The sequence below is a fragment of the Pleurodeles waltl genome, chromosome 3_1 (assembly GCF_031143425.1).
Source record: "Pleurodeles waltl isolate 20211129_DDA chromosome 3_1, aPleWal1.hap1.20221129, whole genome shotgun sequence".
NCBI classification, from domain to species: Eukaryota; Metazoa; Chordata; class Amphibia; order Caudata; family Salamandridae; genus Pleurodeles; species Pleurodeles waltl.
In genome coordinates, this window is record NC_090440.1 from 1,507,934,951 (window position 1) to 1,508,007,039 (window position 72,089).

Consider the following 72,089-nt stretch of genomic DNA (forward strand, 5'->3'; position numbering starts at 1 on the left):
TAAAACACATTAGTACATGTCCCACCTTTAACATACACTGCACCCTGCCCAGGGGGCTACCTAGGGCCTACCTTCGGGCTGCCTTACATGAATAAAAAGCAAAGGTTTCGGTCTGGCAAGTGGGTACACTTGCCAAGTCAAATTGGCAGTTTAAAACTGCAAACACAGATACTGCAGTGGCAGGTCTGAGCTATGTTTCTAGGGCTACTAATGTGGGTTGCACAACCAGTGCTGCAGGCCCACTGGTAGCATTTGATTTACAGGCCCTAGGCACCTCTAGTGCTCTTTACTCAGGACTTACAAGTAAATTAACTATGCCAATCAGGGATAAGCCAATGTACACATACAATTTAGGCAGGGAACACCTGAACGTTAGCACTGGTCAGCAGTAGTAAAGTGTCCAGAGCAAACAAAAACAACAAAAACAGAGTCCAGCACACAGAAGCAACCTGGGAAGTAGAGGCACAAAGTTAGGGGAGACCATCCCAATGATGCCAAGTCTAACAGGCACAATGAAAGGAAGCACTTCTCATGATAAAATGGCCACTGTGTTTGTGAAAGAAAATGAGGTGATGAATCATCATGCGGCCAGCTGGGAAGATAAGGAGCATCAAAAATACAATTGTGGTCACTGCTGCACCATCAGGAGCACTTCCCCCTTTTCTGGTGAGAGGGAAATCAGGATGAGGAGAACACCTGATGGAAAGCCCTCTGACACTGTGTGGAGCTCCATCAACCCTCTGCCATCCCATTAGTGAGTAACCCCCCCAAACATTAACTGTTATGTTAGTGCAACTCCAGAGGTGTAAGTCCATTGCATCAATTTCAGGGCACTGCTATCTAATGATAGATCGTGTAAATCTTTACTGGAAACCAGGCCAAGGAGATAAAGCTTCCTGAGTTGCAAATTACATTGACCATTTGAATAATTGTGAAATTACATATTGATTCTAACTAGGACAATTTCTTTTAATGAAAAAGCCAGCAAAAGAAATACTCATCCCCATTTAGTGATGATAACTACATAGAATTGTGAACTACATGGAGTTCTGAACTTGTTTTTATTCATATTGCATACAATTGTATAGCTGCTAGTAGTATTCTTGAGAAGTGTTAGTAATTGGGTTGCTGGTTGACTGGGATGTGACCACTAGTCACACAACAGCCGCAATCCCTTGCAGGGTGAACCTTACAAAGTCACTAAATTAAGCTGTGCTTAACCCTGAGTAGCTTGGCACAAAACAAAAGCAGTCAGGCCTAACTTAGAGGCAGTGTGTAAAGTAGTTATGAAGCACACACACTGTAATAAAGTGAAAACACAAGAAAAATCCCTAACCAACTTAGAAAAATAGACTACATTTTAATACATTATTTGACATCAAAGTAACAGAGATACAATCAGTAGAATCAGAGTTATACATTTTTAAAGTTTTCAATGAAAACTAGCTCGTAAATGATCAAAGTGGCAATGTTGAAACCTAGTTATGCGACGAAGTCAAAAGTTAAGGGTGACCGGGATGGAGCACTGGTTCAGATACAAGAAGTTGATTGGACCCAGTTAGCCTTAGTGTTGGACTTAGAAAAATTCTTGAAGTGAAAGCTCTGAGAAGGTAAAGCTCAGAGAGGCAAGACAGCAGGGGGTGTCCGAGAAGGGAGTGTCAATGTCTGATGCCTTGGGTCAAAGGCTCAGTTAAGATTTCTCTGTTCTGAATTAAGCATCAAAATAGAAGTTGAAAATCTCCAGCAAGAGGAGGCAGATGTCTGTAGCAGAAGGCAGTTACTCAAGGTTTGCTACCCTTTTGGCAAAGGACTGCTGAAAATAATTTGCTGCAGCAGGGAAGAACATAGCAGGCAAATTCACAAAGTCAATCCAACTGGTGATGCGTCTTTGGCAGACAAGCAAGCAGGTTGGACCTGGTCTCCTCTTGGTGCTCAAAGCAGGTAGTAGCAAAAATGTTCTAAGTCCCCTCTTTTGGATTTTGTCTTCCGGCTAATTTTAGTAGCACTTCCAAAGGTCTCAAACTGGAGGGACACTACTTGGAGGGCCAGAACTCACTCAGGCTGGGTCTAGGTGCAAGTTCAATATGGTAGATGCCTTTTTGTCCCTGTGGCTCAGAGCAAGAAGCCAGCAAACTAGCCCTTGTGAGCCACTCTGGAGGTCCTGGAACATATAACAGTCCAGTCCTTGCCCTCAGGCAGGAGGTAGCAGAGCAGCAAGACAAAAAAGGCAGCAATTCAGCTGGTTAGCAAAGTTTTAGAGCAGCAGTCCAACAGAATAGCAGTCCCTCTAGCATCATAGCAGTCCTTCTTCCTGGCAGAGTATCCACAGGCCCAGAATTGTACTGAACAGTTGGTGTCTGAGGTCCTAATTTTATACCCTGGTGTCCTGGTTCTGGAAGGTGAGAGACCCTTCTAGACAGAGGCTTTGAATTGTTTGGAATTTCCTGCCTCTCCTGTCCTGGCTCCAAGCTGACTGCGGTAATAATGTGGGGTTGTTAGGCCCTTTGAGCAAAGGCAGAGCACTGGAGTTTCAGTTGTAAGTGGGGCTTTATGCAGCTCTGCCCCCAGCCTCTCAAGCAGATGGCACACTCAGACACACCTAATTCCTTTATTATGTGAATTTCTGGAAAGAATTCACAAAGTCAAACTGTCAGTTACTTCCAGTCATGTGAACCAGGCCAGGTCTTTACCAAAAATCAGCACATCAATGCTGTCACTGTCAGGGTGCACCAGCACCCTCGCAGTGTTCACTGTCTGCATTTGCAATTGTGCTGGCCACAGGGACCCCTGCACCAGTTCTCTGCCAGACATTTCATGGCTAGTTTGAACTGGTGCGATGCAATCTGCAGCGACCTTTCATAACCCTGCGTGGGCCCGGAACCAATGGTACCCCACATTTTACTTGATTAATGAGCTTGAATGTCTGGTCTGCCAACGGACACTCCACCATATCGCCCACTGGATCGACGCAACCGATGTGACTTCGTCCCACATGCCAAGGATTTCCACACATCGTCTCTGGGTGTCAAAAGACCCAGTATCGCAAAGAGGATTGAAGCGTGTGTGCCGGAATTGACATAAAGTCCTTGCCGCATGGAAAAGAATGGACCCATCGTCTGAGTGCGCCCGGAAATCTGACGCACTCCTACCTTTTTCCACGCATCTGCTCCTATGCAGTTTTCGTGCGTGTAATTGTGACGTAAACCAGGTCCGTTGTGCTTGCCAGAGACAATTGTTGCTTTTAAGTACTAAAGACTTTTCTTATCATTACAAAAGTGATATTTCAACTTGTGATTTTCAAATCTTGATCGTTTGACCTTAATTTATCAGATAAATATCTCATATTTTTTTTAAACTGTCTGGTGTATTTTTAGGGTGTTTTCATTGTGTTATTGCATGATTTATTACGAAAACACTTTACACATTACCTTCTAAGTTAAGCCTGACTGCTCAGTGCCAAGCTACCCGAGGATGGGCACAGGATAATTTGGATTGTGTGTGACTTATCCTGTTTAGGATTGTGGTCCCTACTTGGACAAGGGTGTATACCTCTGGCAACTAGAGGCCCTATTTCTAACCTTGTTGATCAGCTGAGAGGATAGGACTTGTATTTGTGCAGTAACATACAATAGCTACGTGTTCACTACCTACCCACAGTTGAAGGTCAACTTAATTTCTTCTCTTTTTCTGAAAATTTCATTTTTCTACTTGCCAGTTTAATCAAATCCTCATACAACATGTCTCTGGCTAGGTCTCAGGCAGGAACTGGAGAGTTTGACCTAGCCAAGCCGGAAACATACACTGCTAGCCAGCTGAAGGGGTTCTGCTAGGGGATGGGAGTACCTTCCCAGTGTGCCTCCAGGAAGGAGGAGTACCAAAAGGTGCAGAGGGCCTGGGCAGAAGCCCATTCTCAAGAGAATGTTAAGGTGGAGGAGGCTGAGAATTGCTCCTCAGAGGATTTGCCACCAGCAGTGGGGGATGTTACCACTGGAATTATGCCCCCTGTTAAACCAGGGTGCAGTGTCTGTAGCCATTGCCTGACCTTAGAGGAAAGGAGGGAGGATAGAGAATTTCAGTTGCAAATGGCAAGGTTAAACATGGAGGCAGAGGAAAGGAAATCTCAGAGAGAGGCAGAAGAGAGGAGAGCTGAGGCTGCAGCTGAGAAATCCTTGGCTGAAAAAAAACGTCTTCTGGCTCATGAACTGAGTCTCGAAGAGCTGGAACTCAAGTCTAGGCAGTCTGAGTCCAGCAATGATGGTGGCAGCATACATGCAGGTCCTGCTGGAGACAAAATCGTTTATATACCCAAGAATGTGGTGCCAAGTTAAATGGTGGAAGATGACATGATAAATGTTTTGCTGCTTATGATGGTGCACTAAGGGCTCATTGGGTTCCTGAAGCGCAATGGAGGGCAAGTTTGTGGGGATATGTGCCAGTTGTTGGGAGGGACACACTCCTCAAATTAGACCCAAAGGATCAGAACTCATACTCGCCCATGAAGACCATTTTGATTGCCAAGTTTGGGCTGACCCTTGAGAAGTATCATCAGAGGTTCAGGGACAGCACCAGACTTTCCACACAAACTTGGGTAGGGTTTTGTGTTTTTTTTCAGTAAGGCACTGAATGGATGGGTGTGGGGCAGTAAAGTAGATGACTCACTGTTTGACTTATAGAGTTGCTCCAGCACCTAGTTGACAGTAAGCTGACTGATTCTAGGAAGCTTGCTGAGGAGGCGGACCTCTGGGTTAGCACCAGAGTGTCCAAAAAGGTATCTGGGGGGAACACCCACAAAGGTGGTCAGGGTTCCCATCAGAGGAAAGAGGGGGAGAAAAATGTAAAAATAATGAGTTCTGAAAAGGCCCCCAAAACAATTACCAGGGGGTGGTGCTAATCAGTCCCAAGCTGATCCTGAAAATAGGCCAGGTTCTTTGATACAAAGAAAGGGAAGTTTGTACCCAAATGCTTAGAGTTCACCAAGTTTAGTCACTACAAGGGCACTGTCAACCAGCCCAGCCCAAATGTGGATTGGAGACAGGCAGTAGGATACATAAGGAATTTAAGTGCAGAGAAATGCTCACTTTCTAAAAGTGGCATTTCTAAAATAGTAACATAAAATCCAACCTCACCAGTCAGCAGGATTTTGTATTATGATTCTGGTCATACTAAATATGACCTGTCTACCCCTTTCTGATCAGAACCTACCACTCAAACAGTATGCAAGGATAGCCTTAATGTTAGCCTATGAAAGGACTAGGCCTCACAGTAGTGGAAAATGAATTTAGGAGTTTTCCACTACCAGGACATGTAAAACACACAGGTATATGTCCTGTCTTTCACATACACAGCACCCTGCCGTATGGATTACCTAGGGCCTTACTTCGGGGTGTCTTATTTGTAGAAAAAGGGGAGTTTAAGGCTTGGCAAGTACTTTTAAATACCAAGTTAAAGTCGCAGTGATCTGCACATAAAGGCCTTGCAATGGCAGGCCTGAGACATGGTTAAGGGCTCCTTAGGTAGGTGGCACAACCAGTGCTGCAGGCTAACTAGTGGCATTAAATTTACAGGTCCTGAGCACATGTAATGTATTTTACTAGGGACTTACAAGTAAATTAAATATGCCAATTGGGTATGAGGCAATGTCACTATGTTTTAAGGGAGAGAGCATATGCACTTTAGTACTGGTTAGCAGTGGTAAAGTGCGAAGAGTCCTAAAACCAGCAAAAACAGTGTCAAAAAAAGTGGAGGAAGGCAGACAAAAAGTTGGCGGTTACCACCCTAAGGCTGTCAGGTCTAACAATATTTATATTTTTAAATATTAATAATCGAAAATTGTATTTCACCTTTATTATGTGTAGTAGAATTTAGTTTTAAAATAGGTTACACATAATGTTTTTTTTATTGGATTAATTATATTTTTATTTATTTATATTGTATTGTAATTGCCATTGATTTTTTTGTTCTTTTTTCTTTTTTTAATGTTTTACCAGAGTTGGCATATTAAGTACATATTATACAACATCAAACTAATTTGTCAATGTTGTATAAACTAGAGAGGGATTAATTCATTTACACCAATCAAAGTACCACATTTTCCTCAATGTGATATACATTTGTTTGGAAATAGTAAATCTACACCCCTCAATTTCAAACACTTTCCCAATATGGTTTAAATTGGAGTGGAAATACCAAACCTACTCTTTTAAATGTCCAAAAAGTTTCCATTTCTGGCTTAAAAATGGGAGTGCGAATGGTACACCCCTCAAAGTGCTATGGCCCTCATTACAACCCTGGTGGTAAATGCCGCCTACCGCCGTGCTGACGGCCGCCAACATATCGCGACCACAGCAGTAATCTGCTACAGGTATTATGACCCACACGGAGAAATCTGCCATTATACAGACACCCACACAATTCCACCACACAAAAGGTCAGCGATAAACTGGTGGTACCAAACCCACACTGTTATGCCAACAGGAATACACCCACAGTATCACGACCCACGAATCACTGCGGCAGTCTTTCAATTGCGGTAAACCATTGGCGGTACACACTGCCACGCTCAAAATACACACACACTTACAAGACACCACCACACGGGACAATTCAAACTACACATACCTAACACACATACACACACCACAACCACACACCCACACCACTATAAAACACACACCCACATTACCCACAACTCCTTCCACGAAAAAAAAAGATTGCAAACAGAGAGAGACACAAGGCTGGAGCACCCACTCAATCTTAGGCACAAAACACCATCACCCATCCACCATCCACACACATCACAGCATACACCCCAACACATCCCCCAACACATCACCCCACACACCCTCACACATACCACTCACACCACACCCATGGCACCCCAAAGACACCCCAGGTTTTCAGAGGAGGAGCTCAGGGTCATGGTGGTAGAAATCATCTGGGTAGAGCCACAGCTATTCGGATCACAGGTGCAGCAGACGTTCATTGCTAGGAAGATGGAGCTATGGTGGAGAGTCGTGGACAGGGTCAACGCCGTGGGACAGCACCCAAGAACAAGGGATGACATCAGGAAGAGATGGAATGACCTACGGGGGAAGGTGCGTTCCGTGGTTGCTAGACACCAGATAGCTGTACAGAGGGCTGGCAGTGGACCCCCACCTCCTCCCCCACAACTAACAACTTGGGAGGAGCAAGTCTTGGCGATCATGCCTCCTTAGGGCCTCGCAGGAGTAGCAGGAGGACTGGACTCTGGTAAGTAAAATCTTTACTACTATATTCCCCACCCTACCTGCATGCCATCACAAACTCCTACCCTAACCCTCACCCCATCACTCCACCAACTCACACATACCCCACTATCACAACCCACCCACCCCAATACCAAGCCCTGCAAGTAACACCAATGCATGGACCCCCATCACAGACCTGCATGGACAGTAGAGAGACTCACCCATCCCACAAAATCACCACACACACAAGTCAAAGCTGACTGGGATATTACAACCAGACCGGGAAACACACCCATGCACAAGATGGCACACGCAGATACACTACCAATGCATTTGCACCCCCACAGGACCCTTACTCAATGTCACTGGAGAAGAGGTGCCAGCTACATCCAGCCCCCCCCCCCAGAAGAGGCCCACAGTGACGACAGCAGTTCTGCATGCCTGGATCAGGATGACCAACCTGGCCCATCAGGGAACTCTGGACAGTCTGTTCCCTTGCCACAGTCACATACCACCACAGAGCCTCCCTCCTCAGGAAACACCAGCACAGCACCCACCCAGCGGGCCCATGCCACTGTCCCTAGGACACATCAATCAGCAGTGTGTCCACCACTACAGGGACCCCAGGCAACCCCACAAACCCAGGATGATCAGGGACCTGGGGTCAGTGGCAGTGGGCACACAGTTAAGGGGTCAGAGGCACAGGACAACAGGAAAGCTGGGAGGACTTCTGTGTGACAGGGGGAGGACAGGCCCAGGGAACCCACTCTCCACAAGGCACTCTCCAACATCCTGGGAGCTTACCACCATTCCCAGGAGACCATGAGCCAGATACTTGCCAAGCTGCAGGAGACCCAGCGGCTGCAGAAGGACAGTACCTAGGGATCAGGGATAACCTAACAAACATCTACACCATCCTGGCCACCATTGCAGGAGTGCTGGCTGACATGGCCAAGACCATGAGGGAGGTAGTGGCACAACAACAGGCCCCTGACACTAGCCACACAGATGAACTACCTTCCACCTCCGCAGGTGCTAGTGGACAGGAGGCAACGCCACAGGACGAACAGGCCACCAGCACCCTACCCCCTGCAGAAGGAGAACCACCCCTCAAACAGTCCCTGAAATCCAGGCAGAAGACAGAGAACATTGCCAAGACCCCTGCCAGGAAATAAGACGCTCCTGATTGTCACCCTTCTGTCCCACTATGTCACCCTGTCTACTTTGAACTGCCATTACTCCCCTTCCTATGCCCCCTTGGACAATGCAACTGTGATACCACAGCCAAGAGGCTGGACTCAAACTGGACCTTCCTCCACCATCACCCCTGCCCATTGCACATCCCCCTCTCCTTATGAGCATTGAAATAAACACCCTTGGATCAAATACAAGTACTTAGTCTGTCAATTGATTGCAATATATATCAGGTTAACAAGCTGTAAACATTTTAAACCATATGTCCAGTTATATATCCATTGGTATGACCTGTAGTGGGCAGCAGTACACATAGCAGGAGCCAGAGTGGGGCACAGTGATCTGAAAATAGAGATGGCAAAAGGTAAAGTCAGTGGCCAGAGACATTGGGTAAGATGCTGTTGTGTACATTGTCCAACAGTTAACTGAAATGTAAATTGAATATATAGGCGGTCATTCTGACCGCAGCGGTCGGCGGTCACCGCCCGCCAAGCGGTTCCCGCCAAAAGACCATTCCGCGGCCATTCTGGCTTTCCCCTAGGGCCGGCGGGCGACCGCCAGAAGACCGCCGGCCGGCCCAGCGGGAAAGCCCCTTCAACAATGAAGCCGGCTCCGAATGGAGCCGGCGGAGTTGCAGGGGTGCGACGGGTGCAGTGGCACCCGTCGCAATTTTCACTGTCTGCAAAGCAGACAGTGAAAATCTTTGTGGGGCCCTGTTAGGGGGCACCTGCACTGCCCATGCCAGTGGCATGGGCAGTGCAGGGGCCCCCAGGGGCCCCACGGCACCCGTTCCCGCCATCCTGGTTCTGGCGGTGGACACAGCCAGAAACAGGATGGCGGGAAGGGGGTCGGAATCCCCATGGCGGTGCTGCAAGCAGCGCCGCCATGGTGGATTCCCTGGGCCAGCGGGAAACCGCCGGGAAACCGCCGGCTCCCCTTTTCTGACCGCGGCTTTACCGCCGCGGTCAGAATCGCCCAGGAAGTACCGCCAGCCTGTTGGCGGTGCTTCCGCTGCCCTCCGCCATGGCGGTCATGGACCGCCAGGGTCAGAATGACCCCCATAATGTCTTACCTGTGTGTCACTGGAAGTATTGCTGAATAATGTTGCTCCAGTTGTCAAAATCTTCTTCCTCTGCCTCCTCTTCCCCACTGTCCACAGACTCCTCCGCTGCCACAAGACCATCTCCAGGTATATCCTCCTGCAGCAAAGGCACCTGGCGTCTCAAGGCCAGGTTGTGCAACATGCAACGATGGTCTGGCACACCTTCTTGGGTGAGTAGTACAGGGATCCACCTGTCAGATGGAGGCACCGGAATCTGGCCTTCAGGAGGCCGAAGGTCTGTTCTATAATCCTTCTTGTATGCCCATGTGCCTCATTGTAACGTTCCTCTGCCCTTGTCCTGGCATTCCTTACTGGGGTCAGTAGCCATGAAAGGTTAGGGTAACCAGAGTCACTTGGAAATATCGAGGAATACCTGTTAGACACACACTCACCCTTAGGGACAACCCCATACCCATACACCAATATATACTGGGTGGGGACCTTGGGCTCACCTATTAGCCACAGCCGATGCCTCTGGAGTTGGGCCATCACATATGGTATGCTGCTATTCCTCAAGATAAAGGCGTCATGCCAGGGTATTTGGCATTCACATGGGAGATGTACTGGTCCGCCAAACACACCATCTGCACATTCATAGAGTGATAGATTTTTCTATTCCTGAAAATGTGCTCATTTGGCTGGGGGGGACAAATGCCACATGTGTACCATCAATGACACCTATGATGTTGGGGATATGGGCATAAAAGTCAGCTTTCACTGTGGCCAAATCCTCCACCTGGGTGAACACGATGTAACTGCGCATGTGCTTCAGCAGGGCTGACAACACTCTGGTCAACACGTTAGAGAACATTGGCTGAGACATCCCTGATGCCATGGCCACTGTTGTTTGGAAAGAACCACTTGCCAGGAAATGGAGCACTGACTTGCATTAGGGGGGGGGGGATACCAGTGGGCTGTCGGATAGCTGAGATCAGGTCTGGCTCCAATTGGGCACACAGTTCCTGGACTGTGGCACGATCAAGTCTGTAGGTAATGATAATGTGTCTGTCCTCCATTGTTGCAAGGTCCACCAGGGGTCCGTACACCGGAGGATGCCGCCATCTCATATTCAGCCTCAGCGGGTGGAGACTATGGAAGAGAACGGTGAGTAGATTTTCACATTTCCACATCTATTGCACTAATGCTGTTTTTTTTTTACTTTACAGAAACAAAATGTGAATCGGAATATCAGTTGCCGTGCCAATGTCTGATTGATGCAGTTAGGTGCCATGCCCTGTGGCCCCCTGAAATGGTGGATGCTTGACCTGTGAGGAGTGACAAGTGGAAATTAGATAATTGCACTTTCGTAGTGTGCCGTCGCGGTAGGAGGTCGCTGACCGCTGCACAATTTCGCATTGGATATCATTGGGCCCTATGGGTTCCAGGAGCCAATGGTGATGTACGCCGGCGGTGACGGTATGCACCGCCATGGCCGTGACCGCCATTTTCTATCTATCCACTCACTTGCTACATGGCCATCAACAGGAGGGGACCTACACTGCAAGTGCTGCTGTGACCTGTGTCTGGAAGTGATAATGGCTCGAGTGTCTGGGGAAAGGGTCCCTGCCTTCAATGCGAAGGAGTTGGAGAAACTGGTGGATGCGGTCCTACCCCAGTACACGTTACTCTACGTGTCCTCCAGACAAACAGGTGAGTACACTGTGAGCATGATGCGTGGGCCATGAATGTCTGGAGTGCTGTGTGTGTAAGCCACATGTAGGGGGGGTGAGGGGTCCTGGGCAGAGTGCAGCATGTAAGGTGGTCAATGTATGTGGGTCAGGGGATGGTTGGGATCTGGTGGGCAATGAGTGTGACGGTCCAGACGGGTGACTACTTCCCTTTTCTGCTGTATTTTCCCTGCAGGTCAGCGCCCACCAGAAAAAGGGAATTTGGCTTGCCATTGCCAAGGAGGTGTGGACCCTGGGGGTCTTTGACAGGCAGAGCACCCACTGCCGCAAGAGGTGGGAGGACCTGCGCCGCTGGACAAAGAAGACGGCAGAGGCCCAGCTGGGGCTGGCCTCCCAGCAAGGAAGGGCTGCCCATCGCACCATGGCCCCTATGATGTTCCGCATCCTGGTGGTGGCCTATCCAGAGATGGATGGGCGCTTGAATGCATCATAACAGCCACAAAGGGGTTAGTACTGAATCTGACTCCTGCTGTGCGCATGTTAAGAGTTACCTGGGTGGGGGGTGGGGGCTATGGGTGCTGCTAGGCCAGGGCAAAGATGGCAGGGTAGGTTCCTTTTTGGGCAGGCTCTGAGGCACACCTACACCAAGAGTGTCAGTGGGCATCTACTACTGGGCAGGGTCATTTGGGTTTTTGGGGTGCAGTTGATGGCATTAGGCATTGTACCCCATGGACTGGTGACTATCTTAGTAACTGGTTGGGCATGGTCTAGTGCACAGGGTTGCTCCCTGTGAGTTGTGTACGCCAACAGTAGTGGTGTTGCTGGCATTGACCAAGTGTATCCTCTGTCTCTTCCCAACCGTTTTTGTTTTGTCACCCTGTCCTTATGTGCATTAGCATCATCTGGCGGAGGAGCAGAGGCACCAGCGACAGAGGGAGCTGCATCCTACATGGACCTGGAGGCAGAATCCATCAAGGGTGAGGGCACCAGTGGGACGGAGGGCAAGTGGAGCACCACGACAGGGACAGGAGGGGAGACCACAGACAGCGATGACTTCTCTGATGGAAACTCCCTGGCGGTGGTGGATACCTCTGTGCCCACCCCAACAACAGGTACAGCAGCCAACCCCCCCCACCAGCACCACCCTACCAGCAGCCCCTCAGCGAGTTTCCCGTGCCCACTCACCCAGGAGTGTGGGCATCTCCTTTACCCCAGGCACCTCAGGCCCTGCCCCGCTCAGCCCTGCTGCCCTCAGTGAGGAGGCTATTGATCTCCTGAGATCCCTCACTGTTGGGCAGTCAACCATTCTGAATGCCATCCAGGGTGTCGAGAAGCATTTGCAACAAACAAATACATACCTGGAGGGCATTCACCAAGGTGTGACAGCCTAACAGAAAGAATTTCAGGTTCTGGCCTCGGCACTGATGACAGCCATTGTCCCTGTGTCTAGCCTCCCCCTCCAAATTCCTCTACCCAGTCCCAATCCCCTCAACCCCAGACTATCCCAAGCACTTCTTCAGACCAGCATGCACACAAGACAACACACAGGAGTGGTTCAGGCAAACACAAGCACCACACATCATCCCACAGGCACTCACACAAGCACCATCCCCATGCAGACACACCAACATCCACTGCCTCCACTGTGTCCCCCTCCTCCTCGTCCACCTCCCTCCCAGTATCGTCTACACTCACACCTGCATGCACTACATCCTCATCCACTCACTCCATCACCAGCACGCCCATCACAACACACCTCTCATGAGCAGTCACCACCCCCACAACCATACACACATCCCCTGTGTCCTCTCCCAGTGTGTCTGTGACCCCTCCTCCCAAAGTACACAAACGCAAGCACCCACCTACCCAACAGGCATCCACCTCACAACAGCATCCAGCACATGCACCTTCACCCAAACTCAGCAGACAGACACCTCCTACAACCACTCCCTCTTCCTCCACTCCCAAACCCTCTCTCTCTTCCCACCCCAGTGTGTCTAAAAAACGTTTCCTAGCTAACATTGACCCTGTTCCCTACCCTTCCCCGCCATCATTCCCCTCAGGCCAGGGTGTCCAGAACCCAGCCCAGCACCTCAGCCAACAAGTCATTGTCTAATGTGGAACCTACAGCTCCCAGAGGCTCAAAGGGGGCACCCATCAGGAAAGCCAGTGTACCACCAACCCCTGCAAAGGACCAAACCATACCGCCACCTGCCAAGGTGAAGAAGGGGCCAACATGCAGCAGGGACAAGGATCATGACCCACCCTTCAACGCCTCCTCCAAACCTCTAGCTGACAGAGCCACGGGCAAAACAGCGTCAGCCAAGGTGAGGAAGGGGCAGATAACCAAAGGCCAGGCACTTCAGCTGACGGAGGATGCAGTTGAAGCCCTGGTGCACAGCAGCAGAACCGCCAGCCCCACCACCTGCACCGCATGCAGAACCGCCAGCAGCCCCGCTGCAAGCACCGCCGCCTGCATCGCTGCTGCCACCACTACTGTCGGCAGCAGCATCCCCAGTGGGCAGCCGTCTGAGGCTGAACGAGAAGGGCTGGAGCCTCCCTCCACCACTGGCAGCACTGGCACCTGCACCACGGCCAGTACCGCCAGCAGCCCCACTGCAAACACCACCACCACCAGCACTGCTGATAGTAGCACCACCACCAGCCCCAGCAGCCCCAGTGGTGGCAGTCCGAGGCTGCAGGAGATGGGCTGGAGCCCCCCTCCACCACTGGCAGCACCCCCACTTGCACCGGAGCTACCACCACTTAGCAGCCTTAGCCGCCGCAGGATGGAGTCTAGCCCTGCCTCCATGAGCTATCATGCTACCTGCAAATCTCGTGCCTCAGACACCCAGGTGGGTGAATGTGTACTAGCACACCCCAAGTACTGCATCACTGAGCACCATGCCCCCTCCAGAACCAGTGGAGAGATGCATCCACTCACTCTATCATTGGCAGGATGAAGCACTTTGGGCACCAAGCCCACCCCAGAACCAGTGGAATAAGGCATCCACTCACTCTCTCCTTGGCAGGATGAAGCACCCTGGGCACCATGCCCCCACCAGGACCAGTGGAGTGATGCATCCACTCACTCTATCCTTGGCAGGATGAAGCACTCTGGGCACCAAGCCCCCTCCAGAACCGGTGGAAGAAGGCAACCACTCACTCTATCCTTGGCAGGAAGAAGCACTCTGGGCACCATGCTCCCTCCAGAACCAGTGGAGAGATGCATCCACTCACTCTATCCTTGGCAGGATGAAGCACTCTGGGTACCATGCCCCCTCTCGAACCAGTGGAGAGATGCATCCACTCACTCTATGGTTGGCAGGATGAAGCACTTTAGGCACCAAGCCCCCTCCAGAACCAGTGGAAGAAGACATCCACTCACTCTCAGAGACTGTGGCTTTGTACTCCCCAGGACCAAACAGTGGGCAAACCACCCACTTGAGAGACTTGAGAGACTTTAGAGACTGTGGCTTTGCACTCCCAGGACCAAGCAGTGGGCAAACCACCCACTTGAGAGACTGTGGCCTTGCACTCCCCAGGACATCGCTGTGGGCATGGATCCCCCACGAGGAGCAGTGGCGTTGTCCCATCTTCCGTCTGAGATGCCCCCCTTCCCCACCCCCTGAGGTGCCTGTGTGTTTATGACCTGATGCCCCTGCAATGTGCTTGCCGTATTGAGGCAGGAGTCACGTGTGGGCTTGGCTAATGAATTTTGCTCCAGTGGCCCACAGACATTTGTGAATGGACAATGTACAAACTTCTGTACATATTGTATATTTGTGTAAATACTGTTTTTCAAAATATATAGTATATCTGCCTATTTCTAAAATATCACTAATTTGACTCAATTCCTTTGGTCCTTACGTTCTTCCAGGGGGTAAAGGAGTGTATCTGTAATGTGGTTGGGTCTGTTTGTGCGTATGGCGGTGTTGCGTGTGTGTGTCACTCTCTTTTTCCTCCCCACTCCCCTGTGTACTAGGTGCAGTACTCATCGTTGTTGTCGCCGCCGTCTTTGATGTTCCTGGTAGATGAGGAGGTATACCAGCATCGGCAGGACCTGTAGTTTGGGCTCCATGACGTCCTGGTTCTTCGTTGAGTGTCGAGAGGTGGGTGGTTTCCCTTCCAAAGACTGTTTCCGCCGTGCTTTTGATGGCGTTGATACCGCCCTGGAAAAGCTGGCGGATAGGCGGGTTGTGATGTGGTGGGAGGTGCATTGTCTTCCACCTGTCTGTTGGCGGTTACCACCACGGTGTTTGTTGCTACAGCCGTGGCGGTCGGTGTGTTAAAGTGGCTGTCTGTGTTGGCAGTTTCCGCCGTGGTCCTGATCGTATTTTTGTTACCGCTGCTTTAACACCGACCACCAGGGTTGTAATGAGGGCCTCTATGTTCCCAGTATTCCTTAAATTTGAGTTGGAACAATCAATCTACACCCCTTCAAAGTTTGACATTTTCATTAGTGTGGGTTATATTGTAGTGTGAATAGGTAATGTGTGCAAAAATGTGTTTCATTTTGTGGTTTGTAGTTATGTAGTTATGTAGGTATTATATATGTAAATTTTATATGCATACAGTAGTTTAGCAATTCATTTAATGTATTTATCAAATTGAATTCAAGCCTAAATCGGGATTCATTAATTTGGTATCTTTTTTTTTATTTTGTACACATTTTCACGTAATGGTTAACATTGTTTGTACATTTTTTTAATCTTTTAGTTTGTATGTTTTAACACAATTTTTGTAAATAAATTTTCATAAACAAACAATTTCACATGTATTATTATTTATTAATTATTTTTGTTTTTATTGTTCATATGGTTTTATTTTTTATGCATAAACTAAACATTATACATTTTTAACAAACCATTTTTGTAATCTTTAAGCAGGAACATATATACATATATATATATGTATATATCACCTGAAACATCAAACATCACTCGTTACGATCCTGTTTCCAAGAGGAGTGGAGTGCGAGACCAGATGAGATCAGCTCACAATATAAAAAATGAAGGGTGATTAAACATTTTGTGATAAAATTTCTGCATGAATGAGTGCCTTGAATTTGCTGTTTGTGTATATATAAATATACCTATGTTAACCACACTACTGTCTTATATTAGAGACATAACAGATTTTCTGTGCCGCATTTTTGATGTGAAATGGGAAAGTGATATGTTGTTAATGACTTCTGATGTATCTACATTTTACACAAGCACAAGGCATAAGGATGGTCTAAGGGCCACACAGCACTATTGAAGAATGAGACCTCTAAAATATGTGGCACATAATGAGATGTTATTGGAGATGATGAAGTGGTGTGTAAGGAAGCACATCCTTTTGTTTAACAATGAGCTATTTCAACTATTGATGAGTACAGAAATAAGTACCTGCTTTGCCCCCAGCTTTGCAAATGTACACCTAGGCTGGTGGGTGGAGCAGGTGCTCAGGAGCCCAAGTATGGAGCATTGATCAAAGAGCATCATAGAGTTGTAAGATACATAGACAACCTCCTTGTACTATGGAGAGGCACAAAAGGGGAGGCAAAACAAGGAATGAAAATGAGTTGAATTGAAAGTTTACAGGCAAAACAAGTAAGGAAGCTATTGAGTTTTTAGATATGCTGGTAAAAGTGGACAAAGGAGCAAAACTAGAAACCACAATATATAGAAAACCTACAGCAGGCAATACTATCCTTCATGTTAACAGTTTCCATCCAATGCCATTGAATAAGAGCATCCCATTTGGGAAAATGATAGAGTCAGATGGTTGTGTAGCACTGACAATGAGTATGAGGAGGTTGAAAAAAAAATGAAAGATTGCTATATCTATAGGGTGTGTTCAAAAGGGGTCTTGAAGGTGGCCTCCGGTAGAGCCATAAGTCAGAAAAGGGAGCAGATTCTCTATGGGGACACAGGAATTAAAAAGAAGACCAGAGGGGAGCGGCCCCATAGGTATATCCCCACATATAATGTATAACATCAGAAGGTTTATGACATTTTACGGAACACTGGTACTTAATAAAGAAAAACCCCATAATAGGCCTAGAAGTTACCAATTGCCCACACATCACCTATAGATAATCTAAATCCTTAAGGGATCACCTTGTGAGGAGTGAAATGGGGGCACAAAAAAATACAACAGACATGTCTCAGCCCCAAATATGCTTTTAAGAGAAGAGAAGAGAAGAAGAAGAGAAGAGAAGAAAGCATCTTTTTTTAGCTCTTGCTGTTTTAAGGTTTTTGTGGTGACATCTGCTTTTTATAACTACTGTGGCTTTGATGTATTAAATTTCAGTATTTTAATAGAAAGAGGAAAATAGAATAGAAAAATAAGGAAAATAGTTTTTTAATCAATGTGTGTGTTTTTTAAAAATTTAGCATTTTTAAATTGTGCAAAAGTCATTTCTGAGTATTTTGAATGTTCTGGGGGTTTGGGGAAGAGGAGTTTAGTTAAAATAGCCTGTGGAGGGAGTGGAAATCGTTTTTACTCGTATTAAACAGGAAGTGAGGGTCAGTAAGAGCCCTCCTTCCTGTTGGGACCGCAAGTTAGCGGTCTAGTGTTAGGGAGCCGATTCTGGGCTGGTCCTCATTCCCGCAGGCATAACTGTGCCGGAACGAGCGACCGCGCGCAGCGGGCGTGCCGCTGGTGCGCCAAAGGCAAGCCCGTCTGTGCCCGTCCGCGCCCGACCGGGCCCCGGGGCCAGAAATGCTGCCCTTTTTCATAGCTGTGCAGTATCTGGGGGAGAGGAAGATTACAGTAAACTATCGCCTAATCCCACTAATAATGTAGTATCCAAGCCTTTAAGGAAGGGTGGAACTATTTGGACCTGTGAAACCTGTAATTGGGCTATTCAAGTCCCTATAGAGGCAACAAAGGTAAGAAACCAAGACATTAGGCCTGCAGGGTTGGGAGAGAAAAAAATGAAACAGAAGGTATTTCATAATTACAGCTTTCAGTATGCCTTAATAAATGCTAGGTCCCTTCCCAAACAAAAACAGGAAATCTGCGAAATGATTGATAATTGGAAGATTGTCTATTTATTACTGAAACCTGGGGTAAAGTAGAATCGGACCCAGACTTTATTGTCGCCTCTCTACCAGGTTTTACCTTCCACAGACTTGATAGACCTCAGAACAGGGGGGGGGGTCTGGCCATTATCTATAGGTGTACGTTGGCATGCACATGCATTAGTTCTTCGACAGATTCATGTGAGGCAATGACATTTACAATTTCTCAAAACAGTAGGGTACTACTAGAGGGGCTGTTGATATATCGTCCACCGGGACCGAGTAAAAATGTTTTACAGTCTTGGCCTAAGTTGATAGAACCTATGGTTCTGTCTGCAAAAGCTGTGATATTGGGCGATTTTAACATGCACTTTGATGAGACGTCAACTCCTAAGATCCGTGAATTCATTGACTTTATGGAGGCCCTGGATTGGACCTCCAGAGTCTCGTCGGCCACCCATATTGCAGGGCACATTCTGGATGCGGTGTTTGCACAAGCTACTCAACAGGTGGAGGTAACCATGATACAGTTGAGTTGGACGGATCATCATCTGCTGAAATTTAAACTCGCCTCTAAGAATGTTGGGGCTGCTAACGTGGAAACGAACAAGGTAGCCAGGTCATGGAAATAGGTTAAAGTAGAGGAATTAGGCCCAGCTTTAGAAGCTGGTTGGGATAAGGCTAAAGCTATGGCCTTGCCCCTGATTGACAGCTTTCTGAAAGGAGTGGAAATGACCATTGAAGAAATGGTACCCCCGTAATTAGAAAGCCCAATAGTCAGAAGAAACCAGGTCACCCTTGGTTTATAAAAGACCTCAAAACTCCTTCAAAGAAAGTATCGACAGCAGGAAAGACGGTGGAAACCTAATCCAGTACCTGAGGAAAGGGTGGCCCTTAAGTCCACTCTAAAGGCTTATAAAGCAGCACAATTTATGGCCAAATCTAAATTTTATACTACCAAAGTAAAGGAGGCTATTAATGCCCCCAGGGAACTTTTTAAGACTATTAAGGCCCTAACTGTGCCCATGAAGCCGGCTGGTCTAGAAAACTCTCAGGGTTTCTGTGACAAAGTTGCTTTTCATTTTGAAAATAAGATATTGCAAATACATAGCAACTTTGATACCCAGATTATTCCCGAAGTATTACCCCCCATGATAACAGAGAGTGCTACAGCAGATGACCAGTCACTAATGTCATATTTCCAACCCCCTTCCATGGATACTATTAAAAAGAAGATTCTTGAAATTAAATCGGGCTCCCCTCTGGATCCGTGTCCTCCTTCCATTTTTCACTTGATTACGGATTTAATGGCAAGGATGTTGGTCCCCATTTACCAAGAGGTAGCTATGTCTGGGGAGTACCCATCTATCTGGAAAGAAACAATAGTAGTACCCCTCAAGAAAAAAACAGAGGGGGATAATCAGGACATGAGTAATTTGCGGCCAATAGCACGTCTCCCGTTTTTGGCAAAGATTCTAGAAAAAAATTTGAACTCTGAATTGATCGAGTTTTTAACAAAAGCGGATGCTCTTCATATCTCCCAATACGGGTTCAGAAAAGGGCATAGTACTGAAACTGCCCTAATCTCATCCTCTGATACTATTCGAAGGATGGTTGATGAAGGCAAGGGGGCCGTTTTGGTTCTTTTAGATTTATCCGCTGCCTTTGGCACTATGGGGGTCATTCTGACCTCCGCGGGTGGCGGAAGCCGCCCGCCTGGCGGGAACCGCCAGAAGACCGTACCGCGGTCAAAAGACCGCGGCGGTCATTCTGACTTTCCCGCTGGGCTGGCGGGCGACCGCCAAAAGGCCGCCCGCCCGCCCAGCGGGAAAGCACCAGCAACGAGGAAGCCGGCTCCGAATGGAGCCGGCGGAGTTGCTGGTGTGCGACGGGTGCAGTTGCACCCGTCGCGATTTTCAGTGTCTGCCAAGCAGACACTGAAAACCTTAATGGGGCCCTGTTAGGGGGCCCCACGACACCCATTCCCGCCATTCTGTTTCTGGCGGTGAAAACCGCCAGAAACAGGATGGCGGGAAGGGGGTCGGAATCCCCATGGCGGTGCTGCTTGCAGCGCCGCCGTGGAGGATTCCCTGGGGCTGTGGGAAACCGGCGGGAAACCGGCGGGAAACCGCCGGTTTCCCTTTTCTGACCGCGGCTGTACCGCCGTGGTCAGAATGGCCCCAGAAGCACCGCCAGCCTGTTGGCGGTGCTTCCGCGGTCGTTGGCCCTGGCGGTCCATGACCGCCAGGGTCAGAATGACCCCCTATATCTCCCACACTATTAATCCATCATGTGGGTTTGAGGGACAAGGCGCTTAAACTTTTGAAGTCTTTTCTTACAAATAGATGGACCACAGTTAGCTGTGGTGATTTCAAATCTAGACCTTATCTTCTGCCATGTGGGATTCCGCAGGGATCTTCCCTCAGACCCACATTGTTTAATGTGTATGTAGCGCCTTTGGATAGTCTAATTCGTACTTTTGGTTTCATTCCATCTTCCTATGCTGATGACTCCCAGCTTATTATTCCTATTAATCAGCCATGGGAGGAGGTTGCAGATCGGTTTAGTAATTGTATGGTGGAAGTGAGTAAATGGATGAAGACCAATTGGCTAAAAATGAATGCCACCAAAACTGAAGTTTTATGTTTTGGACCTGGAAAGAATTTATGGAACTCATGGTGGTGGCCCTCTGAATGTGGTAACTGCCCTGTGCCCACTACTGTTACTCGAAACCTAGGCATCTTGTGCCACGAACATCTGTCTTTTAAAAAACAGATTAATCATGTGGTAAACATCAGTTTATGGTCAATTAAAATGCTCAGAAAAATCTTCCCCTATCTGTTACATGAATGGAGAGTATCTGCTATCCTGGCATTGGTAATGTCCAAGATACACTACTGTAATGCACTGTTCCTTAATCTGGATAAGGGGCTGATAAAAAGACTCCAATTAGTTCAGAATTCCGCTGTCAGAGCGGTTCTTAATCTCCCACGATGTATATCAGTTAGAGAGAGTCTTAGGAAATTACATTGGTTACCAGTGGCGCAGCGTATCCAGTTTAAGTCGCTCTGTCTTACTTTTAAGGCAGTTCATGGAATAGGACCACGGTACCTGACTTCCAGACTCCTCCTGCATGTACCTAAAAGAAGCTTGAGGTCTTCCCAAGCTCACTTGATTCAGGTCCCTCGCACACATAAAGCCAAATGGGGAGACAAATCTTTTACAGTAGCTGCAGCCTGAGGATGGAACTCTCTCCCACAGAATATTAGGCAAGAATCAGGTTATATGAAATTTAGGGAAATGGTGAAACTTTGCTCTTTCCTCGTTAATTTTTTGTTACATCAAGATCAGGGTCTTTGATTTAGTTTGTTTCAGTTTCTTCTATTGGATGTTTTTCTATCTTCATTATTTCTGTTATTTTTCTTATCCTCTGTCTATTTTTTACTACGTGCTTTCTTCCCAGCGCTTCGATGCTCTTTGAGTAGGAACGTGCTTTATAAATCTCGAATTACATTACATTACATTTTACCAAATGCGTGAGGTGCAAAGAGTGCAACCAGAGAGAGAACATACATGACATTGAAACCACTTCTCGAAAAAAGGTTATAAGTAAAGGAAACCTCACAAGTAAGAAAAGCTTCATTGTTTATGCTCAAAAATGCCCTTGTGAGAAGAAATATCTGGGGAGCACAACTTCATCAGCACACAAACGTATACTGCAACATATACAAGCTATCACAAAAAATTACTGACTTCATGCTTTTAAGGTAGAGTTGCCTGGCACAGGTCCCTAAAAAAGAAGAGGGGTCAATAAGGAAAAAGAACACTGGAAACAAGATTTAAACTGGAGCTTGACAGCAAGAAACCTCATGGTCTAAATATAGATGAAGAGTTGCATATATATCTGGGGTGGCCCCCAAACATTTCTGCGTACAATCTAGGGGTGTCAGGAATGGGATTTTATTTTTCAAATTTTACACTACCATGTGTAAAATGATACTAAGTTTCAGAGAAAAGTAGAGTAATGTATTACAGTGCATGGGTTTCTTTTTGTTTTTTAGGTTATGATTAATCACAAAATGGGAAGATAGGATAGTTTAGACTAGGATTTTGACCCTATTGATAACACAGAATTTTCAAATTTAGGGTAGGTATTATTATTAGTTTAATTAGTTTTATGGGTTAAGTGATGAATATGCAGATACAGAACGGGGTGACAAGAAATGTATGAGTATGAATTATTACTATAAAATGTTTGGAAATGATTTGAAGTACTGATTTCTTTCCACTAGGCAGTATAAAAGAGCATTTAAAATTTTGGTTGTGGATACTAATAGTAGTATGATAAATTTTCAAACCCAGTGGCATTAGGTGTGGGTATTGACCCAAGATACCATGTGGAGCATGTGCCTGAGGAATGGATTGTTGTAGGAAAAGATAAATTTTTTGGGTGAGGAACTGACAAAATTGTAATGTAAATAAGATAACATCAAATTAAATAATGGCAAAAAGTTGATAATAGCATAAACGTTATTATGAACGCTAGAGAAGTATCACATGGATGCTTGAATTTTGTTTAATTAATAATGTTGAAAAGAAACCCATTTTAAAATGGCATACAAAATGTACAATGTGAGATGAAGCATCAGAGTCATCTCTGTTGATGGAATGTTTAAGAGGTATAAACAGTAATAGATATTGCACCCATTAGTCATAAACAAGGTTGTGAAGAGGCAACGGAAACGGAAACGAATCTACGAGGACTGATGCTCTTGTTTTTGAGAGATTGTAAAAATAAAATATATATATAAAAATATATATATATATATATATATGGGAAAACTAATTTGTATGATTTAGAGTGGGTATGGTTTTTGTGTGGTAAGTGTTTTTTTAGGGTTTAGGGTGGGTATGGATTTTTAGGTGGCAATAAAATTTTAAGGGGTTAGAGTGGGTATGGTTTTTTTTGGTGGCAAGGGTAATTTTGGAGTGTTGGATGGGTATGGGTTTTTGGGTGGCAAGGGTAATTTTAGGGTTTAGGAAAGGTATGGGTTCTTGAGTGACAAGGGTAATTTTAAGGTTTAGGTGGGTATAGGTGTTTTAGTGGCAAAAGTCATTATAGGGTATATGGTGGGTATGGGTTATTGGGTAGCAAGGGTAATTTTAGGGTTTAGGGTGGGTACGGGTGTTTTAGTGTCAAAAGTAATTTTAGGGTTTAGGGTGGGTATGGGTTATTGGGTGGCAAGGGTTTTTTAGGGTTTAAGGTGGGTATGGGGTTTTGGGTGGCAACAGTAATTTGAGGGTTTAGGGTGTGTATGGGTTTTGGTCCTCCTGTTTCAACACCCTTCGAATGCTCCGCAGAATCTTCAAGTGGATTCCAACAGAAACCAGAAAGACGGTGACCCAGGCCCTCGTCAGCAGCAGACTTGACTACGGCAACGCACTCTACACAGGCATCCCAACCAAAGACATCAAACGACTCCAACGTATCCAAAATGCCTCCGCCCGACTGATCCTCGACATACCCCGCCGAAGTCACATCTCCCCTCACCTAAAGGAACTCCACTGGCTCCCGGTAGACAAGAGGATCACCTTTAAACTCCTGACCCACGTTCACAAGGCACTTCACAACACCGGACCCTCCTACCTCAACACCAGACTTAACTTCTACACTCCAACACGTCAACTCCGATCCGCCAACCTCGCCCTCGTCATCGTACCCCGAATCCAGCGCAAGACATCCTTCTCCTTCCTCGCCGCCAAGACCTGGAACTCTCTCCCCACATCTCTTCGCCAGACCCAGGACCTCCTCGCATTCAGAAGGCTCCTCAAGACCTGGCTCTTCGACCGCTAAATCAGCAGCGCTCCCCCCCCCCCTCAGCGCCTCGAAACCCTGACGGGTACATAGCGCGCTTTATAAATACTATGATTGATTGATTGATTGATTGGATGGCAGGGGAATTTTTAGGGTTTGGGGTGGGTTTTGTTTTTTTGGGTGGTGAAGGTAATTGTAGGGTTGAGGGAGGGCATGGGTTCTTGAGTGGCAAGGGTAATTTAAGAGTTTAGGGTGGGTATGGATTTTTTAGTGGCAAAAGTAATTTTAGAGTTTAGGGTGGACATGGGTTACTGGGTGGCAAGGGTTTTTTATGGTTTAGGGTGGGTATGTGGTTTTGGGTGGCAATGGTAATTTTGGGGTTGGGGTGGGTATGGGTTTTGGGTGACAAGGGAATTTGTAGGGTTTAGGGTGGGCGTGGGTTTTTGGGTGGCAAGGGTGATATGTGGGTTTAGGGTGGGTATGGATTTGTGGGTGGTAAGGGTAATTTTAGGGTTTTAGGTAGGGTATGAGTTCGTGAGTGGCAAGGGTAATTTTAGGATTTAGGGCGGGTATGGGTGTTTTAGTGGCAAAAGTAATTTGAGGGTTTAGGGTGGGTATGGGTTATTGGGTGGCAAGGGTGTTTTAGGGTTTAAGGTGGGTATGGGGTTTTGGGTGGCAACAGTAATTATAGGGTTTATGGTGGGTATGGGTTTTGGATAGCAAGGGAAATTTTAGGGTTTGGGGTGGGTTTCGGTTTTTTTAGAGGCAAAAGTAATTTTAGAGTTTAGGGTGGTCCTGGGCTACTGGGTGGCAAGGTTTTTTTTAGGGTTTAGGGTGGGTATGTGGTTTTGGGTGGCAATGGTAATTTTGGTGTTTGGGGTGGGTATGGGTTTTGGGTGGCAAGGGAATTTGTAGGGTTTAGGGTGGGTGCGGGTTTTTAGGTGGCAAGGGTGATATGTGGGATTAGGGTGGGTATGGATTTTTGAGTGGTAAGGGTAATTTTAGGGTTTTGGTAGGGTATGAGTTCGTGAGTGGCAAGGGTAATTTTAGGGTATAGGGTGTGTATGGGTTTTTTAGTGGCAAAAGTAATTTTAGGGCTTAAGGTGGGTATGAGTTATTGGGTGTCAAGGGATTTTTTGGGTTTAGGGTGGGTATGGGGTTTTGGGTGGCACGGGTAATTTTAGGGTTTAGGTTGGGTAAGTTTTAGGTTTTAGGGTGGGTATGGGTGTTTTGGGTGCAAGGTTTATGTTGGGGTTTAAGGTGGGTATGGGTTTTTGGGTGGCAAGGTTAAGTTTTAATGTTTAGGGTGGGTATGGGTTTTTGAGTGGCAATGGTATCTATAGGGGTTAGGTTGGGTATGGGTTTTCAGTGGGAAGGGTAATTTTAGGGTTTATGGTGGGTATGGGTTTTTTAGTGGCAAAGGTCATTTTAGGGTTTAGGGCGGGTATGGGTTTTTGTGTGGCAAAGTATTTTTTAGGGTTTAGGTTGGGTATGGGTATTTGAGTGGCAAGGGTAATTTTAGGGTTTAGAGAAGGTGTAGATTTTGGGTGGCAAGGGAAATTTTAGGGTTTCAGGTTGGTATGGGTTTTTGGGTGACAAGGGCAATTTTAGGGTTTGGGATGAGCATGGGTTTTAAATGGCAAGTGTAATATAAGGGTTTAGGGTGGGTGTGAGTTTTGGGTGACAAGGGGTATTTGAAGGTTTTGAAAAGGGATGGGTTTTTGAGGGGCAAGGAATTTTTAGGGTTTAGGGTGGAAATGTGTTTTTGGGATCAAGGGCAATTTTAGTGTTTGGGGTTGGTATGTGTTTTTGATTGGCAATGAAATTTTAAGGGTTGACGGACAGTATGAATTTTTGAACGGCAATTGATAATTTTAGAGATTAGGGCAGGTATGATTTTTTGAGTGGCAAAATAATTTTTAGGGTGGGTATGTTTTTTGGGGGGTTTAAGGTTTTTTAGGGTTTAGGGTGGGTATGGGTTTTTAGTTGGTAAGGTGTTTTTAGTATTTAGGCTGGATGGTTGGATTAACATATAGTAATTAAAATTACTTTACATTAAAAAAAAATGAAATTCACCGAAACAACAAAGGACACAGTGACTTTTTTTCAGGGTCTGAATTTACTCATACAAAACCAGAGAACTTCAGTAGTTATATTAAGAGTTATGTCAAGTAACTATAACTCACGCCCAAAGGTAACTATAACTCGTGCCCTAACCATGCACTGCTAATTACCCCAGATATTACAGCCTTCCGCCATGTGTGGTAGGGGTTGGTCGGGATCAAACCCTGTGGCCAACCCCCTGTAACACTCCAAACCCATACATGGCCTTTGGTTGTGCGAGACAGGAGCTGGCTGTAGTCCTGGCCAGTGGCCAGTCCCTGCAGCCAACCCCTATAACCACCCAACCCTGCACAGCAGGAGTTGGCCACAAGGCCTGTCTCTCTGGGTGTGAGAATAGGTGTGAGAAGCTGTTTCTGGGTGTGAGAGTAGATGTGAGTGTCTGTCTGAGTGTGAGAGTGGGAATCAGAGGGTCTATGGGGTGTGAGAGTGGGTTTGAGAATGTCTTGGTGTGAGAGTAGGTGTAAGAGGTTGCCTCTGGGTGTGACAGTGGGTGTGAGAGTGTCTGTGTGAGTGTCTGTGTAAGTGGGTGGGTGAGTGTCTGAGTGGTTCTGTGAGTGACTTCCGGCCCATCTCCCGGCTCCCTTTCCAGGCAAAGGTCATCAAGAAGATCGTTAACAGGCAACTGACCCTCTTCCTTTAGGAAAACAGCACTCTGGACCCATCCCAATTTGGTTTCTGCAGCAACCACAGCACCAAGACCCCCCTCATTGCGTCCACCGACAACATCATGACCCTGCTGGACAAAGGTGAAACTGCGACCCTCATCCTCCTAGATCTCTCGGCCGCCTTCGAGACCGTCTGCCACCGCACCCTACGCACACGCCTCCATGACGCAGGGATCTGTGACAAAGCCTTGGACTGGATAACCGCCTTCCTCACCGGCAGAACCCGGAGAGTCCAGCTCCCTCCTTTCCGATCTGATGCCACCAAAACCACCTGTGGCTTACCCCAAGGATCTTCCCTCAGCCCGACCCTCTTCAACTTCTACATGGCACTGCTCGCCAACATTGTCCGATCTCATAACCTCAACATCGTCTCATACGCTGATGACACCCGGCTGATCCCCTCCCTCACCAAGGACCCTGCCACCGCCAAAACCATGGATGGAGAACAGTCACCTGAAACTGAACTCAGACAAGACGGAGGTCCTCATCCCTGGCTCCACCCCCTCTGCCTGGGACGACTCCTGGTGGGCGGCCACACTGGGAGCCGCACCGATGCTTACCGACCACGCACGCAACCTGGGGTTCATCCTGTACTTATCGCTCTCCATGACCCAGCAAGTCTCAGCCTCCTGTTTCAACACCCTCCGCATGCTCCGCAAGATCTACAAATGGATCCCCACGGAAACAAGAAGGACGGTCACCCAGGCCCTCGTCAGCAGCAGACTGGACCACAGCAATATTTTTTATGCGGTAACCATGGCAAGTCTCCAGAAAAGACTGCAACGCACACAGAACGCCTCTGCATGCCCCATCCTTGACAACCCTCACCGCAGCCACATCACAGCCCACCTGAGAGACCTGCACTGGCTTCCCGTCAACAAGAAGATCACCATCGAGCTCCTCAGCCACGCTCACAAAGCACTCCACAATGCCGGACCTGCATACCTCAACAAACGACTCACCTTCTACACCCTGAACCGACAGCTCCGCTCTGCCAACTTCACCCTCGCCACCGTTCCACGCATCCACAGGACAACAGCTGGTGGCAGATCATTCTCCCACCTTGCTGCCAAGACCTGGAACACCCTCCCCAACCACCTGCGGCAGACCCTGGACCTGCTGATCTTCAGGAAACACCTCAAGACTTGGCTGTTCAAGCAGTAGCAGCTCCCCTACCCCGCACTTCTCAGCCCCTTGAGACACTCGCGGGTGAGTAGTGCGCTTTACAAATGTATTGGTTGATTGATTGATTGATTGTGTGTGAGAGTCTGAGTGGGTCTGTGAGTGTGTGCGTGGATGTTTGAGTGGGACTGTGAGTGGGTGCATGAGGGTCTGAGTGGGTCTTTCAGTGGGTGTGTGAGGGTCTGAGTGGGTTTGTGAGTGGGTGCATGAGGATCTGAGTGGGTCTGTGAGTGTGTGATTGAGTGTCTGAGTGGGTTGAGTGGGGGTGTCAGTGTCAGAGTGGGTCTCTAAGTGTGTGAATGAGGGTCTGAGTGGGTATATGAGTGTATTTATGGGTCTGTGAGTGAGTGAGTTAGAGCCTGAGTGGGTCTGTAAGTGGGTCTGTGAGGGTCTGAGTGTGTCTATGTGTGTGTGCGTGTGAGTATCCGAGTGGCTCTGTGAGTGGGCACGTCAGAGTCTGAGTGGGTCTCTGAGTGGGTGTGTGAGAGTCTGAGTGGGTCAGTGATTGGGTGCATCAGTGTCTAAGTGGGTCTGTGAGTGGCTGCATGAGGGTCTGAGTGGGTCTGTCAGTGGGTGTGTCAGTGTTTTAGTGGGTCTGTCAGTGAGTGTATGAGTTTATGAGTGGGTGCATCAGTGTCTTGGTAGGTCTGTGGGTGGGTGTATCCGTGTCTGAATGGGTCTGGGAGAGGGTGTGTGAGGGTCTGAGTGGGTCTGTGAGTTGTGCATAGATTTCTGAGTGAGTCTGTGCGTGTGTGCATGAGTTTCTGAGTGAGCCTGTGAGTGAATTAATTAGTGCATTAATAATTCTGTGATTTTTTTTGTATTAATTTTTTTTTGCTAATATTCATGAATTCGTTGTGATGTTACACAGGGCTGCACTGAAAATCGTAACATATTCACAAACATCACCCGGTGTGAAAATAAATTTTTCAAGGACATAGTTTCACCCTCAAAGACCCATATATATCACAACAGCTACAGTTACCTCAGCTAACTATAACATGAACCATCATAATGCACTGCTTATGACTACACATATTACATCACTCAAGATATGGTCACTGAGACCACTGATGACATTAGTGATAACATCTCAAATTACATCACTGATGACATCATCCAGTGAGTCCAAGTAGTTGTGTAGATGTGTGAGTGTGAGTGAGAGTAGCTGTACAGGTGATTGGGTGTGCATTTGCTTGTATGAGTGAGTGATGTGGTGTGTTTGTGACTGTATCAGTCAGTGGGTGAGTTAGTGGTTGTATGAGTGAATGAACGGACATTTACATAAGTGTTATGAATGGATGCTTGCATAAGTGTGTGGATGTGTCAGTGACTTTATAGGACAGTGAATGGATGAGAGAGTAGCTATTACTGTTAGTGAGCGGATATGTCAGTTTGTGCATTAGTAAGTGAGTTGGTGTATGAGCTGCTGCATGGGTGAGTGAGTGGGTGTGTGAGTGGTTGTATGGATCACTTAGTGGATGTGTATTTGTGAGTAAGTGGGTGAGTCAGTGACTGTATGGGTGTGTAAGTGGATATATAAGTGACTATATACATATAGGTGACAGCCTGTATCAGTGCCTGTGTGGGAGAGTAAGTGAGTGTGTCAGTAGATCTCAATAGGTGAGTTGGTGTGTTAGTGTCTACATGGGTGACTGACTGTGTCTCAGTCATTGTAGGGCTGGGTAAATGGGTGTGGTAGTTGTTATATAGGTGATTTACTTTGTGTGTTACTGTCTGTTTTGAAGAGTTAGTGATTGTTTCTGTGATTAGATAGTTCACTGTGTAAGTGCGTGTATGGTTGTGTGAGTGTATATATTAGTGGTGTATGGGTATGTTGTTTGTTTTTTAAGTGCTTCTGCAGGTGTATGAGTTGGTGTTTGAGTTGTTTATGAGTGTGTGAGTGGTTGTATGAGTAGCTGTGTAGGTGTATAAATAGCTGACTTAGGAATGTATGCTGAGTGAGTCGTTACATTAGTGCCTGTGTGAGTATGTCTGTCACTAGTTTTGTGGGTGTATGAATGAGTGTCTGAGTAGTTGTGTGTGTGATTGTATAATTGTTTCTATGGGTATGTGAGTGCTTGTTTCAGTTTTTTTGTCGGTGATATCACCAGTGATGTCACTTAAGATATTGTCATCAGTGATGTCAGTGACTATGTCATGAGTGATGTAATATGTGAGGTCGTAAGCACTGCATTACAGGAGCACAAATTATTGTTACCTGAGGTAACTATAACTGCTGCATTTTTAAGGTTTTGTACGAGTAAATTCTGAATGTAACTATAATTTCTCTGTAATGTTTGTTTCTTTCAGTGAATTTCTAAGGTTTTATTACAACTATTTTCTAACTATAACATCCATGTATCCTTTGTTTTTTTTTAATTGAATTTTATGTTTTTTTCAATGCAAATTCCTAACTATTACCTCCCCTGAACTTTTCATTTTTCCATAAAAATGTTTCTATATGGTAATGAAAAATATGTTCATTCTTTATGTATTTATTTTTTGAAACGATATCATCATTATGTACTGATATGATGTAATGTATTATGTATTAATTGTTTGGTAGAAAACAGTAATTAAGTTAAAGGAATTGCAAACAATATGTAAAACAAATGAAGTTTATTTATACTAAATATTATAATATGAAGTACATTTATTGCTAGTTAATTTTTCATTTATTTGGATCCGCAAAGTTTCCGTGGACCTGCAACCTACCACGTGACTGAGCTTCATGGTTTTTCCTCCAGTCAAGTGTTGGTTTGTAATCGGATCCACAGATGCGCTGTTTCTTTCATAAATTGATTTTGCATGTAAAACTTTGCAAAATAAAATATACTATAACATTGCATATGTTGCAGACCTACTAAAATGTTGTACTGTTTCTTTATATAGAATCAAGGTACTTTGAAAATCTGTTGAATCTGCAGATCTGATGCAAAAACCACAGAGTCAAGGGAAGAAAATGGAAATCCTACCTTTCATTTGTGCTTCAGAACCACACCCAAGCTTTCAAAGAAACCACACCCAACAGTCATTTTGCAGTTATCTCTTGGTAAAGAAGGCTGCACTTTGTTACTTGGGAGTACAAATGGCAGAATGTGGAGATATTGACAGGTCTGTTACCATAGAGGAAGAGGATGAACATCTGCATAAAGGTCTGAAAAAAGAATGTGATACGTGGAGATGGTTCACCATCCCCACTTCTGAGTAAAAAAGCTTGTGCCAGATATGTAGAGTACATTCTATGTGGAAAAAACCTTTTTAGAAGCATGGAGAAAAACGACAGTTATGGTACTTTCACTATGTGTAAAAATTTGAAAACATACCATGAGCGAACGTGTCTGCGTTACATGTGGGAGAAAGTTGCTGATCCTTCTGCACCAGGTCCATCTTCTTCTTTGGGTGCTACAGCTCTGGAAAATATATCTGTCGCACCAGTTTGCAATCAGCTCAAGGAGATGGTGATCCATTATGGCAAATGCGAAGAACTTGTTCTTAAGAAAAATGCAGATATAATCACTATGCTTGAAAAGGTGAAGAGTCACCTCTGTTAATGTATTTTAGTTATTTTTCAGTTACCAAAACAAGTTGTTCCAATAAGCAATGTTTTTTTCATCATAAATGTTGGTTTGTTAACCCATTTCTCCAACAACAAAAAAAGAAAAACACTACAGAAAAAAAATTAAAGAAGTATTTTTAGTTCAAACTTCAAAAAAAGGTTATTTTGGAACCGCCATATATTATACATAGAGCTGTGTCTGTCTTTTTATATTTCTAGTTTGTGGATGATAGTGTACCTGGCTGTGTCAGCAAATGCATCACTCTACTCCTGGGTGTGTCAGTGTATGCATCCGTATATGACTGGGTGTGTCAGTGTATAAATCAGTATGTGCATGGATTTGTTAGTGTATGTATTAGTGAGTCCCTAGCTGTGAAAGTGTATGCATAATAGTGTGTCTGTGTATGATAGTTTATGCATGAGTATGTCACTGGGTGTGTCTGTAAATACACCAGTGTGTTCCTGGCTCTGTGTGTATGCTTAAGTGTGTGCTGGATCTGTCAGTGCATACATAACAGTGTGCATGGGTGTGTTAGTGCATGCATCATTTGTGGGTGAATGTGTTAGTATATGTATCAGTGTGTGCTTGGATCTGTCAGTGTATTTACGAGTGTGTCCCTGGATGTGTCAGTGTATGCATCAGTGTGTCTCTGGATGTGGTAGTGTATGCATCAATGTGTGCCTGGATATTTTAGTGTATGCATCATTGTAGGCATGGCTGTGTCAGTGTATGCATCAGTATGTTCCTGGGTGTATCAGTGTATGTGTCAGTGTGTGCATAGATGTGGTAGTATATGCATCAGTGTGTGACTGGGTGTATCAATTAATGCAGCAGTGTATGCCTGACTGTGTCAGTGTATGCATCAGTGTGTGCCTGGTTCTATACTTGTATGCATCATTGCATGTCTGGATCTGTCAGTGTATCCATGAGTGTCTGCCTGGATCTGTCAGTGTATGTATTGGTGTGTTGCTGCATGTGTGACCCTGTGCATCAGTGTATGCATGAATGGGTCAGTGTATGAATTAGTGTGTGTCTGGGTGTGATAGTGTACACATTAGTGTGTGTCTGGGTGTAGTAGTGTATGCATCACTGTGTTTGGCTTTGTAACTGTATTCATCAGTGTCTGCTTGCAGTGTATGTATCAGTGTGTGCCTGATGTGTTACTGTATGCATCAATGTGTCACTGGGTGTGTCAGTAAATGCAGCAGTGTATGCCTGGCCATGTAAGTGTATGCATCAGTGTGCACCTGATTCTGTAAGTGTATGTATCAGTGTGTGCCTGGATCTGTCAGGGTACCCATCAGTGTCTGCCTGGATCTGTCAATGTATGTATCAGTGTATTTTTTTTGCATGTGTTACTCTATGCATCAGTGTATGCATGAATGGGTTAGTGAATGAATTAGTGTACCCCTGGGTTGCCTGGGTGTGGTAGTGTATGCATCAGTGTGTGCTTGACTGTATCACTGTACACATCAGTGTCTGCTTGCATGGGTTAGTGTATGCACCAGTGTGTGCCTGGATGTGTTACTGTATATAAAAGAGTCTGCCTGGGTATGATAGTGAATCCATCAGTGTGTCTTGATCTATTAGACTATGCAATAGTGTATGGTCGGGATTATTAGTGTATCCATCAGTGTATACATGGGTATGATAGTGTATGTATCAGAGTGTATCAGGGTGTGTTAGTGTATGCAACACTGTTGTACCTAGGTATGTCAGTGTATGCATCAATGTGTGCCTGGATCAGTCAGAATATGCATCAATGTGTGCCTGGGTGTGTCAATGTATGCATCACTGTGTGGCTGTATCTGTTACAGTATGTATTAGTGTGTGCATGCGGGTGTGAGATATAATTGGTTATTACATTATCACAGTAAAAAGCTCCTTTTTCTGTATAAGAAGATAGAAAGCATAAATAAAAGTTAAAGTGTCATATTAATAGCTTATGTGCTACAAACTGTCAATCTGTAATAGAAATAATATAATTAATTGCAAGACACAATCCATTTATATTTCTGTATAAATAATACAAAATTAACCATGTCACATTCCCTTGTCTACTATTCTCAGCTTCCATATTTTTGCTCTACAAATTAAGTGCATATAGATACTCATCCTTGAACAGTGAGGGGAACAGTCACATGGACTTAAAAAAAACATAAAAACATAGCACGTTATTTCAAATTAACAGTACTATGTATGACCCTCACAACAAATATCAACCAAACTCTTTTAGCTATACTTGTCAAATTTTATAAAGAACATTGTACTTTCATAATATGATGAATGTGTATGAATCATGGCTGTAGTAAAAAAGGTCCCTGAAGACATCACCCTTGGTAGGTGGCATGATGTCATAAAGTACAGTAATTCATGCAAGAGGAGAAGACTATATTCGTGGTGTTGGTATTTTAATTATTTTCCATCTGTTCTTGAAACAGAACTTTGGCAGCCTTGCTTTGTATCTTTTGTAGATGTGTCTTGTATTTCAAAGTTTTTAATCTCCATTTCCAGTTTAGTGTTATGACTAAGGGCTCCATCCAAGAGTAGGAATATTTTACGATTTACAAACCCTTAGAAATACATCATCCCTATTAGGCATTATGATGCCTTATTTTGCAGTAGAAAAAGGCACACACATGTATTATTGCATTGCTCTAGTAGTAATCCTCTTTAGAACTTCAAAGACAAAACAGAAGGTAAACATTTTGTAGTTTATGTGGTAATCTCTGATTAAATGTAAATTTATTATCATTACACTCTGTCCATCCAGTTGCGTTTTTATACAGGTGGTGTAGTGTCCAGATGTAACACTTACTCGTTCTTGGAAAATAATGCCTGTATAGGTATATGTTTCACTAGAAATAGAAATTTGTTCTGCTTTAAAAAAAATTATTAGAGTTCCCAACTACGTTTCATCTGAATTGCATCGCTGTAGCATTCAGACAGTTTACTTGCCCGTTCTTGTTATGTTCAAAGTTGATAGAAGATCTGAGATTGCATTTTGCGCACGTATTATTTTGTGAAGCATCTTTCAACAACTTGTCAAAACTGATAGTTTTGCAGGCTGGTAGAGTTAAGTAGATACATCTTTCTAAACGTACTTCTGTTTTTGAAGGGAACTAACGATTTTCATAGTCATGCTGCCATGTGTAACTTAGTCCAATTAGTTCCTCAATACTTACCATCTCTTCCTCTAAGATACCAAGTATGACCATAAAGAATTATTGTGCATCTTCTTGAATGTTTTGTGTGAAATGTACAGATCCAATGCACACATCAACAAGATTTCTAAAATGAGATGCAGAATATGTTTACTTCTATCACTAGACAAGCGTTCTAACAAGATAAAGAGTGCAGAGCATAATCTTTTATCAGTATTCTGTTTAAATGCATGAACTAGAGCAGGTAAAAAGAATAGCGCATGGAGAGCTACATTGGCATAGGAATTTACTCCAAATAAGTTTGAAAACTGATAACCTATCACTTCACCACTTTTGCTCCATTTGTTATTCTTCAATACCTGTTTCTTTGGCTGTTGTCTCTTTTTCTCAGGAACGTCAGGATGAGCCTTCAAAATCTTTAATTTTGGTAATAATCTGTGTGTTTTCCTAAATGAGGTGCATACAGGTTTTTCAAATCGTTATACTCTGTCACAACTTGAATCAGCATTTTTTTTATTGTCATCAAAGTAATTTAAGTACAAACCGGACAAAGTTCTAACCTGTGTTAAATCTACATATGACAGCCCTTCCTTGAATACAGTACTACTAATATTAATAAATACAGAGTCCACACTTAGACCTTGAATTGTTACAACATACGCTAAACAAATTGGAAACTGCTTTCTGTGACATGCAAATCTTTTACAAGCAAGAAACGTGCAACAGATCTTGCTATCTGTTTTACATCATCAATTTAATTGCTAAGAATTCAACTCCATTTCTATTAAGATACAAAATTAAATCAATTATTTTGCCCATGGCTCTATTAACTAACCATTCTTTAACATTTAAATTTCAACACAAAACTACCCTGCACTTCTCACAAACACATAGATACTTTTTTAATCCTCCAGTTTTTTGAAACAGACAAATCCAATTTTGACTGCAGGTTTTCATTCAACACTATTGTTAAGTCTTGATGTTCAATTTTAAAGACTGCTGTAAGATTTAGTATTCGTTCTTTCTCCAGTTGCAGCAGTTCTTAATTGAACGAGATACATTCTTGATGTGTAGGCATTAGACACACAATTAAGTTTTGTTGTTGAATTCATTCAAATATTGGATGTGCTGTATATTGTTTGAAAGTACATATATTCTTTATAAGTTGTGTTTCCAAACAATGTTTCCCTTCTACTGACAGTATTCTTACTCTGATATCCTTCAGAATGTTTCCCATATTGCATATCAGAGGCTTGATGCATGTCTCTAATTAGTTCTTTCTATTGGACATTCAACCAAATGTTCACATTTCCAATGCCTCCTAAGGAATTCCAAGTTTCTTCATGTAAGAGTTTCTTAAATACAAGCTGTCCTTTCACAGGAGTAAATTGTAATAAATCACCAAAAACAATTACATGACTCCATCCAAAAAGTACATCATACTCTTCCTTCAATATCTGTTGCATTCTCAAATGCACAAAGGCAAGCATTAAGTTTGATTCCAGGCTCACCTCATCAATGATTAAAAGCTTACATTTCTTCAACACTCTGGAATCTTCATGGTAAGCCACACCAGATTACTTTTCATACTTCAGTTTATTCTTGTGTTCAACAGGTAGAATAAGTAGATAAGGTAACTCCTTTGATGTTGTGAGCAGCTAATCCAGTACGGGCAGTTACAACACATGACAAAATAGGGTCTGTAGTCTTTATAGATATGGGCTTCGAATTTCAATTTAAAAACATTTTTCAAGTGCCAGCTTGCCCACTAAAATATCAAATAATTGGCTTTAAGTTTGAACATTTGCATTCATTGATTTCATGCAGGAACCCATGTTTAGTTTTTTCTTTGACTTCTACATATATTTGTTTCTGCTCATCATTCAGTTGGCCTACTAGCTGTTCGAAGACAGCATTTTATTCTCTTGCTTGTTGCAAGGCTGTCTCCACCTCATTCATTGCTATGGCTGCTTGATTCTCAACAATTGGCCGACTAAGAGGATCTTGAGTAAGAGGTGCAGAACTCTGGCTGCTCTGTGAGCTGTCCTTTGCTATCTCAGCAGCAATTTTATCCTCTTGTTCAATTTCTTCATTCATCATTTTTAGATAGTTCAGAAATATTGGACACTCAGGGGCTCATTCCGACCGCACCAACCTGACTGTGGTGGAACAACCACGGTCCAACTGCTGACACTGCCAGGCTGCAGCCAGCCTGCAGCCTGGCGGTCCCAGTAGTTGTAGTCCACTCTCTGGTTTACGAGTCCCCATCCTCCAGCCTCCATATGAATTACGGGCAGTGAAATGCGCGACAGGTGCTTTTGCAATCGATGCACCACAACATTGCCACCGGCTCAATTATGAGCCAGCGTTAATGTTGTGGGGAGTGTTCTGCTGGGCCAGCGGGCGGAAAACAGTTTTCGCCCACAGGCCCAGCACAACACTCCAAATATGGCAGGCAAAAGACCCCATATTGGGGGTCTTTTGTCTGCAGCAGCTTCGGCGGTCCTGTGAAAGGACTGCTGACATCAGAATGACCCCCTGAATGCTGTCCTCTATAGCATTGAAAGAGTCTTCATAGCAGTCATAGGGGGTCATTCTAACTTCGGCGGGCGGCGGAGGCCGCCCGCCAAAGTTCCCCTGCCAGAATACCGCATCGCGGTCAAATGACCGCCGCGGTAATTCTGACTTTCCCGCTGGGCGAGCGGACGACTGCCAAAAGGCCGCCCGCCCACCCAGCGGGAAAGCACCAGCAACGAGGATGCCGGCTCCAAATGGAGCTGGCGGAGTTGCTGGTGTGTGACTGGTGCAGTTGCACCCGTCGCGATTTTCAGTGTCTGCCAAGCAGACACTGAAAATCAATGTGGGGCCCTGTTAGGTGGCCCCTGCAGTGCCCATGCCAGTGGCATGGGCACTGCAGGGGCCCCCAGGGGCCCCACGACACCCGTTCCCGCCAGCCAGGTTCTGGCAGTGAAAACCGCCAGAACCAGGCTGGCGGGAAGGGGGTCGGAATCCCCATGGCGGCGCTGCTTGGATTCCCTGGGGCTTTACCGCCGGGGTCAGAATAGCCTCTGAAGCACCGCCAGCCTGTTGGCGGTGCTTCCTCCGTCCCTCCGTCCCCTACCCTGGCGGTCTCGGACCGCCAGGGTAGGAATGACCCCCATAGTCTCTAAGTAACTCTGTTTCAGAAAGCCAAGGTTTGAAGAGTTGAATTAGTGCTAAGTAGAACAATTCTATTTCCACAGTAGTTTGACAAGTAAGTTTTCTATGGATTATTAAATTACCCTTTGCATGCCATCCAAACAACCATCAAAACCAGCAACAGCATACATGCATTCATTGATGCTTTCTGACACATTATTTCTGTACCTATAGAGGTGTAGCATTTTGTGAAGGTACACATTTTCAGGATGTGAACTTCTTCTTGGATAGTAGGTATCCGACATGTTTGTTTTCACAATATCTGTGGTCTCTGGATCAAACTCTGCCAAGTACTGAATTTCTGAGAAATATTTCAAAGCTGTATTTCTCGTGTTTACAAGTCCTAAACTAACCCAAGCACTTCTTCCAGACTTTGAGAACAAGCTGGCTGAACTCAACCTGTCATAGCACTCAAATGAGCTTATCTCCATGTTTGAGAGGATATTCAGATTGAAACTATATAACTTCTTTGGGAGAGATCTTTCAGCAGAAATCTCCACCCAGGTTTCCTTCATCTCTGTTTTCTCTGATTTTGTGATGTATGAAGTGACATGGTGAGCAATAGCAATTGATTTATCTGGAACAAGATGTATGTCCACATTTGCATTCCATAACTTCATAACAGGATTGTAATCATTAATAAATTTGGAAGCCTCTGATCTTTTCAGATTATGTGTATTCTTTGGTAATTTTATTGTCACTGCATGCCTTACTGCAGATATGAAGCTGTTCACTCTCTCCTTAGAAATGAGAGGTCTTGGAAATCCAAAATTACATCTTCTATAAAACTTTCCTTTACATCTATGTCTTTGGCAGCAATACTTATCACATCTTTGTGACTAAAAGCTCAGAACTTGCTGTCGCAGGGGTTTATTCTTATTGTCGTCTGGAATACTGCATAGCATACTATTCTATGAAAGACAGTACAGGATCATCAGTATCAGTTCCAAATTTTTGGGCGTCCTTTATCCATAACAGCATGTCAGTATGCGGTGCACCTCTTGCTTGGTATTCTTTTCTCCCCAAAATATCTATGACTTTAGCAAAAGGAGGATTTGTTTTGTTGAACATAAAAGCAAGCATTGCTTGAAACCCGTGATTACAATAGCAAAATACATTAGCAGGGCGCACAGTGATTTTACATCACTGTTTGCATGTCTTAGAAATTCTAGTACATCATCCCAAGCATACTCTGCTCAACCTAGCGCTACAAACCAAGTAGGAGGACCTAGGTTCTGGAGCGTATATTTAAGTTCTTCAGGACAACAATAGCAGTATTCATTTGTTCCACATTGACATGCCATCAAGTTAATTGAGTTGTACTCCAGATTTTCGGCTTTACCTTCTATCTTATCAACAAACTCCCTTGTAGTTAGATTTTTAAGATTTACTCCTGTCTTAAGCATAGGGTTCACAGCACAAGAGAGTCCTGACAAGTCACTCTCAAATAACAGATGGAATATGTACAGAATACATCTCTGAAACCTAATGTCTTCTACATATAGTCTTGTTTATCTGTATTCAGCTACTGATATTTGCACAGGTCAGTCATCATAGTGGTCACCTACTCATGTGGGAAATAGCTTTGGAAAAAGTCAAGCCTCTAAGTCACATCAACTAACCCCTGCCAGATTTTTTCACTTTTGGTGGGAACTCCATTTACTAGAATAAACACTGGTTGATCTACATTTGTTTCAACACCCACAGTCTCAATTTTATTTTCGATCTAATGATAAATATACAACTCTTCCTTTAAGTCCATACTGAAGTTTTGTTGGTGGGAACGTACCTGTCTTTGGCTGCATTTGAATAATTGCTTGAAATGGATGATCAGTTTGTAGTAGAATTGATTCATACACATTCAATTGCTCAAGTTCTTGGACAATTGATACCAATTCTAATCTATTATGAAATGCTCTAGCGGGCATTTTATCATCTTCTAATTTGTCATAACAGTACTTACATATTATTTACTTTGTGACTGAATCAAATGCTTTTCTATAACCAGAGATGCAGCTAATTCCTGCCACTTATCATTGTTGTCTTCTTCAGTATTAAAAAATACAACTACATTACGAGTTTGGTTTTTATAGTGAGTGCGGTGACAACTAATACACACCTACTCCTGTTTCTGAGAACATAGTGCATTGAACTTGTCTATCTCTTTATCAATTTTTTCAACACTAATCTGTGTCCAGCTTCTCTATTCTGCCAATCACTACCTACTCATTCTACGTACTCTCTCTTCATCAGGGTCAAAGAAACAGAACTGAGGCCAATATGTATGAAAAATGACACACAACTGCGCTAGTGCAGGTGCGCGTCAAACTTTTATCAGAAGCTAATGTCATTCCCTAGCGTTATCTTGCACCATATTTAAACAATTAAGCACAATGGCATTTAGGAATGGTTAGCGTGAAACAAAGACGCTAATCATTGCAACATGCCATAAGGAAAAATTACGCTAATGCTGCAAAAGTGGGGCTAGACCATCTTGTGGCATGTATTTATCACACAAAAGGGTTTAGCACCATTTTATCGAAAAGTAGTGTAAAAAAACATTGTACAAGGAAGAAAAACTCAAATTGAAAGACAAGATGAAGAATGCAGGCCAGGAGAGACCCCACTCACCCAAATACCAGCCAGGAGGGTCCAGCAAAGTCCAAGGAGAAGGAGAAGAGGAAGCACAAGAGTCACTTTAGTGAGGAGGAGCATGAAATCCTGGTCAGAGAAGTGATGAAGCACCAACACCAGCTCTTTGTCAAGTCCAAATTTCCAGTCAGTAGGAGAGACACAATATGGCAGGGAATAGTAGACAAAGTCAACAGCATTGCAGAAGTGATGAGGACTATCACTGGCACAATTGCAAGCCCAGGGCTAAGGAGAAACTGGGCAGGAACCAAAAAGCAGGACTGCAGACTGGAAGTGAAAGTCCTGCACCACAGGAAGACCTGGATGAGCTGGAGGAGCTGGTCAAAGCGCTCATACTGGAGGAGCTGGTAACTGAAATCGCAGGACAGCACAGACTACCAAGAACTACCACAAATGCAGGGTAAGTTGCAGGGGGGAACATCGGGAATATCACAAATGGCAGAAGGGGAAGGCACATAGGACACACTCAATGCATGCTAAAGGGTTGCATTGGGACACATAGGCCCTGAATGAAAATACACCATCACCAGCCTAGCCACACTTGTACTGATGCTTTGGTTGTGCAATGCACTCCAACATATACACAACATGGGCATAAGCCACTCACTATGGCTATACTCCACCATGTAAATATGCAGCACATTGCCTGGAAGGGACGTGCAAATAGTGTGGCTGTGGCAGTGCCACAACAATACCCATTTCATATTGTCAAACCCTCTAATCCTACACAGTGTGTACAGCAGAGACTAGGGTAGTGTAAGAGGCCAAAATGCATCCCTTCCTCCTTGTCTCATTGCCCTTATCATGTGTGCTGCATCTTGCAGCACACATTGAAATGTCACCTTAGCAAATAAAAGCATGTACATGTGCAGGAAGGGACACCTCCCTGCACATAAACAAATTATCCCCTCAAGGCAGGCACCCCTTCATCATGCTGCAACAATGCCTGTGTTGGTACAGGGAGAACAAATCTGTTCAGACACAGGGGGTATTGCAGGGGTATACCATATTCCAGTAAACATGGCACATCCCTGCATTTCTAAACATGTGCAGTGCCGTGCAACACATTAAGCTGCTGCACTGAGCTGTGCCACTTGAGAAAAAAATCAGGCATAAAGTGTACAACCTTTGAAACGCAAACCACACAGGGTGAATCCACAACAACTCACACACAACTCCAAGCGACATATGGGAATGCCCACAAAATACAAAACATTCAACACATGGAGCATGTCTTTGAGCATTATGTTTGCAGCTGTACAAGTAGCTGCAAGCTCACTGTCCAACAAGATAAAGTATCTTGGTGAAAGGTTGGTCTACTTCTAAATGGTACAATCAACATGCGTGATAACTGGCACAAGTGCCATCAATGTTGCACTACTGGCACAATGTCACTAGCCTGTAATAGAGCTGTATCATCATTCAAATAATAGTCCATGCGGAACCTAGCTGCATATACCACTTGTGCCACATCTACAAAGTCACAAAATCCATGCATTGATACACATTTAACATCCTTACACCAACACATGCCTATTACTGATATATTATGTGCAAGGAAATGTTTCAAATTTTGGGAGGGACAATCTAATGGGGCAGACAATCAAAAATACTTGCACTGTTCCTTCCAATTAGCACATGTGTGGGGTCTGCTACAGGCTGATGGCAATGTAACAAAAGCAATGTATGCAATGGACCTACCTGTGCTATGCTGCAGTAGCCCCATCATTCATGGTGCCAATGCATCATTGCACCAAAAGAGTGACAGCACACATTACACTACTGTGGCAATGTCCACAATGGTGAATAGGAAGGCTAAGTACATGCCAGCATTGTCTCAGGGGCAGGGACAAGAAGCCTGAAAGAAGTAGGTGGTGTGGGATAAAATATCAAAGGCTCAGATGTAATAGGAAATTATGGTGTGCCATGCTACCCCAAATTTGGCAGTGTTGCGCACCATCATATTCTAAACTCACTGATGCCCATTATTCACCAGAATACAGGGCAACCCTGTGTCACTCCCTGGGCCGGTGCTAAATTAGCTGACGTGGGTCAACACAGCAAACCTTGCACCATAGTGCAAGGATGGATGCATTAAGGAGGAGATTGCTTTTTGTGCAAGAAGGAACATCTTTCTGCACAAAAAACATTCTTAGAAGGCCATTAGCTTTGCCTATGTGTTTTGCTAAATGCAGCACACATGGGACAAGTTCCAATTGTGGAGAAATATGGCAGCATTGCCAATGCCAACCCTTGGGTGGTGTGATATTTTGGCAAGCATTCTGGTTTACAGAAAGTCATCAATCTGAGGCACTGTCAAAAAGCAATGGGTGTTGATGTGGCACACCCAGAGCAACATCCATTGCACACCCGAATGACGCAAAGTGCTGCATGTGAAGTGGGCTTTATTACAAGATGTCCCCAAGCCACAATAAGTCACTTAGCGCCACATTGTAAAATCGTCACAGGACATTGCGCCAGCAAAGTGTCACAAAAAGGAAAGCTCAGGTGGCACTAGGGTCACCTAAATATTCCCCCAAAATGCCTCGTGAGTGTGATGCATAATGCTACACATGATATACAACTGCAACCTTGGGTCTGTAACATGTCACTAAGCCTCCAATAACAAGTAAATGATGTGCCATGTCAACAGCCAAGATTGACTTTTCAGTATCTCATTGCAGAGAATGATGGCTTATCTCCTGCCGATCTGCCTCTTTTGGATTTTACATATGACATGGATGACCAGCTGCCGACCATCAATATAGAGAATCTCCAGGCTGTCCCAGGATCACTCCAGACACCACCTCCAGTTGCAGGGAGGACACACAGCATTGCAGGGTCTCCACTTGAACCACCCAGCTACCAACCCACACCACCAGACCTAGACTCCGAGGACCCTTCAGCTTCCAGTGGGCAGTGGTAGGAGTCCAGCGGGAGTTGGCTAAGCAGGTGTGGGTGGAGATGGAGACCATGGCAGGCAGCTTAGGGGGAGCACAGAGGTGCCTCAGTACAATTAAGGACAACTCAGCTGCCATCAGTGGCACCCACTACCTGCTATGTGGACTCCAGCAGTCCGTGGCTGACCTATCATCTGTCATGAGGCAGAGGCTTCAACAATTGCCCTCCCACAGTGGCAGCAGCATGGTAGAAAACTGGCTGGGGGCTATACAGAATACACTGGAGTGCATACAGCAGGAAGTGGCCTCACTCAGGAAAAACATGACTGCCTCCCACAGTGATGTTGCTGTAATGTTGAGAAATCAGCAGTTCCTCTTTGCTACAGTGATGCCTTATGTGTTCCCACAAATGGCAGCTGCCGGGACCTTTGACTCCACATCTCTATCCCCTGATGTGTGTGTGGCCCCCTCAACCTCGACAACAGCACCACCCATGGCACAGGAAACACCACACACATCACAGGATGAAGATGTGGAAGGAACAACATTGACAAGGATAACCACTCGGTAGCACCAGTCTGTGCCACATGGACAGTATGGGGCTTAAGATCATACCAGTGTTGTGACAGCAGGAAATGTGCTCTCTTCACTCGACCACTGTTGGCTAGTTTGCTATGTACTGTTATTGTATCCATTCTTACCTATTGGCAATTTTAAACCTCCTCACTAATGCACACTTCTTATGACTATGTCTCATGACCTGTCCCTCACTCCTGTACTCTGATTGTACTACAAATGGCTAAGGTTCTCTCATGGGTTCTGTGAGCTGACCATTGTATAGTATTTGAAATTACACTTGCGCCTCTAAATAAATCACCTTGTATACATGTAACATTTCTACGTTTACTGTGATGTACTCCGCTAAATGATTGCATTGTGTGAATCGATCTCAATGAGTACAGAACATCATTACATGAGTGCATTTCTGCCAGACACAAAGCCTAACATTAGAATCATAACATGAGAAAGGTGAATGATGGTGTTATGGGCTACAGCCAACTTACAGAGTATTCTATACATATATTGAGCTGAAATCCTTGGAAGTCGACATACGTCATGTATGGCTCAGAACCAAGTCAATGGTAATCTACCCAGATGGAAGTACCAGTACAGCTAATATGTGTGGCACAGAATAGGCCAACCTTATCAGTGATCAACACATGTCAGTGTTGTAGGATACACTTCCAAATTTGCTTATTGTCATATGTGCCACACTTGCCAAAAATGACACTCTAAGACCCCACCAATGACAGTTGCAGTTCCATACTTACATGTCCAAAATAACGTATACATACACAATGTGAATGGCTGGAACAGTGGGTGGCAAATGTATGGACTAGTTGATGATTAGCATGGGAAAAAAGTTTGTTTTTGCACATATATCCCAACAGAACCGCCACCAAACCCCCCACAATTAAAAAAATGTACTAACGTCCACCCCCAACTACACTTACTCTAACGTATGCCTACTCTCCACTATTTTACTAACCTAACACTAACCATCTAAAACCCAATGTAAAAAAATTAACAACAGTACAAGGGAGACGGAAGGAATTGGGAGGTTGTGGCACGGACACATCACAATTTTTCAATTTTCTTTTGTAGTACTTCAGTAACTTGCCATTTTTGGCACTTTCTTGCTCTAACCTGTCCAATCTGGACATCATGGTGGCAATGTCCGTACTTGTTTTGCTTTGTTTGGGCTGAAGACTGCAGCAGGTGGATGCCTGAGTGCCTGGCTTGTGATAGGTGCAGCAGATATGGAGAGAGTCAGACCCACAGATGCCCCGTGTACCACTGATATTTTCCCCAATGTTGCCTGCTTTTTTGGTGGCTGCTGCAGAGGTCTCCCTTGTTGGAAAGAACGCCATACTCCTGTGGCCTTTTCCTTCCAAAACCTCCTCACCATCGTCTGGTACCCGGCATTCACATCCAAAATGTAATGGTATCTCTCTGCCCTTTTGTGGAATGCATGTTGTTTCTCAGGTGTCATATTGGCAGCTGCAAAGTGAAGAGAATAAAGCATTAAAGACAGTATTAGGTGGAGGTAGAACAGTCATATAGGTGGTCATTATGACAATGGTGGTGACTTTTAAAGTGGTGGTAATACTACCAACAAGCTGGTGGTAATTACTGCCAAATTATGACCAAGGCAGTGACAACTCCCACAGACAGCCAATGTACTACACCGACCACCAGGGTGTTAACACCACTGACCACGACGGCAGCCATCAACAGCCACACGGAAGCCAATGTATTGCCCACCATATTATGACATAGCAAACCACCATGATTTCTGGGGCGGCATCCACTTCATCAAAAACCTGGCGAACACACTGCACACAAGACGAAAGATTCATCATCAGAAATACAGAGAAGATCAATGCCGCCATGGTACCGGAACTTCAAGTCTTCCAAATGCTCTTCTATGCCATGTCCCTCCTGGAACCCCCAACGCCGACGAAGACGACACAAGGGAGGGAGGGAGGAAAAGGAGAGTGACACACACACATGCGCAACACATACCATTCACACACACACCATACACTAAACCAGCTGCAGAGGAAAACCAATGTCACAGGACCCACGTCATAATAATGCAAGGACTACATATAGATGGAAATGATATTGTAATTTGATGCCAACATCCACCATATTGTCCACCATATTGTCCATGTGATAAAATAAATTGGAATAAATGTGCAGAAATGGCCAATGGCCAGTTCAAAGTACAAAAGACACACATGGCCAGAGGGCACAGTCCAAGCCCCAACTTGTTTCCTGACAATATCTGCACTACACTGTGCAGGGGCATCATGTTGGAAAAGGGCAGGCATGGGGTTGGAGGCCCCTCAGCTGAAGTGGGGAACTTGCCCATTGGTTCTGGAGGGGGCCCCATGCCCATTTTCCTTTGCTGTGGAGTACAAGGTCACAGTCCCTGAGGTGAGGGCTCCTTGCCCACTGCTTTGGAGGTGTTGCCCTGCCAGCCTCTGCTGGAGGGGAGGGATCCTTGCCCACTGCTGTTGGAGGGTGCCTCTTGCCTCTCTTAGTTGGTGGAGTGGGAACCCTCCCTTTTCTGAGTGGTGGAATGGGATCCTTCCCTTTCCTGGGTGATGGAGTGGGATCCTTTCCTTTCTTGGGTGGCGGAGTAGGATCCTTCCCTTTCTTGGGTGATGGAGTAGGATCCTTCCCTTTCTTGGGTGATGGAGTGGGATCCTTCCAATTCTTTCCTCCATGACTAGGAGGTGCCTATACTGTCCCCATGGACTGTTTGCTGAGGTGTTGGGCTGGATCGTTGGGACCCTGCTCTGATGGGCAAGGGGTAGGGAAGAGGTCAAGTTGGGCAAGGAAAGCTTCTTAGGGACGGTGGGGTGGGATGAGGGAGGAGGGATTGGAGTGGAGGTTGAGGGAGTGGTTGTTGGAAGTGTACGTCTGCTGGACTTGGGTGCAAGTGCATGGGCAGTGTGCTGATGTGAGGTGGATGGCTGTTGGGAGTCTGTGTGTGTTTGTGTCTTTTAGGAGGGGGCAGACAGGGTGGGAGAGGAATTGGGGGCACATGGATGGATGTTGTGGTGGTGTCTGCAAGTGAGGTGTGTGTGCTGATTGGTGTGGTGATAGTGGTGGTGGCTGTTGATGCAGTACATGCAGGTGTCAGTGCGGATGTGACTGTGAGGGATGAAGAGGAGGAGGAGGGGAGACAGCGGAGGCAGTGGATGTTGTTGTGTCTGCAACAGTCTGTTGTTTGTGTGAGTGCTTGTGGCATGAAGTGTGCTGCCTGTGTTTGTCTGTGCCACTCTTGTGTAATGTTTTGTGTGCATTCTTGTCTGTATGTGTGCATGGGATGAGTTGGGGTTGAGGAGACTGGGACTGGGAAGTGGTAGTTGGAGGGGGGATGGTAGGAACAGGGATGATGTCTGCCATCAGAGAGGAGGCCAGAGCCTGAAACGATCTCTGCTGGGCCGCCAATCCACTGTGTCTGCCCTCCTGGAATGCATTGCATTGCTGCATCTGGGATGCCAGCCCCTGGATGGCATTCACAAGGGTTGACTGCCCTACAGAGATGGATCTTAGGAGGTCAATATACTCCTCACTGATGGCAGCAGGGCTCACTGGGGCAGGGCCTGAGGTGCCTGTTGTGAAGGAGAGGCCCACCCACCTGGGTGAGCAGGCACGGGCAACTCAGTGAGGGGCTACTGGGAGGGTGGTGCTGGTACGGGGGTGGCGGCTGTACCTGTAGCTGGGGTGATCCCAGAGGTGTTTGCCATCACCAGGGAGCTTCCATTGAAGGAGTAATCAGAGTCAGTGTTGCCACCTCCTGCCTCCATCGTGGTGCTCCCCTCGCCCTCCGTCCCACTGGTTCCCTCTGCATCGGGGGATTCTGCCTCCTGGGTCCTGTTGGATGCAGCTCCCTCTGTCCCCAGTGCCACTGCTCCTCCAACAGATGATGCTAATGCACACATGGACAGAATGACAGAAGAAAAAAGGGGGGACAGAGAAAAGGAGCACTGGGTCAATGACAGCACCAACACCACAGAAGGCATACACTTTACCGTCACACACAGGGATCAGGATTGAGTACCATGCATCGCACTGGCATTCCATTGGCTAGGTACCACAGCAAGATGAGAGACAAACACCACCAACTGCTCCCCTCCTGGGACCCCGTAAGCCCTTTCTGACATGGAATGCAAACTAGCTAGGTTAGCAGATTTTGCAATACACCCATTACTCTTGAGCTGGATCACGCTGCAATGTCTGACCTTGCATTAAGGGGCACCCACTAACTGACACCCACCACCAGGATGCCATGCCACCTAACAATTATAGCTGTTACGTCCACTGTACTCACCCCCTTGTGGCTGCTGTCTGCCCTCAAGCGCCCATCCAGATCTGGGTAGGCCACCGCTAGTATGCGGGCCATCAGAGGGGTCAGGTTCTGACTGACACCCCACCCTCGTTTGGATGCCATCCCCAGCTGGGCCTCCGCGGTCTTCTGGGCCCAGTGTCTTGGGTCCTCCCACCTTTTCCTACAGTGGGTGCTCCGTCTGCTGTAGACCCCCAGGGTTCACATGTCTTTGGTGATGCCTATTGCATTGCACACATCAGACTGTCTCACACCAAACCCTTGATTGCCACACATGGTGACACTTACTGGCAGCAATGGGGTCTTCAAATCTGCCTACCTCTCCAACGGTTTGGGGGAAGGTCTACCTGCAGTAAACAAAAGGAAAACATAGCTTTGTGTAATTTGGACATTTCTGTGAATGGACAACAGTGTTAAAAATCAACTTGCTAGGCTGCGTGAGCAAGTCATCCTAGTGGTAGATCAGACCAACTGTCAAACATCTATGATCATTCAATCACACATAGTTTCAGATAATTGAGCCCCTGGCACCTACAAACCATCACTTTCCTGACACTCCTGTGGTGCTTTTCACTGCATCATATGTACATGGAATTGTCATGCATGTGCTTTGTAACTTTACACCTCCATGACCACATGGAACTGGAGGACACTGTGTTCTGCATCTGAGGACCATGCAATGGTTATTGAGTTGGCCATCCCATTGTGAAACCCACAGCTTTTTAACCTTTCACAATCTACCTCATTCTCAGTGAGTTCAGACTTACGTACAACTGCCCAGGGCTTGTGTGAGTATTTCAAGCTGTTGAGGAATGCTTTGATACATCCTTGTTTGTAGTTACTAATGTATGTGTGCAATTACCAAGGCACACACACTTGAGCCATAATGCCATGGCAGTTTACTTATGTTTGTTTAGTTGGTCCTACCTGCACATTAACTGATTGAAATTACAGATATCTTGTCAATACTGTGTGACCAGCCATTGTTGACATGGCATTCCATTATTTATCTAGGAAGGGATAAGAATATGTGCATACACATATGGCTCAACCCAGGCACATTTGCTCTTTGGTCAAGGATGCATGTGTCGGTACAGGTGTCTGAGTAATGTGCCAGTGCTTGTACAGCTGTAGGGCAGCACCATACTGTCAGAAAGATGCTTCAGGTCTGTGGTACGAAATGAGCACATGTGTGTGGGGTAATAGACAAAGTTTGCGCTGTATGTGATACACAATGTACAGGAAGAGGAAAATGCTAGTAGTCTGATCCCAGTGCATAGTCAAGCTCCCTTAAATGGCATTGGCCAATTAAACAAAGGGGCAGATTGAAGGAAAGTGGTGCTTCACCAAGTGCATCACTACAGTCCTTGTGGCACTTAGTGGCCCCCTTTTTACTGCCATGTGTGCGCCTTATGAGAAATAAGGCACAGCATGGTGCAGGTAGGGTCCAACTGCATTTTTTAATATGGAGGCAAATGATGTACTCAGCAGGAGTAGCAACAAAACATATTATCATTATTTCTGCTAAGTACATAGGGGCCCATCATAAACAATTATATGCCCCCTTATAACATCGCCTCTGAGCAGCCATTGAAAGTGCAGGAAATATGGCATTAGATAATTTCTCATATTTCCCAGAGGCATGTACTATAGCCCCCCAAACAGGTGTTGGGCCTGCCTCCCATACATGATGCCTGCGCAGGCCTCATGTTGTGCTGTTCTAAACAGTGTGGCACTATGAATGCATCACAACAATTTGTTATGATTGCGCAGGCAAGATATCACCTCTGCCTGTTTATTACAATACAGCCCTAAGGTGAAGCTGGGGCTCTTAATACTGGCACATTACAACATGTCCAGATCCTTTGACAAAACATTCCGCACTCAACCTTATCAGCACCTGTCATGCACATACAAATAATGGTTTTGCTAAGGAAATGGGATACTTATTTACTGTTCCACCAATCTCAATGCCCAGGTGATCCAGTAAATCTTGCTCCCTTGAGATCAGGTCAGCCCAAAGGTGTTTGAGTTGGTGATCATTGTGTCCTCTGCTGAATATTCGTGTCAGGTGGTGGAGCACCTTTCCCCACTGCAGCTTCCTGGCCTCTGCGGGGTAGCCCTGGATAATGTGGCCACCCAGTAGAAGCATCAATGGCAAATAATGCTGCACGAGCCAAAAATAAAACCCAGCTCATCTGCCAACATCTTGCATATTCTCCCTTTCCCTGACCTCATGCAGTGTATATATACTGCAAATGTAATTGCGGGAAAAAAACTAAATTTAAAACTACCCCAACTACCCAACCAACTATCCTAACCCTAGACAAGAACCCCACAGTACAGTGACAGATACAGTACATATACACTACAAAAGACCGATTAAACAACAAAAAAAAACATCAGCTACACAACACAGCACAAAAATACTCCAAAAACTCCATTCCACCAACAGCACCAGCTCCACACACTTTCACACAGTCACAGACAATAAGACTGTGAAGTGAAAGTGAAAGTGAACTCACTGTATCATGTATGCATGGAGGATGTCCTGTTTCATCACTTCCTGGGGCTGTGTCACATTTTCAGTTATGCAATTTTTTTTTACGCATGACGGTCATGTGTCTATTTTGCCCCATTGTGCATGAAAAGGCCTGTGGACTTGTGATAGCTGCTCAGGGGCCAGCTGTCATTTTTCTGCCTTTGCGGAGTATGGAATTGAGCCATTAGTGTAAAAAATGTAAACGCATGATGGGAATGCGTGGGAATTTGCTATGGTGGCCTAGAGTGCACCCAGATTCACATACTATGTCACAGGGTCTACGCAATAATGTTGTCATTTCAGTATGACTACATGTGTGTGCTTATCCATGCATCTCATGACAGTGACATTGGTATGATCAACCTATATGTTTATGTGTGTAATGCATGCAATTAATTGTATCTTGTGCATATGTGCATGTGTAGCTACACTGTGTCCACATACATGTTAGCAAATTTGTACTATGAGTGAAATTATGTGTTCTTACACATATTTGTGGGTGTACCACATTATGTCTAATATACAAACATACACATACCAACAACACAATAGATATGATGGTCTATGTCCAATACATGGTAAGACATGTGACAGCCATGATAAGTTGTACTCAGAGGATGCAGTGGACTGCGGCTGGGTTGAAATCACGTTACCCCAGGCAATTTGTGACTGCATTTTTGTCCACTCTGCTTTGTTGTTGGTTTAGCCTTCATGATGCTCTGCTACACGTGTGACATATAGTTCCCAAAGCATCTTAGTTGCAGGAGATGGTGTACACACATGTGTCAATGAAGGTTGCTATATGGTATGTGTGTGTAATTATGGGGGTCATTCCGACCCCGGCGGGCGGCGGAAGCCGCCCGCCTGGCGGGAACCGCCAGAAGACCGTACCGCGGTCAAATGACCGCGGCGGTCATTCTGACTTTCCCGCTGGGCCGGCGGGCGACCGCCAGAAGGCCAACCGCCGGCCCAGCGAGAAAGCCCCTTCAACAATGAAGCCGGCTCCGAATGGAGCCGGCAGAGTTGAAGGGGTGCGATGGGTGCAGTGGCACCCGTCGCGATTTTCAGTGTCTGCTAGGCAGACACTGAAAATCATTATGGGGCCCTGTTAGGGGGCCCCTGCACTGCCCATGCCTGTGGCATGGGCAGTGCAGGGGCCCCCAGGGGCCCCACGACACCCGTTCCCGCCATCCTGTTCCTGGCGGTTTTTACCGCCAGGACCAGGATGGCGGGAAGGGGGTCGGAATCCCCATGGCGGTGCTGCGAGCAGCGCCGCCATGGAGGATTCTTTGGGGCAGGGGTAAACCGGCAGGAAACCGCCGGTTGCCCTTTTCTGACCGCGGCTTTACCGCCGCGGTCAGAATTGCCCATGAAGCACCGCCAGCCTGTTGGCGGTGCTTCCGCGGCACTCTGCCCTGGCGGTTTTCAACCGCCAGGGCAGAGTAAGCGCCTATATGTGTAGTGTCATTTTAGTAACATATGACCACAGTGGTTTGTTCATGAGATATGAAACCTCACATGTCTATCTTCCTGCGTGGATACATGTTGGACTTTGACAAATGCCTCTGTAGTCTTATCAGTGCCATCTATGTTTCTGTATGTCAGACACATGTGAAGGTCATTTATTTCTGTCAATGATCTTGTGATACATATGCACTTATATTTGTGGTAAGTTTCCTTTTGTTCAGACTCCAATACCAGGCCAGTGTTATTTTATGTGGTACATGAGTGCTGAGTTACCTGGTATATGTGTCCATGCCACCAACTAGGCACTCACAATTATCTACATCATGTTTGTTGTGACTGTCACATACAATGGCATACCGCTGTGCAGCATTCTGGCAAAGAAGGCAGCCTACTCTTCATCACTACTGTGGGAGTTTTTATGCTGACAAAAAGACCCATGGTTGCATGTGAAGGCACAGGCTTACAGAGCTCCAGACTACTCATTCCACTGTGCAAATGCATCAGGCCCTTGACAAGGTCAAAAGTCTATGTACCCAGAGCAGTTATGTCAGGGTGTTTTGGGCGGGGATCCAGCCTTTTCATGATTGCTAATCAGCAGAGCAAAGCACAGTCCCTTGCAGACAGACACATGTACAATTGTGATCAAACAGACAAGGATATACATTTTTCCTCTGGGACACTTGATGCTAGCCTTACCCTATCATGTACTGAGGATTGGCTACTTACATGTGTGGGACATGTCTCATCATTTGATGTCCTTAGTAATTTCCATGTTCAGCTTGGTTAGGGTTTTTATCTCTGTTGTGACTTCTAGGGGATGTGCCAGGGGACAGATGGTAGTATCAGTCAATACCTCCTGTCATGTTGGCAAGCAATGGGCAACTACCAGATTATAGTAGTGGATAGTAGTTGCAAACATGACTGGGTCATGTACTGACCTAGCCAACCCCTCTGTACATATGGTGGGTGATAACATGTCAACATTGATGTGTTGAACAGTCAGTATTGTCAATGTGAGTTCCTTCGCCACGTGTTACTGCATTACTTGTAAGGAATATTTTGTTTCCTACATTGCTCCCCTTCTTTAGGCTGCTTACAGTTTGTGCCCATCTTCTACAGCAACATTGTCTGGTCAGACATGGACACAATGCAATGTGTGACTTGTATAAATTGTAGATGAACACATTTACTACTGGCTACATGATAGTTACTGTTCCATTGCCAGACCTTGCAAATTTAATGAGTGCCAAACACACATGACATTACACCTGCCACAACACTTATGTTGTCTTCAAATTACCTCCATGTTGTACTTCCAAGTGTCTGTGGGTATCTCTTAGATGTCCATCCACATCCTCCATTGAACATGGGTATGCATTTATTCCTGCATTCCACAACCTATCTAACTCTTATAATGACTATTTGATGTTGATGTGTGAAATCATCTCAGAGCTGCTTTCTGCGTTAGCCAAAAGCAACATTCTGTCTACTTCTACACCCATTCACCCATTGTTGATACTTGTAAACCCTTTGCTACCTAGGCCAGACACCAGTACATCAGTCTTCACATGTATACTTGGATTTGCTGTGCGCATGTGTCAAGACAGCAATTTGTGTGAAAAGTCTGTATATAATGTATGTAGGGAGTGGAACACACTCTGCCTACATTCCAGCCAGACAATAATTTGGTGGTGCATTGACCCATTTTATTCTTAGATCCAGACAATGGGTCATATGTTTGGATAATGATTCAACACCCATTGCTGCTTCATTTGTCTGGCAACCCATAGGGCACTCCACAGCCAACCTGTGTGTGCAGGGCGATGAGTTACAGCACACCATGTGCCATGGTTGTGCCCAATGGCAGTGCCAGGACATAAGGCCATGGATACACAGTGCAGACTCTGTCTCTAACATCGGTTGCAAACCCTGCACAGTTACTGAATTTCCATAGTAACCAATGATGTCCCCCTCTTGTCACACATGTGCAGTGCTGGCGAAGCAGCAATCCCCCTGAGATGTGACACTGTTCTGTTTCTATATTACTTAAACACCATTTGACAACATCCCCTACTTTATGTATGCCCCCTTTGCATACATTCTGCCAAGTGTGATGATGATATGAGGAAAGGTATAGCAATTAGCACATTGTCCACTTGACGGCACATTATGGCCCTCATTACAACCTTGGAGGTAAATCCCGCTGACCGCTGTGCTGACGGCCGCCAATATACATTGTCTACGGCGGAAATCCGCTATGGGTATTATGACCCACACTTATAAATCCTCCACTATACAGACACCCACACAAGTCCGCCACACCGAAGGTCAGTGATAAACTGGCGGTACCAAAACCCACACTGTTACGCCAACAGGAATACGCCCACACTATCATGACTCACGAATCAACGCGGCGGTCATTGAACCGCGATAATCCATTGGCGGTGTTTGAAGATGGGTTATTGGTAAGGGCAGGTAGGTACCTACACTTAGCAATAGGCCACTAACCTCCACTAAGGTCCAGTTAGGTCTCAGTAAATTAAACCCAGCTCAACCCTTGGTAGCTTGGCAACGAGCGTCAAGGCTTAACTTAGGAGACAGAGGCGGTCATTCTGACCCTGGCGGTAAAAACCGCCAGGGCCGTGGTCCGCGGGAGCGCCGCCAACAGGCTAGCGGTGCTCCTTTGGGCATTCTGACCGCGGCGGTACAGCCGCGGCCAGAAACGTAAAGTCGGCGGTGTACCACCGGCTTTCCGCTGCCCAGGGGAATCCTCCATGGCGGCGCAGCTTGCTGCACCACCATGGGGATTCCGACCCCCATACCGCCATCCTGTTCCTGGCGGTTTCGGCCGGCAGGTACAGGATGGCGGTATGGGGTGTCGTGGGGCCCCTGGGGGCCCCTGCAGTGCCCATGCCTATGGCATGGGCACTGCAGGGGCCCTCGTAAGAGGGCCCCACTTAGAATTTCAGTGTCTGCTTAGCAGACACTGAAATTCGCGACGGTTGCTACTGCACCCGTCGCACCCCTTCCACTCCGCCGGCTCCATTCGGAGCCGGCTTCCTCGTGGAAGGGTGTTTCCCGCTGGGCTGGCGGGCGGCCTTTTGGCGGTCGCCCGCCAGCTGAGTGGGAAACCCAGAATGACCGCCGCAGTTTTTTGACCGCGGTACGGTCTTCTGGCGGTTCCCGCTTGGCGGGAATCACCCCCAGAGTGTAAAGCATTCAAATATCACAAAACAGTAATTAAATAAAAGACAGGAAACAGTTTAAAAATCCAAAACCAATTTATAAAAATTGATTATATTTTTATCTTTAAAATGACACCAAAACGAATAAAATCGGATAAGGGGAACCGGAGATATGAATTTTTTAAGAATTATTTTTTTTTTAGCGCCTAGAAACAAAAAGTGCCAATCGGGTCATCTGGTTGCACCTCGACCGGGGCAAAGTCAAAGTTTCAGGCCGACCGCGATGGAGCCCTGCTCGGCTACAGATCGCGGGAGGCCTGGGTTAAAAGTTTACCTTCACACTTAGGGGGTCATTCTGACCCTGGCGGTCAGTGTAAAAGCGGCGGCCAACCCGCCAACAGGCTGGCGGCCTAAAAATATGAATTCTGACCCTGGCGGGAACCGCCAACACAGGCCGCCGCTTTAACACTCCGACCGCCACGGCGGTACAAACAAACAGCGCGGCGGTCACCGCCAACAGGCAGGCGGCAGACAATGTACCGCCCACCCTATCACGACCCACCAATCCGCCACCTTTTCCGGGGCGGGAGCCCCACCGATAAAAACACGGCGGAAACAGACATCTCCAATGGAAAACGCTTACCTCGACACACTCCATGCGGAATCGGAACAACATGGAACCCGAACTCCACATCCTCCCAGCCATTGCCTTCCTGCTCTTCTTCCAGGATCACGAACCACACCGCAGACGACAATGGTGAGTACTGCACCTACGACACAGGGGAGGGGGGAGGAGGAAAGGTTACGGGCACACACATACGCCACACACCCACCCCCACCCTCACCCCCACCGAAATACCTACACACCTATGCAGATAAAAAAGTCAGAGTGACACCCCCAACCCCCCCCAAAAAAACAAAGACAAAAGGCAATGAATGTAAAAGTAGAACCATATTATTGCAACAATAAAGTATAGCGACCTTAGCAATATATGAAGAATGAATACACATCTAGAGCTCTATCCATACAAGTAGCAAAAGTCCGGCCCAGTCATTCAAAGTCCAAATGTCCATGGGCCAATGTGCAGCAGCACATGGGCAAAGCCCACACACGAGATCGAGTCCATTGGAGAGAACACTGCTGGGGCATCACTAAAATAAAAAGACAGGCACCTCAGGGGGAAGGGAAGGGGGGGCACCTCAGCCACATGAGTCCACAACTCCAGATCCACGAAACGAAGGGCCTCCATGCCCACTGTGCCATCCTGGGGAGTGCAAAGCCACAGTCTCACAATTCTCTACAGTGGGTGGATTGCCCACTGTGCCATCCTGGGGAGTGCAAAGCCACAGTCTCACAAGTCTCTACAGTGGGTGGATTGCCCACTGTGGCATCCTGGGGAGTGCAAAGCCACAGTCCATCAGGTGGATGACAGAGACCACTGGTCATGGAGGAGGCATGGTGGGCAGAGTGCGTCGTGAAGGCCTGCCCGACACAGAACCGGGACTGCCAATGGGCCAGCGGTGCTTGAGATGAAGGGCCCAGCGGAGCGGTGCTTGAGCTAAAGGGCCCAGCGGAGCGGTGCTTGAGCTGAAGGGCCCAGCGGAGCGGTGCTTGACAGGAAGGGCCCAGCGGAGCGGTGCTTGACAGGAAGGGCCCTGTTCAGCGGTGCGCCTCACGGCGGGGCCCTGTTCAGCGGTGCTTCTCACGGCGGGGCCCTGTTCAGCGGTGCTCCTCACGGCGGGGCCCTGTTCAGCGGTGCTCCTCACGGCGGGGTCCTGTTCAGCGGTGCTCCTCACGGCAGGGCCCTGTTCAGCGGTGCCTGTCTTGTGTTTCCAGTGAACCACACCTGGCCAATACTTGCCGCTCAGTCTGCATCGGACCTTTCCGTTGCGGGGCCCTCCTGTGATGGAGTCCTGGGGCCCTGGCTCTCCTTCGATACCCCCGGAATGGGGCTGGTGGGGCCCTCATGGCCAGGTCGGCTGCTCCCTGCCTTTTGCTCCTTGCTGCCCTTGCCTTCCCTGGCAGACTGTCCATGGCCCTTGGCTCCCTTACCCGATGTGGCAGGTGACGGTGCAAGGCTACCCTCCTTGGGGGCAGGTGTATCAGGCCTGTCGCGCCTGCCCTTCAGTTTTTTGGTCCTCTTCCCAGGGGGGGGGCTGGCCGTGCCTTTGCTGCTGGACGATGTCCCAGCCCAAGGAAAGGGCGGACTCCAAAAACCAGGCACGACGTTCTTTGGAGTTGCTGGGCTGGTGGTGGCTGAGGTGTTTGTGGAACTCTTACGGGATGGAGGGGGTGGGTCAGGTGAGGAAAAGAGGTCCACTTTAGAGAGGAAAATTTTCTTTGGAGCCATGGGAAGGGTGGCTGGAGTGGGTATGGGAGTGGGGGAAGAGGATGTGGTTGTAGGAGAGTCAAGTATGCTGTCTTTGGGTGCAGGTGCTTGGGCAGGAGTCTGACGTGAGGTGGATGGCTGTTGTTTGGGTGCCTGCCTGCGTTTGTGTGGTTGGGAAGCGGGGGTGACAGACACACTGGGAGAGGACACAGGGGACGTGTACATGGCAGTGGGGGTGGTGACTGCACGTGTGCGGACTGGTGTGGAGGGTGTGCTGGTGATGGGTGCAATGGCTGATGGTGGTGTGCTTGCAGGTGTGTGTGGAGACGTCACAGGGATGGAGGAGGGAGACGAGGAGGTGGGGGACACAGAGGAGGTAGTGGCTGTTGGCATGTCTGCATCTGGATGTTGCTTGGGTGAATGCTTGTGTGTCCTGTGGTGCTTATGTCTGGATGAGCTGCCCTTGGGTGTTGAGGTGTGTGCAGGCTGGTCTGTAGGTGTGGATGGGATAGGCAGAGGAACAGGGGAGTGGGACTGGGTGGAGGGAGTCAGAAGAGGGAGGCTGGAGACAGGGACAATCGCTGCCGTCAGTGCTGAGGCCAGAGCGTTGAACGTTCGTTGATGGGCAGCCTGACCCGAATGAAGGCCCTCCAGGTATGCATTGCTTTGATGCACCTCCCTCTCCACACCCTGGATGGCATTCAAAAGGGTAGACTGCCCAACAATGATGGTCCTCAGGAGGTCAATGACCTCCTCACTGAGGGCAGCAGGGGTGACTAGGGCAGGGCCTGAGGTGCCTGGGGCGAAGGAGATGGCCGGCTTCCTGGCCTTGCGGGCACGGGCCGAAGGCCGAGGGGCTGCTGGGAGGGCGGAGCTGGTGCGATGGGTGGCGGCTGTACCTGTAGGATCGGTGGGCACGGATGTTGCCACCACCGCAAGGGAGCTCCCTTCCGAGGACGTGTCGGTGTCGCTGCCGTCTCCACGGGTCCCCGTGGTGGAGCACCCCTCGCCCTCCGTCTCACTGGTCATGTCGGAGTCCGTTGCATGGCCCTCCGGGGCCATGTGAGATGCAGCTCCCTCTTGCGCCGATTCCACTTCTCCTCCGCCTGATGATGCTAATGCACACATTCACAGAAAAACAAAGAAAATGGGGGGGGGTGGAAAACATAAAGACAAGTTGAGTGCATGCATTGGGGACACCGTTGGCGGAGAGGACAGACACAGAAGCCCCCTGCACTACGCTGCGCACTTGGGGTACACTACTCATTCACTGGGACATGCCCTACAAGCCTATGGGCGACAACTGCCCACACAGTATACACTGGTCCATGAATCGCGTCACTAGGCACCCTACAGAGGTGGGGGGCGGGGGCACAGGACCATACTTCACGGACGGGCCTATCCTACAGAAATCGCCTTGGCCTAGGGATACCCACAGCCCTCCTCCCCCACCCAGGCACCTCCACTGCGTGCAAAATAGCTGGATGTGCTGGTTCTCACCCCCTTGTGTCTGCTGTGATGTCCTCAAGCGCCCATCTAAATCGGGGTAGGCCACCGCCAGGATCTGGGACATCAGGGGGGTCAAGGTACGACTGGCACCCCTCCTAGGTTGGGAGGCCATCCCCAGCAGAGCCTCTGCGGTCTTCCTGCTCCCGCGGCGGATGTCCTCCCACTTCTTGCGGCAGTGGGTGCCCCTTCTGGTGTGGACCCCCAGGGCCCAGACGTCCTTGGCGATGGCACGCCAAATGTCAATCTTCTGATGGGCGCTGACCTATGTGACATGTACAGGGGGGGAAGAGAAACATCATCACTTTTCTGCATGCTCGATGTGAGTGGCCCCCCCTCCCCAAACTTGCCATGTGGCACATGCTCTCATCTGTCGTGCCATGCATTCGTCATTCGCTGCCCTCCCCTCCAGCGTACATCCTCCCCACTCAGCCCAGGCATTGGGCACTATGCATTGCCCCCCGTGTACTCACCTGTTGGTCTGGAGGCCCATAGAGTAGCGCATACTGGGGGAGGACCCCGTCCACGAGCTTCTCCAACTCCTCGGAACTGAAGGCGGGGGCCCTTTCCCCAGTCGCAGCAGCCATTGTCACTTCCAGACCGAGGTCACAGCAGCACTTGCAGTATAGGTCCTCTCCTGTGGATGCTCAGGTCTCGTGTGATCAAGCAGAGAGAAAATGGCGGTTACGGCCGCGGCGGCTCCTGAAACCCATAGGGTTCAATGTTGTCCAATGCGGCATTGCGCCGCGGACTGCGACCGCCTACCGCCACGGTGTGCCACGCTTGCGCTATGACCTCACTTCACATTGTCACACTTCACAGGTCAGGCAGCCGCCATTTCAAGGGCCCACATGGCTTAATTCCTACTGCGTCACACATGGCTAGGCCTTGCACCGACAATCATACTGGCCATTCAATCCAGAGAGATTCGTGTACTGGGCATGCTGTGGGCACTTAGCTGTGGGTTGCTTGACTCTGTGCTCCATGTTGTCCTTCCTAGGCATCGTCCGCTGGGACTTGCGAGGAGATGGAGGAATCTTCCCGTGTACAGACCGCTGGTGGACCTGTCGACAATGGAAGAAAGTCACGTCATACTCACCTACAGACTCAACCGTGCCACTATACAGGAACTGTGTGCCCAGCTGGAGCCAGACCTGATGTCACCCATCCGCCAACCCACAGGGATTCCGCCTCTAGTGCAGGTGCTGTCAGTACTGCATTTTTTGGCAAGTGGATCATTTCAAACTACTGTGGCCATGTCATCTGGGATGTCTCAGCCTATGTTTTCAAAGGTGTTGTCCAGAGTGTTGTCTGCCCTGATGAAATACATGCGGAGCTACATCATTTTCCCTGAGGTGGGTGACTTGCCTACAGTGAAGGGTGATTTCTATGCCCATGGACACATTCCCAATATCATTGGTGCCATTGATGGTACCCATGTGGCTTTGGTTCCCCCAAAAGACGATGAGCAGGTGTACAGGAACCGTAAAAATTATCATTCGATGAATGTCCAGGTGGTCTGTTTGGCTGACCAGTACATCTCCCATTTAAATGCCAAGTTCCCAGGGTCAGTGCATGACACGTACATCATGCGAAATAGCAGCATCCCTTATGTGATGGAACTGCTACAGAGACACCGTGTGTGGCTAATTGGTGACTCTGGTTACCCAAACCTGCCTTGGCTATTGACCCCAGTGAGGAATCCCAGGACCAGGGCAGAGGAAGGGTACAATGAGGCCCATGGGCGTACCAGGAGGGTGATTGAGCGGACCTTTGGCCTCCTGAAGGCCAGGTTCAGGTGCCTGCATATGACTGGTGGATCCCTAATGTACTCACCAAGGAAGGTGTGTCATATCATCATGGCCTGCTGCATGCTTCACAACCTGGCTTTGCGACGCCAGGTGCCTTTTCTGCAGGAGGATGGTCCAGATGGTGGTGTTGTAGCAGCTGTGGAGCCTGTGGAGAGTGAAGAGGAGGAAGCCGAAGAGGACGACATAGAGAACAGGCACACAGTAATACAGCAGTATTTTCAGTGACACACAGGTAAGAGTAGACACCGGCATATTACATTTACTTAATGACTCCTACCTCTCTACTGTCTGACTTTTTCCCCCAGTGTATGGTAACTGTGTTGTGACTTTCCCTTCCGTTTTCAGAGATGTGGGCCCCACTGCGTGACATCTGCTTTGTTTCCCCATGGACTACAGCTGTGTGACAGCGGTTTGTTAGCATCACAATGTGAATGAACATTTTGGCACGGTCATGTCTAATACATTTGTTCTAAATCACAGCCAGACTCCAGATTGTTTTGTGCAATAAGTGTTTTTATTCAAGTGCTCTAAATTGGATGGGTGGTTGCAAATCGGTGAGGGGTGATGGTGGAGGATTGTCCATGGCAGAGTCCAGACTATCAGTTTCACAGGTGCATTGTCCAAATGCCTGTGGGAAGTGGAGCAGGGACAGTTTGAGGTTGGACAGGGTGACAATGTGGGACAGTGGGATGACAATCAGGGCGGTATCCTTTGCTGGCGGGGGTCTTGACATCTTACTCTGTCTTCTTCCTGGATCTCAGGGCCCGCTTGCGGGGTGGTTCTCCTTCTGCAGGGGGTGGGGTTCTGGTGGCCTGTTGGTCTTGTGTCGGGGCCTCCTGTCCACTAGCGCCGGCGGAGGTGGTAGGCAGTTCTTGGTGCATGCTAGTGTCAGGGGCCCTTTGAGGTGCACAGTGTCCCGCAATGTCGTGACTACCTCATTCAGGGCCACTACGATGGTACCCATGGCAGAACTGATGTTTCTTAGTACCTCCCTGAACCCCATATACTGTTGCTCCTGTAGAAGCTGGATCTCCTGAAACCTGGCCAGGACCGTCGCCATCGTCTCCTGGGAGCGGTGGTATGCTCCCATGATGGAGGAGAGGGCCTCGTGGAGAGTGGGTTCCCTGGTGTCAGGTGATGACAATTTTTCTCTCCCTGTACATGTCACATAGGTCAGCGCCCACCAGAAAGTCGCGATTTGGCATGCCATCGCCAAGGATGTCCGGACCCTGGGGGTCCACAACAGACGGGGCACCCACTGCCGAAAGAGGTGGGAGGACAGAGTGTTGTCTGCCCTGATGAAATACATGCGGAGCTACATCATTTTCCCTGAGGTGGGTGACTTGCCTACAGTGAAGGGTGATTTCTATGCCCATGGACACATTCCCAATATCATTGGTGCCATTGATGGTACCCATGTGGCTTTGGTTCCCCCAAAAGACGATGAGCAGGTGTACAGGAACCGTAAAAATTATCATTCGATGAATGTCCAGGTGGTCTGTTTGGCTGACCAGTACATCTCCCATTTAAATGCCAAGTTCCCAGGGTCAGTGCATGACGCGTACATCATGCGAAATAGCAGCATCCCTTATGTGATGGAACTGCTACAGAGACACCGTGTGTGGCTAATTGGTGACTCTGGTTACCCAAACCTGCCTTGGCTATTGACCCCAGTGAGGAATCCCAGGACCAGGGCAGAGGAAGGGTACAATGAGGCCCATGGGCGTACCAGGAGGGTGATTGAGCGGACCTTTGGCCTCCTGAAGGCCAGGTTCAGGTGCCTGCATATGACTGGTGGATCCCTAATGTACTCACCAAGGAAGGTGTGTCATATCATCGTGGCCTGCTGCATGCTTCACAACCTGGCTTTGCGACGCCAGGTGCCTTTTCTGCAGGAGGATGGTCCAGATGGTGGTGTTGTAGCAGCTGTGGAGCCTGTGGAGAGTGAAGAGGAGGAAGCCGAAGAGGACGACATAGAGAACAGGCACACAGTAATACAGCAGTATTTTCAGTGACACACAGGTAAGAGTAGACACCGGCATATTACATTTACTTAATGACTCCTACCTCTCTACTGTCTGACTTTTTCCCCCAGTGTATGGTAACTGTGTTGTGACTTTCCCTTCCGTTTTCAGAGATGTGGGCCCCACTGCGTGACATCTGCTTTGTTTCCCCATGGACTACAGCTGTGTGACAGCGGTTTGTTAGCATCACAATGTGAATGAACATTTTGGCACGGTCATGTCTAATACATTTGTTCTAAATCACAGCCAGACTCCAGATTGTTTTGTGCAATAAGTGTTTTTATTCAAGTGCTCTAAATTGGATGGGTGGTTGCAAATCGGTGAGGGGTGATGGTGGAGGATTGTCCATGGCAGAGTCCAGACTATCAGTTTCACAGGTGCATTGTCCAAATGCCTGTGGGAAGTGGAGCAGGGACAGTTTGAGGTTGGACAGGGTGACAATGTGGGACAGTGGGATGACAATCAGGGCGGTATCCTTTGCTGGCGGGGGTCTTGACATCTTACTCTGTCTTCTTCCTGGATCTCAGGGCCCGCTTGCGGGGTGGTTCTCCTTCTGCAGGGGGTGGGGTTCTGGTGGCCTGTTGGTCTTGTGTCGGGGCCTCCTGTCCACTAGCGCCGGCGGAGGTGGTAGGCAGTTCTTGGTGCATGCTAGTGTCAGGGGCCCTTTGAGGTGCACAGTGTCCCGCAATGTCGTGACTACCTCATTCAGGGCCACTACGATGGTACCCATGGCAGAACTGATGTTTCTTAGTACCTCCCTGAACCCCATATACTGTTGCTCCTGCAGAAGCTGGATCTCCTGAAACCTGGCCAGGACCGTCGCCATCGTCTCCTGGGAGCGGTGGTATGCTCCCATGATGGAGGAGAGGGCCTCGTGGAGAGTGGGTTCCCTGGTGTCAGGTGATGACAATTTTTCTCTCCCTGTACATGTCACATAGGTCAGCGCCCACCAGAAAGTCGCGATTTGGCATGCCATCGCCAAGGATGTCCGGACCCTGGGGGTCCACAACAGACGGGGCACCCACTGCCGAAAGAGGTGGGAGGACATCCGACGCTGGAGCAGGAAGACGGTGGAGACTCAGCTGGGGATGGCCTCCCAACGTTGGAGGGGTGCCAGTCGTCATTTGACCCCCCTGATGTCCCGAATCCTGGCGATGGCCTACCCCGATTTGGATGGGCGAGTGAGGACATCACAGCAGACACAAGGGGGTGAGTACAAATACATTCTGCTGACTTTGCGCGCAGTGGAGGTGTCTGGGTGGGGGAGGAGGGCTGTGGGTATCCCTAGGCCAGGGCGATTTCTGTAGGCTAGGCCCCTCCATAAGGCATGGCCCTGTGCCCCCGCCCCCCACCTCTGTAGGGTGCCAAGTACAGGTATCCATGGCCCTGTGTCATCTATGTGTGCAGTTGTCGTCCATAGGCTTGTAGGCCATGTCCCACGGATTGCGTAGTGGACCCCAAGTGCGCGGCGTAGTGCAGGGGGCTTCTGTGTCTGTCTTGTCTGCCAACGGTAGCGGTAATCTATGCACTCAACATGTCTTTATTTCTCCTCCCCCCCTTTTTTGTAGTCTTCCTGTTCATGTGTGCATTAGCATCATCAGGCGGAGGAGAAGTGGCATCGGAGCACGAGGGAGCTGCATCTCACATGGCCATGGCGGGCCATGCAACTGACTCGGATTTCACCAGTGAGACGGAGGGCGAGGGGAGCTCCACAGCGGGGACTCGTGCTGATGTAATTGACAGCGACTCGTCCTCTGAAGGGAGCTCCCTTGTGGTGGCGGCAACATCCGTGCCCCCCGCAACAACAGGTACAGCCGCCACCCAGCGCACCAGCACCGCCCTCCCAGCAGCCCCTCAGCGTTTGATCCGTGCTCGCTCACCCAGGAAGGTGGGCATCTCTTTCGCCCCAGGCACCTAAGGCCCTGCCCCTGTCACTCCTGCTGCCCTCAGTGAGGAGGTCATTGACCTCCTAAGGACCATCATTGTTGGGCAGTCTACCCTTCTGAATGCCATCCAGGGTGTACAAAGAGAGGTGCACCAGAGTAATGCATACCTGGAGGGCATTCATTCGGGTCAGGCTGCCCATCAACGATCGTTCAACGCTCTGGCCTCAGCACTGGCAGCAGCAATTGTCCCTGTCTCTAGCCTCCCCCCTCCAACTTCCTCCACCCAGACCCAATCCCCTGTACCTCTGCCTATCCCAGACACACCTACAGACCAGCCTGCACACACCTCAACACCCCAGGGAAGCTCATCCAGACATAAGCACCACACATCACACAAGCATTCACACAAGCAACATCCACATGCAGACATACCAACAGCCACTGCCTCCACTGTGTCCCCCTCCTCCTCGTCTCCCTCCTCCCTCCCTGTGACGTCTCCACTCACACTTGCATGCACAACATCTTCAGCCACTACGTCTATCACCAGCACACCCACCAGAACACTCCGCACACGTGCAGTCACCACCCCCACTACCATTTACACGTCCCCTGTGTCCTCTCCCAGTGTGTCTGTCACCCCCTCTTCCAAACTACACAAACGCAGGCAGCCACCCACCCAACAGCCATCAACCTCACGACAGCCTCTAGCCCAAGCACCAGACTTCACACTCCTACAACCACATCCTCTTCCTCCACTCCCATACCCACTACACCTACCCGTCCCTCTCTTTCCAAATTGCTTTTCCTTGCCAACCTTAACCTCTTTCCAACAACTCCCCCATCCCGTCCATCTCATAAGACTCCAATCAGCACCTCAGCCACCACAAAACCGGGACCTGTGAAGACTGTTGTCCATGGACTGTGGAGTCCCCCACCCTCAAGGGCATCCAGTTCAGCTAGGAGCCAAGGCACGGCCAGCCCACCACCGGAAAAGCATCCTAAGATTGCCAGTGCCCGGCGCGAGCGACCAAAGACCCCAGGGACAAAAATCCCTACATTGGCTCCGTCAGGAAGTGGGGTGCCACCTGGCACACTGCCAAAGGTGGGAAAGGGCCACAAGCGTGCAGGGAAGGGTGGGAAGGGCAGCACGCCCGACAAGTCCGGCAGCAGGCCAGCTGGCCAGGAGGGCCCCACCAGCCCCATCCCAGGTGTGCAGGAGGACACACACAGGCCCGGTACTGCAGCCCAGGAGGGCCCGCAAGCCACGTCCCAGGTGGGCAGGAGGACACCCACAGGTCGAGAACTGCAGCCCAGGAGGGCCCCGCAAGCCACCAGACAGATGGGCAGGAAGGCCCCGCCAGCCACAGGTCAGGTGGCGAGTGACATCCATGCTTGGGCCGGAGCCGCTGACCAGGACACTCATCTCAAGCACCGCTCCGCTGGGCACCACCGTCTCAAGCACCGCTGAACAGGGCACCGCCGTCTCAAGCACCGCTGAACAGGGCACTGCCGTCTAAAGCCCCGCTGAACAGGGCACCGCCGTCTCAAGCACCGCTGAACTGGGCCCTTCATCTCAAGCACCGCTGAACTGGACACCGCCATCTCAAGCACCGCTGAACAGGGCACCGCCGTCTCAAGCACCGCTGAACTGGGCCCTTCATCTCAAGCACCGCTGAACAGGGCACCGCCGTCTCAAGCACTGCTGAACAGGGCACCGCCGTCTCAAGCACCGCTGAACTGGGCCCTTCATCTCAAGCACCGCTGAACTGGGCCCTTCATCTCAAGCACTGCTCCGCTGGGCACTGCCGTCTCAAGCACTGCTGAACTGGGCCCTTCATCTCAAGCACCGCTGAACAGGGCACCGCCGTCTCAAGCACCGCTGAACAGGGCCCTTCATCTCAAGCACCGCTCCGCTGGGCCCTTCATCTCAAGCACTGCTCCGCTGGGCACCGCCGCCTCAAGCACCGCTGAACTGGGCCCTTCATCTCAAGCACCGCTGAACAGGGCACCGCCGTCTCAAGCACTGCTGAACAGGGCCCTTCATCTCAAGCACCGCTCCGCTGGGCCGTTCATCTCAAGCACTGCTCCGCTGGGCACCGCCATCTCAGGCACCGCTGAACTGGGCCCTTCATCTCAAGCACCGCTGAACTGGGCCCTTCATCTCAAGCACCGCTGGCCCATTGGCGGAAGGGGCAGGCCCGCATCTGTGTTGGGCAGGGCTGCACGAAGCACTCTGGGCACTAGTCCCCCTCCAGTACCAGTGGAGACTGTTATCCACTTGAGAGACTGTGGCTTTGCACTCTCCAGGATGGCACAGTGGGCAACCCACCCACTGCAGAGACTTGAGAGACTGTGGCTTTTCTTTTCCCAGGATATGGCAGTGGGCAAGCCACCCACTGTAGAGACTTGAGAGACTGTGGCTTTGCACTCCCCAGGATGGCACAGTGGGCAACCCACCCACTGTAGAGACTTGTGAGACTGTGGCTTTGCACTCCCCAGGATGGCACAGTGGCCATGGAGGCCCATCATGGATCTGGCGTCGTGGACTCATCTGGCTAAGGTGCCCCCACTTCCCTTCCCCCTGAGGTGCCTGTAGTTTTCCTATCTGATGCCCCTGCAGTGTTCTCTCCGTTGGAGGCAGGTATCCTGTGTGGGCTTTGCCCATGTGTTTTGGCCCAGTGGCCCACGAACAATTGCTGATAGACATATCGGACTGGACAATTTATGTATATAAAGTTATAGATGTGTGATATATTTTATACTCAGTCTTACAATATAATTCTATATTTATAATCATTTCCTTTTGCCTTTGCATTCTTCCGGGGGGTTTGGGGGTGTAACTGTGATGTGTTGCTATGCATTGATGTGTGTGTTGTAGTGGTTGAGGGTGAGGGTGGGTGTGTCGCATATGTGTGTCCCCGTAATTTTTTGCCTCCCCCTCCCCTGTGTCGTAGGTGCAGTACTCACCGTTGTCTTCTGCGCCGGCGTTCGTGCTCCTGGTAGAGGAGCAGGAAGACAATGGCTGGTAGGATGTGTAGTTCGGGTTCCATGCTGTCCAGATTCCTCGTGGGCTGTATGGAGGTGAGCGTTTTCCGTTTGAAATGGCTGTTTCCGCCGTGTTTTTATCGGCGGGGCTACCGCCCCGGAAAAGGTGGCGGATTGGTGGGTTGTGATAGGGTGGGCGGTACATTGTCTCCCGCCTGTCTGTTGGCGGTGACTGCCGCGCTATTTGTTTGTCCCGCCGTGGCGGGTGGTGTGTTAAAGTGGCGGTCTCTGTTGGCGGTTTCCGCCAGGGTCGGAATTGCATTTTTTTTACCGCCAGCCTGTTGGCGGTTTGACCGCCGCTTTAACACCGACCGCCAGGGTTGGAATGACCCCCTTAGTCTCTTTTTCGGAGATTTTTTTTACCGGGACGAACCAGCAAATCAGGCTGGGTCGCGGTTGAGGCAAGCCGGCTAGAGTTGCCGCGGCGGGTCGGTCCCTCTATGGAGCTTTTTTACAAAAGTTGTCCAAACTTCTCCAAACTTCTGGGGCTTCTCCCAGATGTCCTTTTAAGGTTCTTTTGGGGTCCACAGCTCACCCCAAGGGTCCAGAAGTTCTGAGATGGTCCTTGGGGGTGCGGACTACAACTCCCAGAATGCACCTGGTGCAAACTCCTTTTTGGCCACTGGACAGTGGTCAGCTGGTCGCTTTCTTCAGGAGTTGGTACAGGGGACTCTGGTTAGCAATTTTTCACCTGTAGCAAACAGGGAGGGAACTGAGGTGTGGGTGCAGGTCTGCCAGTTTTATCCTTGCTCCTGGGTGAAAAGCAGGGGGGTCCTGGTTCTCCAATCAGGTGCAGGGTCCTTCCCCCTGTGATGACAACTTCCTGGGAAGTGTGGCAAAAATCAATCCCAGGAGGCAACATTCTCCAAAAATCCATCATGGCTGAATCTGATTTTTGGAGGTTACATCTGGCTGAGCCCACCCACTGGTGTGGCTAAAAATCATAAACACACCCCTCTCCTGCCCTCTCCTAAACTAATCAAGGGGGCACCTAGTTGTCTGGGGTTGCAGGATGTGGGGGTGTTGCTGGTTGCTCCAAATGTCCTTCTCTGCCTTTGAAGACCAGTTTGGCAGCCCTCCCCCTCCCTGCCTCACCATCTGCTGAGGGGAGATTCCTTCCCACAGGCACATTCCTTTGTGTGAAGCCAGGCCACTTCACACCTCATCAAAGCAGCTTGGCCAAGCTGCTCGAGGCTGGCCAATCAGAGTATAGCAGCAGAAACAATGCAGGGCTGAAATTGGCAACTTTTTAGGTAAAGTTTAAAACTCTTTACCTGAACAAGTTATATTAAATCCAACAACTGGAAGTTGTGGGATTTATTACAACAATTAATTTGATACCAAACTCTTGGTATGCATCATTTAAGGAGACTTTAAAAATTAAAATAAAGTCTCCCCATTCTAGCCTATGAAGGCCATTTACTACAATGAGGGAAAAACGAATTTGGCTGTTTTTACCTCACCAGGGTTTATAAAACTATTTTTATAAAGTCCCTGCTTATAGTTACATGGCACCCAGCCCTAGGGGCACATAGGGCACACCTTAGGGGTGACTTATATGTAAAAATAAGGTAGTTTAAAACTTTGGAACTACTTTTAATTCCAAAGTCGAATTTGCATATAACTTTAATTTAAAAGCAGCCAGCAAGGCAGGCCTGCCTTTAAAATTACACTGGGCACCTCAGCAGTGCTACCTATGCTGTGGTCCCTAAACCTACATGCCCTACCATATACTAGGGACTTATAGGTAGGTTAACTTAGCCAATTATAATTAGCCTAATTTGCATATCCATTTTACACAGAGCACAGGCCCTGGGACTGGTTAGCAGTACCCAGGGCACCATCAGAGTGAGGAAAACACCAGCAAAATGTGGGAAAATGGGGGCAAAAAGTTAGGGGGCCTCTGCAATCAGCCCTGTTTTCTCACAGGCGGTACACACCGCTGCGCTCAAAATACACACACATTTACAAAACACAACCACATTGGACAATTCAAAATACACACACCTGATACACATACACACACCACACCCACACACTCACACCACTATAAAACACTCACCCACATTACCCACAACCCCTTACAATGACATTTTCGGAAGAAGCAGAGAGACAGAAAAACAACACCAGCATCCAGAGGCACACAACACCATCCACTCACCTCAAAGAACACACCCTAACACATCACCCCACACATCACATCAACCATCACCTCACACACCACCCACACCACATCATGGCACCTCAAAGACACCCCAGGTTATCTGAAGAGGAGCTCAGGTTCATGGTGGAGGAAATCATCCGGGTAGAGCCAAAGCTATTTGGATCACAGGTGCAGCAGACCTCCATTGCAAGGAAGATGGAGATATGGTGGAGAATTGTCGACAGGGTCCACGCAGTGGGACAGCATCCAAGAATACAGGATGACATCAGGAAGAGGTGGAACGACCTACGGGGGAAGGTACGTTCCGTGGTATCCAGACACCAGGTAGCCATACAGAGGACTGGTGGTTGTCACAAACAACAACCCCTACCCTCACCACATCACTCCACCACCTCACAGATACCCCACTATCACAAACCACACATCCCAATACCAAGCCCTGCATGTGACAACAATGCATGGACACCAATCACAGACGTGTATGGACACCCATCACCACGGCATGTCCAAGGGAGAGACTTACCCAGGGCACACAACCACCACTCACACAAGGGCCAAGGCGATAATGCAAGCACAGTAGTAGAGGGAAACACACCCATTGCACAAGATGGCACACACAGGTACAATAACAATGCATTTACACCCCAACAGGACCCCTACCCTACATCACCGGACAGGAGGTGCCAGCCATTTCCAGTCCCCCACAGAAGAGGCCCACAGTGACGACAGCAGCTCTGCACGCCTGGATCAAGATGACCAGCCCGGCCCATCAGGGACCTTTGGACGGTCTGTTCCCCTGCCACAGTTCCAAACCACCACAGAACCTCCCCCCTCAGGAAACACCACCACAGCACCCACCCAGCGGGCCCATGCCACTGTCCCCAGGACACGTCAATCAGCAGTGTGTCCACCACTACAGGGAAAACACACTAGCACAGGGCGATCAAGGAACTGGGGTCAATGGCAGTGGGCACACAGTTCAGGGGACAGAGGCACAGGATAACAGGGAAACTGGGAGGACTGCTGTGCGACAGGGGGAGGACAGGCCCAGGGAACCCACTCTCCCTGAGGCACTCTCCAACATCATGGGAGCATACCACCATTCCCAGAAGACCAAGGGGACAGTACCTGGGGATCAGGGAGGACTTGAAGTCCATTAACACCACTCTGGTCGCCATTGCAGGGGTGCTGGCAGACATGGCCAACACCATGAGGGAGACAGTGGCATACCACTGGGCCCCTGACACCAGCCCGAATGATGAACAGCCTTCCCCATCTGCCGGCGCTAGTGGACAGGACGTCCCGCCACAGGAACAACAGGCCACCAGCACCCCACCCCCTGCAGGAGGAGAACCACCCCTCAAATGGTCACTGCGATCCAGGCGCAAGACAGAGATCATTGCCAAGACCCTGCCAGGAAATAAGACTCTCCTGATTGTTACGCTTATGTCCCACTATGTCACCCTGACCACCTTGAACTGCCATTACTCCCCTTCCTATGCCCCATTGGACAATGCACCTGTGATACAAAGAGACTGGACTCTATCATGGATATTCCTCCACCATCACCCCAGCCCATCCCCCTATACTTATTAGCACTTAAATGAACACCCTTGAATCACAAAACAATCTGGAGTCAGTCTGTATATTTCACCAATGTATTATTACAACCTCTTAGACAAATATCAATATAAATGTTCATTTGCACATACCAAAGTATGACAGTTGTTGGGCAGCAGTAAATATAGCAGAAGGCAGAATGTGGTACCCAGATGTGAA